The following is a 70,691-nucleotide window of genomic DNA, read 5'->3' on the forward strand; positions in this document are numbered from 1 at the left end:
AATTGCAATATATAGTGAAAATCGCGGTCTCTTTTGAAGCTCAACATATAGTCAAGCTTCAGAGGAGGACCAAGATGGCAGTGAAGGGGGCCTTCTGTTGTGTGTGGAGAGAGCTTAGCTCCTGAGCCACATCCACTCGTGATCACCCCCACAACCACATACATGGACTTCAAACCCTTACAAAATATCACAGACAATTATTCTTTCAGTACTACCCATCCAACAACTTTGAGAAGCTAGTATGTGGTTTCCTTCCGACAGTCCAACCCCGGATACTTGCTAAATAATGGAAAACAATAAGAAATAATAACAAATGTAAGATTTTTTTTAATTTAAAAATACAAAACATGGAGTTAAAAAGCGCTCATCCTATAAAAGCAATAAAATAGAATACAAGCACCTCATGGTTCGCCGATCCACAAGCTCACCCTTTACCCTTCTATTCAAAACAAGAGGAAAAACAAAATGTAATGAGCGATATACCGTACTTCTCTGTGACCTATTTTACATTTTTAGCCTAAAAAACATAGCACGGTCAATTGGTTTTTCTCTTTATGTCCTTATTTTGCTTTTGGGATTCTAAGCACTGATCCCATTTTTTAACCAATTCCTTTTGAGGTAATTATATGGATTGTAGAGGTGTCACAAATACTGTGTGTGTGTTCAAAAGTTGACCATTAAATGTAGGAATTAAACTGAATTTTCCAAAAAAGAAATAAGAATAATAAAGGGGACCGAGCGCTCCTAATAGTGAGAATCTGCCAGCCTTCTCTCCATGTAAAAGATGCCTGGCACATGAAAACGCGCCATTTAACCTCTGGGTAGTGCCACTTGGAAATATATTGGAAATTATATATATGGATCTATAATTTTAACTCCCAGTATGTCAGATAAATACAGCATTGAATATCACCGTAATATATAAGGTGCCAACACATCTATGTATCATCTGCAAAGACTAATTTGACGTATGTTCAATTACCCAGTTCAAATATGTATAGGAAGCGCCATGAGCCAATTAATAGGGTGGTTTTTTTTGTTTGTTTTTTTGGGGGAGGGGTTGTACATGTTTGCACTGTAAAATAAAACAGATCTAGATAGAAGCCGGACAAGCCGACTTCCTATCCATCGGAGGTAATGGTCACCAACACAGCCACCCCCCTTTTGTAACTAGGAATCCAAAATGTTTATGGTCAAGGCTCTTCCAACTCTGTCATCATCCATCAAGTTCATAGTTTAAAATAAGTAAAAAATGTTCCAGTACTGAGAACTGTCTCTGAGTTTCAGCTAAAATACACTGGGGAGAGGGGGGTCCCGAAAAGATGACCCCATATTAGCGTTGCATACCCTACAAAGGGCTTCAAGAGATTGGTCATCCTCCATTGTGCAATGATCCTCTGAGCTTTCTTCTTCACTGGATCCTCTTATTCCTCCTTTTTATTCTCTTTCACACGTCTGAGGTAAACAAGTGGGATCAGGAACGAGACGGCACAGACGGTGAAGCAGGCTTCAGCTCCAATCAGCCAGTAGACTGCCGGGAAAATGCACTAGTTACACAAAGTATCACATCAAAATGCCCCCCCGACAAACGTTCAAGGATCTACAAACTGCATCAGTTTCCAGCTGTGTAGTAGTGATCCCTGAATTTCCTGTGTTGGGTGATGGTCTTTCTCTTGCCCCACACATTTTTAAGGACATATGGATGTAAAACAGGTGGGGTGGGTTTCTCCAATGTAAAGATCAACTTTTACTCTGCCAAGTCTACCAAATATTACATGGTTGGCCATGCAATCCTACATTTCTCTGATAGTGACCACTGCACTGGAAAAATATGGCCACCTGCAACGTCAGAAGGTGATCAAGGGTCTTATATGAAAGGGGTTGTCTGTTGGGATTGAGCAGCACCAGACATCCCTTTATCTAAGGGTTGTCATTATGTGTGACCTCAAGTGTAGGGTGTGAGTGGGTGATCCAGGACTAAAGAACCCTCTTGGGCGAAGAGCTGCACCTTGTCCAAAAAGCAACACCAGTTTTTAGAAATGATCCATGGTAGACAAGAATGAACATGTGAAAACAACTTGCTTTTCATATGTTCAGGCTTTTGAGTGTCTTAAAGGGATTACTATGTGACTGCAGACTTGTGAATCTTCACAGCACACTGAGAATTCTCCGGTGTCAATGCCAGGAGAAGGCGGGCTGTGTGACTACAATTATGCGATTTGCACACATTCAGTAACCTGCCAACTAGACGTGTGCAGCCTCGCTCAATTCAAGTGAATAGAGCGAGGCCAGACACGTCTAGTCTGAATGTGACTGGAAGTTTGCAAATCACATACTTGCTGTCACTAACAGCAACGGAGAATCCTCACAGCGCGTAGTGCTAGGTACAAGTCTGCAGTCACTAAGGCTGGACAACCCCTTTAACGTCTTCAGGTTTTCAAAGGATGTCAAGCAGTGAAAAGTAATGAGCGTCTCATTCTTTAGAAATTTTCTGCTCTGATGACACTCTACGCTTGGAGAAAGACGTCTGTTTGAGCGTAATCCCAGTGCTTTCACTTCAAATAGATAAATTTCTTCATTGATGGAGTGAAAAAAAAAAAAAAACACACATCTGGAAAAGGCCAGAATAAAAGATGCCACAAATATTCCAGAACAATGATATAAAAAAAAAGGCCACGATCAAAAACATCGAAAAAGCGCCCAAGAAAAAAATCAAAAAATGCTCTTCCACTGGAAAACAAAGGGTCGTTTTTTGGCCGCTTTAAAAAATGTAAAAAAAAAATCTCGCCATGTGCACAAACCCTTAGTAGTAGCTTAAGCCTATTCAGGAGGGTCTAACTGGGGGAACCCACTGTATTAACTAGGAATTCTATGGGGTTTTTTTTAGAACGCAGGCCTCCCTTTACTGTAATGCTGCATATCATATGGCAGAGAAGTGAACAACAGTGATCTCTTAGGTGCCTCATTATTATCCATGATGGAAGGTGAATGTGGAGCACATTGGGTGGAGACATCCCGTGAGATTCGTGTGTTGTCAAAACAGCCATTAACTAGTAATGGATGATTTACTCTGGGCTGATGTTTGGATGTAACGGTTCAGATTTGTGCTGACTGATAGTTTCCTGTTTTATGTTCTCCATAAACGCTCTGAAATCTTGGCCTCCCTCCAATGTGAGCACACCCAGCCCACCAGCAACATGAGAACTTCTCCCAACGCCGGCACAGTTCATCCGGACACAGGGGTCTAATCTAATCATCCTGAGCTAAGTATAGCGAGCGGACACTCACGGGTTGCTGATAAGATAGGCCCCACCGCTCGGGCGAGAGCCCCCAGGCTCCGGAGGATTCCCATCACTGTACCCTTCTGACTGGCTGAACCTGAAGAAAGAAAGCGACACATGATATAACAGTGCACAAAATATTACCATGCAAATTGCCTCTTCAGAGAGGAAGAGGACTTAAACTCTATAGCGCCACCTGTTGGAAGCAGCAATCCTACAAGTCACTATCGACCCTTTAACAAGTCTTATGACTTAGGATAAAAGCCTAATCAGAATCTCAGTTTGCAGGCACAGTTTCGGGGTATTGCCCCTCGTCAGTGCAAAGTATGAGATCTGATTTGGCTAGTTCTCATACTTTGCACTGACGAGGGGCAATACCCCGAAACACCGTATCAGCAAATCGAAAATCTGGTTTGGCTTTTATCCGAAGTCATAGTGCAAGACTCGTTAAAGGGTCGATAGTGACTTGTAGGATCACGGCTTCCAAACAGGTGGCGCTATAGAGTTCAAGTCCTCTTCCACTCTGAAGAAGCAAATTGCATATTAAATTTCCCAGAGGAGCATTGCACGGCGAATAAGCCTCCTTACATTGGCATGCCAGAGCCAGTTTGACTTAAGATATCTTGTTTTGCACAAAAAACGAACAAGCAAGACATTTACTGCAAGAACTGAACTCAGGCAACAACAGAATTATGAATGCAGCTCTATTATACTTTACCTGGAAAAATTGCTTTAACTTCAAAAAGAGACTATCTTACTGAAATTTGGACTGTATATACCTTGGTTCATGAGAAACTTATGTTTTAAAGCAGGTGTTGAAAATGTCCGCCATTCCATATTGATGAATGTATTTGCAGAATGTCTGGGGTCACAGCCTGAACTTCTCGCTGTGTGTTCTCTCAGAGTGCTTGTAATGTTCGTGGTTTGTTACTCTACACCAAACCCTTCAATTGGCCCCAAAGGAAAGAATCTGGCAGTGGCTGGATCAGTACAGTGACTCTGTATGGGCAAACACCGCCTTTCTTGGCCGCTCGTTGACATGTAGACTATGACAAGCCTGACTACTAGAGAAACCCTGTGCAACGATTTACATGGAGATGCCAGAAGTCGCTGTGTCACATCTTGAATTGTTTCCTCAAACATTTTCGGACGTCCTCCATAATGCCTATCCAGTAATGTTCCTGTGCATTACAGCTTATTCACCAATGACAGGATACACTGTTGGGAAGGCGGATTTCAACTTCAAATTTTTTTTAGAAATTCACTTTGGCTCCTCTTTAAAGGACTCCGTTTTCAAAAAAGTTTTCACAATGAAAACACGCTCCTCCAAGCGGTATCTGTACATTGTTAACAAATGAAGAAGGGATTCAGCCGGAGTGAAATGCAAACACCACACAGTCTATCTGTACGCCTTTCTGCATGTCGGGAGTTTATCTCACAACGGAGACAACCGGCGGGGCGATAAAATCAGCGAGATCACTCAGCGAGAGGATGTTTCTCGTCGTCGTGGTTCATTGCACTCTCACTTCTCGTGAACCAAAATATGTAGAAACCAAATTTCAGTACGATAGATGGTCTCTTTTAGAAGTTACAGAAATTTTTCCAGGTAAAGTAGTGAGTGAATCACCCTGTATAATACATGCTTTAGATTAGTAACAGTTCAAGAGAAGTAATGTATGTACCAGCAGAATAGTGAGTACAGCTCTGTAGTATAATGCAGTATATATTTCAGGATAAGTAATGTATGTACACAGTGACTGCACCAGCAGAATAGAGAGTTCAGCTCTGGAGTATAATATAGGATGTAACTCAGGATCACTACAGGATAAGTAATGTATGTACACAGTGACTCCACCAGCAGAATAGTGAGTGCAGCTCTGGGGTATAACACAGGATGTAACTCAGGATCACTACAGGATAAGTAATGTAATGTATGTACACAGAGACTGCACCAGCAGAATAGAGAGTTCAGCTCTGGAGTATAATATAGGATGTAACTCAGGATCACTACAGGATAAGTAATGTATGTACACAGTGACTGCACCAGCAGAATAGCGAGTTCAGCTCTGGAGTATAATACAGGATGTAACTCAGGATCAGTATAAGATAAGTAAATCGCATGTATTGTGTAATGTAATGTAGTTAGTAGGGTTGAGCGAGTATGTTCTGTTTAGAGTATGCTCGGGCGAGCTCCGAGTATTTACAGCTGCTCGGTGATATGGTTGAATCGCTCTCGTGTGCATGATTTGCAACGGTTTGACAGCTTTATTACATGTGAGGAATGTGTAAGAAATAGATATTCCTCCCATGTAGTAAAACTGTCAAACACTTGCAAATCATTCACACGAAAGCGATTCAACCTCATCACCGAGCAGCTATAAATATTCGGAGCTCGGCCCGAGCATACTCGGCGAAAGGGTTAATAGAACATACTCGCTCAACACTAGTAGTTACCCAACCTTTCCTATAGATTTATTCTATATCTAAACTGGTGCAATGTGTCCTGTGTAAATAGCAGGTGTATTAGAACAAGGGACAATCCAATAAATCAATATGTAACACCCTAATCAGAATATTAGATATGTATGATCCCGCGGACTTTGGATCCTAATACCCTGATCATGTATCCAAACTGGTAAACACAAGATTACAGATTAATGAATGAAGCACAAAAAGTATGGATTTAATGATTGATTGCAGAGTGTACGGACCCAATATGCCGGCAGGTCTGTGCCCCGCTCTGGGTCTATATACATTGCATTATGTACCCTCACACTTATTCTTTTTTCTAAGTTTGCTGCCAAATGCATCTAACATTTGTTATGTGTCAGGATTATACAATGTGTATATTGGGATTGTGTTATGTGCTTTACAATACGTCATTCACTACAATACAATGTTACATTATGAAAATAACAGAAATTATTATTATTATTATTATCAGCGTAACAGAAAAGTGCAGAACTGCGGCTTCCTTATAGTGGATGAAGGAGGCACTGCCTGGCAATCCTCTATGAATAGCCCACAGTATACACAGGATTTGATTATTTTAACCCATTACATACTGTAATTCTGCTTGCAGCTAAAAGGCATGAAATATATCTGAGGCCGAATGCTGTTTATTGCACCTTAATCCCATCATGAAGATGCATAAGGCTGCTGCAAGGGATAGGCACAATAGGCAGCCGCCTAGGGTCCCATTGAGTGGAGGGGATTCAAATTGTGTACTTAAAGAAATTTTCAAACCATTGTCCAGCCGTCTTTCTAAGCTTCAAGAACTATTTCTAAACACTCACTGAAATTTATTATGCATGGGAACACAGACTTAAGTTACGGTCACACTATCAGTATTTCACATCAGTATTTGTAAATCTAAACCAGGAGTGGGTTATAAATACAGAAGTGGTGACGTGTTTCTATTATACTTTTCCTCGGATACTGATGTAAAATACTGACCAAATACTGAATGTGTGAATGTGGCCTTCGTGTGAAATTCTATGGAGGAAACTTCTCCCAAAAATCCTGACTCTCCTTATCTAAATGTGGGAGTTTGACAATGAAAGATATTTTGTAAAGAAAAAAAAAATGGAGTGGGTGAGACCGCTCAGACTACACAGGGTTTGTTTGTAGTCTGCTACCATGGATACACATAGGTCAGCAAAGATAAGATTTTTTTTAAATATAGTTTTACATGCAATAAACAAAAGTTCCAAAAATTTACAGCCCCTTATAAGATTCTCATGTCACTTACCATATGTTGAAACCAATGAGGATAAACAAGGAACCACAATGGCTGCCGCTGGAACAGAAAACAGATAAAAAGGTTGAACGGAAACTATACAAGATACAGAATTGAATCCCTCGTATATTCCTCTACCATAGTAATGCATTAATGGAGGTGTGAAGATCCGGATCTTCCGTGGGTGTAACGCTAGTCAGACAACACAGGGTGAGGGTAAAACACTGTGGCAATACTTTATTGAACCACAAAGCGGACAATAAACACACAGAACAGTCCCAGCAAATACCCAAGATGGTACAACATTACACAGTCTCACCCTTCCTTCTCCGCCCGCCTGGGATAGAACAGCTGCGATTATGGAGACTTCCAGGGCCAACTACCTCAACCAGTAGCCCCCACCGCTTCTGGCGGGCCCCCACAGAGAGAAGGTAGCGGCAAGCTTAGGAAGCTAGCAGTCCATAGAGGTACAAGGCCAGGAGACCCGAGGGTCCCACCCTGGCCTCTCTGAGAGTTTCCATGGTGCCAGTTGACTGGTGGGTTCTAATCTGGCTTCTCCGAGTGTCTCCGTGGGTTGAAGGAGACTGGTGGGTCCCTACTGACAACCAAAAACAACATATCCATGAGGCCAAGAGACTTCTTCGTTCCAACCTGGTCTTCCCAAAATGTATCCATGTCTCTCTGATGGTGAAATTGAGCAGATCCGTATCTTTCCAGTCAGGGCCGATACCCTTAGACTAGAATCATGTAGAATACAAATCTGTGTCTGTTTAGGTAATGCCCTGCAATCCATCTGCGGTCCTGAAGGATGTCTGTCATTCTCCTTGTAAAGTCCAATCTCTGTTTCAAGTCTGACTGCTACAAAAACACATGTCCCTTCTGCTTCTCTGAGCTCAGCCCCCTGAATGGCAGAATTGCTCTCACCCTCCTCCCCCAAAGCTAAGTGTGCATTAGTGAAGGTATCTTTCTCAGGTGACGTCATCACCTGGGTCTACATGTGAGACTCCCTGTGGTGAAGGCTCCGCCGGATCTTCTTTCAACACTCACACAATTGGCCTAGACGATTTTTTGTACAATGGTTAGAGGTTCCTGAGATACTAATGAGATTAGTGGTATGCTGGACACTTTGCAAGTTAAATTAGTGTACATAAATTGACGAGCAAGCAGAACATTAGTAAAACAGCCAGCAATCTCTAATAAAAACAAAATAATGTATTTCTCTTGGATTATCAAATCTAATCGTCTGGCTAATTAAGATTTCACACTGTATTATCACAGGAGGAGTCCCAGACAGGCGCTGAACTTGGCGCTCCTTTTATATCATGCAAAAATTAATTTCTGGATTGCTTTCTTAACAAAACTCAATCATGTGACGGATCGCTAGGGAAAAACAGCAGAAAATAGATGACAGCTGGAGTGCAGGACTCTAGATATTGGGGATCCTGGCTCAGAATGTAGTAGTACTGTATAGTAGCATATAATACGGCCTTATGGTTTCCATTTACACATAAGTATGCAGTTTGGCACGCTGTCATAACGGAGAATCTGTCAGTCAGTTTAACTCATTCTGAAGCCAGCAATAGACATATAGAAGGCAAACGGAGCAAAAAGGTGTAACATTTTTTAATGTGACTCAATTGCAAAAAAAATTTTTTTTTTTAGGCATTTAAAAAATAATGGCCCCAAAAGATGGACAACCCCTTTAATTTGTTACAGCCTTACTATGTTGCAATATGTGTTCAATCTAATCCAAATTTAAAAAAACTTTAACCTCTTTGTACCCACCAATATTAAGAAAATAAGCCCCAAAAGTAGTATTCGTATTGTTATTATTTTTTGTTGCCAAATGAACTTTAAAATTGCTTAATGCAATTAGAAGGTTCAGCTCTGGAAAAAAAAAATTAAGGGTCCTATTAAATTGACAGTAAGCAGAGGTCTTGGAAACTAGGAGAAATTGAAAAAGCAAAAAAACAAAAAAAACAAAGTGATCCAATTTTGTGTTTTATTTCACAGTGAATAATCTTTATTCCTTGAAAATGTAACACCCCTCTGATCGCCAACCCTCGTCCAAGTCTTCGGCTATTGTATAGTTGTCTGTAGTCACAGCAAATATCGTATAGGACATAAATCTCTATGTGATGACTGGAGGATAAAAACACCATCAAATACAGAATCTTATGATATAAGTACAGCAGACATTGCCCCCTACTGGCACCAAAGCAAAATTAACCCCCAAAAATAGGAAAATCAAAATTTATTAGTAGGATAAATAAGGTAAAATGGTGGAGATTACTGGCCTCACGCCGCTTTAGGTTTGTTTGATGCAGTAATGAATGGTTTCAAGGGAAAGGGGGATAATCAACACTAAAAAAACGAGCACAAAGACTGAACGACTCCCAGAGAACGGCTTTGTCATATGTTCCAAATTAGCAGAGCGGGGCGTAGACCGGTGGCCCGACTCCAAGCTGCCATCACTGTGTAAGCTGAACAATTGCTATGTAAAGCGGGACCCCAGGTTAGGATCAGCTAATACTTGTAGGAGTGAGGTTCACTAACAAGAAGGCGGCGGACCTCCATAATTATACGCCCACGGAAATCAATTATACAAGGGGATTTGTAACTGGGGGCGTCGGGTACAAAAGAATAAAAAAAAGTAACCCTACACTAAACGGTACCAGGTATAGACCAAAAACACCACCGAGAAATCATCGATCCTGGCACACACAGAAGTGACAGCGGCAATGGCCATATAGATCATTAACCCCCTAGACACCGCAGCCAATATTCATTTTTGCATTTTTGGGTTTTTTCTTCTCTTCTTTAAAAAGCCACAACTTTTTTTTTTTTTTTTTTTTTTTTTCGACTGACATAGCCGCATGAGGATTGGTTTTCAGTTGAGTGACCAACTCCATTTTAGTAAATTAAAAAGAAAATTGCAATTCCATCATTGTTTTCTTTGGCGTTTGTTTTTACAATGTTTATTGTGTGGTACAAATGACCTGGCAATGCGAGTCTTCAGGTCTACACACAAAATTGTTGGTACCCCTCGTTTAATGAAAGAAAAACCCACAATGGTCACAGAAATAACTTGAATCTGACAAAAGTAATAAATTAAAAATATATGAAAATGAACAAATGAAAGTCAGACATTGCTTTTCTGCTTCCACAGAATTTAAAAAAAAATTAATCTCATGAAATAGGCCTGGACAGAAATGATGGTACTCTTCAACATAATATTATGTTGAACAACCTTTTGAGGCAATCACTGCAATCAAACCATTCCTGTAACTGTGAATGAGACTTCTGCACCTCTTAAATCCGCAATCCTTTGATCACCTGTTCAATATGTAAACCACAAGGATTACTATACTTAATTAAATGCTTGACAGCGGCATTTAAAAAGGTTATACAGCAGCTCTGGTCACTATTGTTAGCAGAAAAACACAGGCCAATTATAACATATTGAACAGAACATGGTGCCAAGACCAAATGACCGGCACCACGTCCAAAATGCCTACTCAAATAAATGCATACAAAAACAGGAGGACACTTGAGTATAGTGGCAAGCAATTAGTACAATTTTATTTAAATACATCATTCAAGATTTATATCGAAAAAATGTTTAAAATAGCAGAATGGGGTAAGGTGCAAGGTGCTCAAAGCTGGGGGGTACCCTGAGGGGATGGGCGGTATAGAATGGTCAATTAGTCCATATAGTTAGAGAGTCAGGGGTGAGTACATATAACAAAGAGCAAAATCATGTACAGTGGCAATCAAAGTTGATACAATGAAATGTACAAAGAGGCCAAAGGCGCATCTTTACCCGTTCACTGCTGGGGACTCTCTTGCGGGGCTCTGGGCTTCTTCCATATCTTTGGCCTGTGGTGAGTCTATATTCATCCATATTATAGGGACCACATACCTGACTCACACTCCTTGAGTTAGTACTAGGATACTTTTTTGTATTAGGATCTGGTCTTGTTGCATGAGGCTTTGGCCTCTTTGTACATTTCATTGTATCAACTTTGATTGCCACTGTACATGATTTTGCTCTATGTTATATGTACTCACCGCTGACTCTCTAACTATATGGACTAATTGACCATTCTATACCGCCCATCCCCCCAGGGTACCCCCCAGCTTTGAGCACCTTGCACCTTACCCCCTTCTGCTATTTTAAACATTTTTTCGATATAAATCTTGAATGATGTATTTAAATAAAATTGTACTAATTGCTTGCCACTATACTCAAGTGTCCTCCTGTTTTTGTGTCACTATTGTTAGCAGCCTGCTCCACTCCCGATCCTCAGCCCACCCCACTCCCGAGCCCACTCCATACACTTGCACCCAAAGGATGTTCACATGGTCTCAGAAGGGACTAAAGGCCCCGTCACACTTAGCGACGTTGCAACGATCCCGACAACGATACGACCTGTCAGGGATCGTTGCTGCGTCGCTATGTGGTCGCTGGTGAGCTGTCAAACAGGCAGGCTCACCAACGATCAGGGGAGCAGCGACATCGTGGAAAGAATCTTTCCACGATGTCCTGCTCCTGGTTACCAGCCTGCTGAAGCAGGAGCAGGCTGGTAACCATGATAAACATCGGGTTACTAGGGGCACACGCGCTCCTAGTAACCCGTTGTTTATCATGGTTACCACTCTGCTACAGTGAGCGGGAGGTTACCGCTCACTTTAGCAGGCTCGTAACCATGATAAACAACGGGTTACTAGGTGCGCGTGTGCCCCTAGTAACCCGATGTTTAACATAGTTACCAGCCTGATCGCTGCTCCCGCTGGTCACATACAGAGATGTGTGCTGACCAGCGGGAGGGCAACGACCAAAAAATGGTCCAGGACACTTTGCAGCGATCAGCGACCTCACAGCAGGGGCCTGATCGTTGCAAAGTGTCACACATAGCGACATCGCTGGTGAGGTCGCTGTTGCGTCATCAAAACCGTGACACAGCAGCGATCTCGCTATGTGAGATGGGGGCTTTACAGACATCAATGTCTACCCGGATAATGAGAATTGGTTAGTGCAGCCAATGATCCTCAGCACAAAAGCCAAATTGGTGCTGGCATCACAAGTATTCGCTTTTACTTGTTTCTGATCACATAGAAGTCAAAGGTTCGTCTGAACCAAGCGCGAGATGTAAAGATCTAGAGCCTTGGTATACAACTGTTACTTACACTACCTTCATGATGTCCTTTTAAATAGATTCAGAAGGATATAGGATCATAGACTATGGAGTACTTTGATGGGAAAAAAAAAAAAAAAAAAAACTGACCAGCACCTCCTAACAGAATGAAGCATGTGTGAACAGGTGCAAGCTGATGTAACTGTAATATATACATATTAGAGAGTGCAGCATCCTCTGTGTGCGCGAAGACATGTGCAAACATTGAATATTTGAGATAGAATATAGTTATTAAAATGGAAGTACTTCGTGCACAAATTGACCAATTGATGAGAGCCCACCAGCCATGACAAGGCTCTGATGGGACCCTAACCTTTTCTATTAGATATGCATCTCCCGGGGCAAATTTAAAGAGCTGGTTTGATCCACTGATAATTAAAAAAAGGGTTTTGGCCCAGGAGAGGAATATTTGATATAAATAGTTACGGTCCCATCAGAGTAAGGTCACCTTGTCATGGCTAGTGGGCTCACAAAAATTGGTCAATTTGTGCACCAAGTACCTTCATTTTATAAATATATGCTATATAGCAGTAATACAGATTACATTTAACATTCAATGTTTTGCATACATAATAGCGCATACAGAATGCTGCGGCCGCACTCTCTGGTTTGTAAGGGGTACTTTAAATGTAATTTAAGGGTACTTAATTGACACATCGAGAAACCCTCCTTTGGAGTATACTGAAATCTTCTATATCTCATATTTTATGAAATGGTACGATAAGATAATAGAAAATGAGCCTGGTCAGAACTTACCAAAAGAATAGAGGAGAAGCCCGCAGCCCAGCGTGGTCAGGCCGTTTGCCCATCCTATCAGCAGGAAGGCTGGGATGAGAAGAATGATGGCCTGCAGAGCAGAGGAGACACCGTGTATAAAGAGCAGGGATATTAATATACAAAGAGCATCATCATCATCATCTTAAAATGTCAGGATTCTGGGTCCTGGAGAAAGAAAAATAAAATCCAGATCTGATGTTTTATAAACACCACCTACAGAAGTTACTTAAAGGGTAACTCTGGTAAGACCTGATTCTTCCACCATTATGCTTCATTAGATCTAGCATACTAACTAGTATCCAAAATAGGGGCGAGACACACCAGATCTCCGCACTCGAACGACATAACTTACTATACGGGCTAGGAGACCACGTAAGGTCTTATGCAGTCTCCATCATCCCATTGTATGGAGCCATAAGCGCTGTTGTAGATGCCTGTGTAATGCACCATGTTACAAAACGGAGAATATCTCCATAATGAAGTATCTGGCGGAGCATAGCGCAGCTTTTTTTTCTCCCAGACTTCATACAGAGGTATACAAAAAGATAGACTCACATTTTGGGAAATACAACCATGATACCCATCAATTAAATCTCTGATTCTAATAGAGTGTGGAAATTTAAAAGTTCTATTTTACCCAAAAACTTAGTAGTTTTAAATTCTTTTTTTTTTGGGTTGTATACTTACATTTCTTTAATATCAGAGCTATTATTTTATTGACCCATCAAACAACTCTAGAGATGAACAAATCAATTCACAGGACTCCAGTCAAGCGACCTCATTAATATTCAGTGTCTGCCAAACGGGAGCCCTGCGGACTGCCCCCTAGCTGCTGGCATCCCAGCTCCTATTAATTAGGTGGCCTGGTGCAACGTCATGTGTGCGTCACGCCGCAACGATGACCTCACACCAGGTCGGCTAATTAAAAAATGAGTCAAGGATGCTGTCAGGTAGGTGGCCACTTGCAGGGCTTCCATTTGGCAGACACTGACTACTGATGTGGCCGCTGGACCGCATTCCTGCTAATTGATTACACCTTTCTAATCTCAAACATCCTGTGATTTCAACATGAGCCTTAATCTCTAGGTTTGGATCTAGTTAGGCCTCATCCAGAAGTCTGTTTTTGACGTAAATGTTCTGTATATTTCATTTACCCTAATCTGCCCCAAAAACAGAAGTAGGTAAGTGTACACCCATTAATCATTACTCCCATCATTAGTCACTACTTCTATGCCATTAGGCAGTGGTTGATGGATCATTCATTCAGTTCCGGCAAATATCTAACATACCAGTTGCCTATTGGAATAAGGTCGTCTTACTGATCTGCCGGGAGGATACGGGCACCATGGCCCTCGTACTGTGACGTCACTGCATAGTTACCCGCTTCACAGCTTTCACTTCATTTCCTGGTCTGATTCTCCGAGCGTATCCGCCCTGGATCACAGCCATGGTAATACCGATGAAGAAGAACATCTTCCCCTGCTGCATGCTGCCAGAGAGAAATCAAACAGAGCAGGTTATGGGGCTTCACAGCCGGGAACATTCCCATGATGTTCGTGCACTGTTTATCCGAGATCTGATCACTTCCAGATGTTCTCTGGACAACCCAAAACCACATGTTTATATTAGTTTGGGCCTCAACTTTTTTTATTTGGTTATCCAGCTTTCGTGAAATATTTTTCATGCAGAATTATATGGGCCTGGGTGCAATTCCCACTTCTACACCCTCTTAGCTACAACACTGTTTCCCTTGCTGGAGCAGCAGTATGTGCTCAAGTGCTGCTTTTCCTATTACAACTGGCGATAAAAAGGTGAAATATTAAAGGGTTTTTCCAATTTTGGAAAACCCACATTCTCCGGCTACAGTTTGTTTAAAAAAAACAAACAAACTGATCTTTACTCACCCTCCCCGGGTCCAGCACCTAGTCTCAACCGCTGTTGCCTGTGTCTGTTATTTTCTACAGCAGTGATGTCAAGTCTACAGTGCTGCAGGCAATCATAGAAATCAGCGGTTCTGAACAGCTTGTGTTGTCAAATCGGGCAGAGCCGCTGAGCTTACAGATTAGCTGCAGCGCTGTCAACGCTGCAAGCAATAAAAGACACCGAGAGCAGGAGGAGACTCAGTGGTGGACCTGTGGAGGGCGAGTAAAGGACAGTTTACTACACCTTCGTCACTTCATGTCTGAAAAGTGATACACCCATAGTCACTACCCGGGAATATCTGTGATTACTGGGATGGATACACAAATGTACGGCATACGTAGGCATCATGCACAACGAGTCCATGTACAGCTCCCAATTCTGCCATATGGTGCCTCTAAGTAGCATGGGATTAAGGAGATGCCTTCCGGTGGGAATACAGTTATTGGCAGGAGCAGGGATACAGTTGGATGCTGTAATACAGATCCATTTAACTCCAGTGATCTTTAGGCTGTGTGCCCACTATGCGTTTTTTAAGCGTTTCTGCAGCGGCAATTCCGCTGCAGAAACGCTTAAAAAACGCTTGGTAGAAGGTCTATGTTCCCCAATGATAATCCGCATGTGCTGTGCACATGCTGCGGAAATTTCTGCTGTTGATCATCATTGCGGAAAAATCCGCAGCATTACCAATTATTTTGCGGAATCGCTGCATTTTCGCCGCCATTGACTTGCATTGAATGGCTTAATATCCGCATGACTACATGTGGACATGCGTATATTAAGCGATTCAATGTGCGGATGGTAACCGGGTCTGGAGAAGAGGAGACTCTCCTCCAGACCCGGGTACCATAGTACCTGTAAAAAAAAAAAAAAATAATTTAAAACTAAAAAAAAAATACATTATACTCACCTTCCGATGTCCCCCGGTCTCCATAGCGATGCGTCCTGGCTTCCCGGCGGCTTACGATGGTCTAAAAGGATGGTCTAATTTAGTCATGTAACAAGTCACGCGACCGCTGACGTCGGCGGTCACGTGACCTGTCACATGACTAAATGACATCATGGAAGGTCCTTTTAGACCACCGCGAGCTGTCCAACACACCGGACGCACCGGAGGAGACCGGGGGCCATCGGAAGGTGAGTATAATGTTTATTTTTTACCATTCTTTTACTATAAATTGGTCACACTATTTAAATCCATGCCGGTTGCATGGATTGATATAGTGTGACCAAGTTGACAAGCACTTTCCAAGTGATGCTAAAATCGCTTGGAAAGCGCTTGACAACCCGCATGCGGAAATGCATGTGAAGAAAGCTTCACATCCGTATGTCCCTGGCAGGAAAACGCATGTACAATCCGCATGTACAATCCGCATGTGTTTTTTCTGCCAGGGAGATGCAGAAACGCTCAGGAAAAATCCAGAGCATTTCTGCATCGTGAGCACATAGCCTTAAAGGCGTTTTCTCACAAACAAAAGTTAAGTTTAATCAATAGATCTTGGAATAATAATAATTTCCACAATTGGATGTATTTAAATAAAATGTTCCTGTGCTGAGATAATCTTATAAATGCTCCCCTGCTGTGTACTGTGTAATGGCTGTGTCTGACCGTACAGGAACATGGTCTGATCATACCACATCTCCTGGGCAGGGAGATGTGGTATGATCAGACCATGTTCCTGTACGGATACACTTTAAATCCATTTACAAGGATCTATTGGAGGGCAAGTCTCATGCCAGCAGCCGCGTAATTCCAGCTCCAGTAGCGTCCACTAAAGCTGCTGCAGTTAAAAAGCTTTTATAAGGATCGAGCTCGGCTGTCCACCGCAAGGCATCCTAGTGCCAGTCCCAGCCCCTATGCCTTGGGGTGCCTCCTGATGCTCTTCACTAAGTATCCCGTGGTCCCGAAGCATTTCCTTTGAAAAAATTAAGTGTCCAAACTACAGGTGGTGTAGCTTGCTTAACAGCCGGGATAATCCGCTGACTAGCAGACACTGCTACTAGGCACAAAGTATTTCCTGGGCTAGATGCAGTTAAAAATTAGTAAGTAGATACTCTCGTTGGATGCTGAGAAAGCATTCCATAGAGTCTCCTGGCACGCCATATATGATTCTCTTAAAAAGCTTGGGGTAGGGGTCTAGGGGACCCTTTTATAGCCAAAATCACGGCCCTGTATCACAATACGTCACCTAGGCTGAAGATAAATGGAACTGTAGCACCGAGGGCTCGGTTGCTACAGACGTATTGCACCTCACCCAGAGGTGTGATATCTCACTCTCAGATAAGGATGGAGTGTGGATCAGGACCCGACACCTGCATGCATTACACCACATTGCCGTGGGGCAGGGCGACCAATATGCCCCTGAGATGGGCACGACAGTCCCTGTCCCTGGCTGGAGTGGGGGGAGGGAACACTGAGGAAGGGGAACCCTGCAGTGCAGGAGCAGGGAGGAAGCAGTTCCTGGGTGCATTGAGAAGGGAGTATAAAAGGTGGGCACCATCTTAGTTCAGTGCAGAGAAGTCTGAGCAGAAGTGGCAGGGAGCAGGGGCTCTGCATGAGCTCTGCTCCGGAGGCGGGCCTAGTAACAGAGGCCCAGGCCTGCAAGAGGGAGAAGGAAGGAAGAGGAGCGGAGAAGGCTCCAGGAACGAGGAATGAAGGGATCCCAGGGGTGCGGACGGGCGAGTCGCCACCGCACGCCCGAATCCACCTGCGTGGAGGGGTCAGGCCAAAGGGGGAGACCGGTCCCCGAACTAGTGGAGGCAGGAAACGACCCTCAGCTAGAAACCGGAGGCTCTGACATTTTATGTGGCGCAGCCCCTTGCTCCACCCGCTAGGAAGGCACCACATAGGGTCAGGGAAACTGGCGCCAAGTTTACCAAGAGGAGGCCAGAGGCAGCCGGACAGAAGTGTTGGTAAGAAAGGCCAGACAAAGGACACACAAAGGGGGTCCTGTGAAGCGCTCCAAAGTTATCTGGGAGTTGTCTGAGCCCCTCACCTGGTGAGCACAGTACGACGTGGGCAGCCGTTACCTGCAGACGTGGTCTGGATAATAAGAACTGTGAGTAAAGGCCCTGAACTGCATCACTGACTCCGTGTCGTTACTGCTGCTGCCCTGCACCATCACCCCCATCCTCCGCATACACTGCCCTGAGGCTATACTCCTCCCGTGGGGAGTTATGCTACGCTCTGCTGCACCCACAACACCAGCCTTAGCGGTCTGCCCTGTAGCGGCGGTTCACTCTGACCGCAATCCACGGGTGGCGTAGTCGGACATTTAAACATCAAAACCACATAAATAGTTCCGCCACTGGTTTGACCGCCCTGAGCCACGGAACCGGATCGCCGCCACGAAGACTACAACCACCAGCATCCACCAAAAAGGGTCCGGCTCCGGGTGTCCCAAGGCCCAGGGGGTGCGTCAGAACATTTTCATCACCTTTCACAATCACCAATGGGACAAGGCAGGGATGTCCTCTGTCCCCTCTCTTATACATCCTAGTGACGGAGCACCTGCTCTCATCAATTCGCCATAACCCCAATATTAGGTGGATTGAGGTGGGAGGCACCGAGTACAAGTGCTCTCTATTTGCTGATGATGTCCTAGTATATATCACTCAATCACATATATCCATCCCTGCTGTTATGGCTGAAATAGATCACTTTGTTACATGGTAAAATTTTAAAATCAATGCAGCGAAGCCCTCGATGTCTCCCTCCCTAAATCCATATAGGATTCCATCCAGTCCAACTTTCCCTTTGCCTGGCCCTCACAGGGTATCAAATACTTAGGAATTCCTATTCATAGAGACCTCTCCCATCTATGTTATCTTAATTTTGGGCCCTTTATTGAACAACTCCATACAGACCACGGTTGGCAAGTTAGAACTGTAAGATTCACTACGTGAACCACTGGTGTTTTGTGGAAAAGCACATGTACACCGCGTTCCAAATTATTATGCAAAAAGTGTTTAGGAGTGATAAGGGAAGAATTTGTTTGTTTGTCAGTTAAACTCATTGATGGTGATGTGTGTCAGGGCTCTTTATATCACTGTAAGCAATTGCAGACACCTGTGCTAATTAGTTTGGCAGGTGTGTCCAATAAAGGCAAGACTACTTAAGAAGGCTCTCTCACATTATTAAGCAGCCTACATTTTCTGCCAAAATGGGAAAGAAAAAGGATGTGTCGGCTGCTGAGAAGCAACAAATTGTGGAGTGTTTAGGTCAAGGCATGACTACAATCAACATTGTGCGATGATCAGGATGAAGTGTCTTGGCAATCAAGAAGTATGTAGCTGATTCACAGTACACACGTGTGCGTGCTGATAAGGGCAAATTGAGGACTCTTTCCTACAGGCAATTACGTCAGGTTGAAAGAGCAGCGGCAAAAAAGCCTTGTCATAGCAGCAGACAAGTTTTTGAAGCTGCTTGTGCCTCCAACGTCCCCCGAACAACAAGATGCAGGGTCCTTCAGAGGTTTGCAGCTGTGCATACGCCATCCTGTCGACCTCCTCTATCCACTTCACACAAGCAGAAACGGCTCCAGTGGGCCAAACATTACATGAAGACTGATTTCAAAACTGTTTTGTTCACGGATGAGTGCCGTGCAGCGCTCGATGGTCCAGATGAATGGAGTGGAGGATGGCTGGTTGATGGACACCCCACGCAAACACGGCTACAGCGCCAACAAGGAGGAGGTGGAGTAATGTTTTGGGCTGGAATCATGGGGAGAGAGATTGTCGGCCCCTTTAGGATCCCTGAAGGCGCTAAAGATGAACTCCATAATGTATGTGGATTTTCTCAAACAGCACTTCCTGCCATGGTTCAAGAAGAAGAACCGTGTATTTCACAGCAAGATCATTTTTCTGCATGATAATGCACCATCTCATGCTGCACATAAAACATCTGCATCTCTGGCTGATATGGGCATAAAAGGGGACAAACTTATGGTGTGACCCCCATGCTCCCCTGACCTCTACCCCATTCAGAACCTTTGGAGCATCATTAAAAGGAGTGTCTATGATGGCGGGAGGCAGTTCACATCTAAGCAACAGCTCTGGGAGGGTATTCTGTCCTCATGCAAAACAATTGAAGCAGAAACCATCCAAAACCTGACAAATTCAATGGACGAGAGAGTTCAGAAGCTCCTTTCGAACAAGGGGTCCTATGTGAAAATGTAACATCACCTAGAATAAAGTTTTGAGTTGAAAACTGTTTGATTTCAGTTTCTAACAACCTGCTAATGCTTATAATTTCAAAAATGACCATTTTTTTGGTCTTTATTAAAATGAAAAGGTTGATCGAAAAGTTTGGGGGATCTAAGAGTGTGGCAACCCAGTAGTCATGATTACTTCGAATTCTGACAATATGAGGGTCATGCTGCAGGTAGTGCAGCAAGAAGGCACTTATGTGTCTTGCGCATCTCGGAGCCCCAAAATTATTTTCCGGGCTAGATGCAGCTAAAAATTATTTTTAATTTTAAATCTGGTGAAGCTTATTATAGATGGCCTAATAGGATCAGTGCTGCACACTGCTACAAAGCCCAAATTATTTTCCAGTCAAGATACAGATAAACATGATTAGTAATTTGAAAGCTTAAAACGGTTGGTAGGGTGATTTTAACCAATCATCAAGCTTTTACTCTCCCCAGGATGACACAGGGGTAGAAAAGTCGTTTCGGATCCATGATTTGTTCATCTTTATGAACGTGAGTCTGTCTACATTATCAGTGGAGAGCCGCGTGCGCTTATCTGTCAGCACACCACCAGCAGCGCTGAACACACGTTCAGACAGAACGCTGGCTGCGGGGCATGACAAGATCTCCAAGGCGTAAGTGGCTAGCTCCGGCCATTTATCCAGATTGGAAGCCCAAAAAGAGCAAGGGTCCAGTGACACAGTCGTGGCTTCAATGTTTACTTGGAGATACTCCTGTACCATCGTCTCTAGGCGTTGACTATGTGTCAGACTTCTTGTCTCCTGTGGCCTTGCAAAGGATGGGCTAAAAAAGTGGTGAAATGATTCCGCAAAATTGATGTTACCAGCAGATACTGTGGTTCTGTTACGGTTTGAGTGCTGAACACTTGACGGTCCCACGGTTGGCAAGTTGGAACTGTGAGATTCACTACGTGCACCACTGGTATTTTGTGGAAAAGCACATGTAAGATTCTGCAACAGTCTCTGCTGATACTCCTGCATGCGTGCATCCCTTTCTATGGCAGGAATAATTTCTGCAAATTTACTTTTGTACCGGGGATCTAACAGTGTGGCAACCCAGTAGTCAGGATTATTTCTAATTCTCACAATTCGAGGGTCATGTTGCAGGTAGTGCAGCAAGAAGGCACTCATGTGTGTTGCGCATCCAGGAGCACCAAGTCCCTGTTGTGTTGGTGGCGAGGTAACAATCATGCTTCCTTCCTCTGTCCTCTCCCCCCAACCTCGCACAACATAAATGTGATCAAGGTCTCCCTCATCTGATGAGTCTTCCATCAGTTCGTCCTCCACTTCTTCCTGGGCTCCTGCACCTTCCTCACTAGTTTGGCTGCTACCATGCGCCCTGGTAAAACCATCTCCCCCACCCTCACATGCCTGCCGCCTTGGTGCTGCCGACCGTCTGGACCTTGCAGATGTTAGCCCTTCCGCATACAACTCCTCCTCCTCTACTTCCTCCACCTCCTCTTGTGCCACCACCTGACTCCGAATTCTGTTTAACATGTGCTCCAGCATGTAAATCACCGGAATAGTCATGCTGATAATGGCATCGTCAGCACTAAACATCTTCGTCGCCATTTCAAAACTGTGCAGAAGGGTGCATAGGTCCCTGATCTGAGACCACTCCTCCAGCGTGATTTGCCCCACCTCTGAATCTCGTTGGCCCAGGCTATACGTCAGAACGTATTGCACCAGGGCTTGTCGGTGCTGCCACAGTCGCTGCAACATGTGCAGAGTTGAATTCCACCGGGTAGGCACATCGCATTTTAGCCGGTGAAGTGGCAGGCCCAACGACTTCTGTAGAGATGTAAGTCGCTGAGCTGCGGGATGCGAACGGCGGAAGTGAGCACACAGCGACCGTGCCCTCTGCAGAAGGCCATCTAGTCTGGGATAGTGGGCTAAAAATTGCTGGACAACCAGGTTCAACACGTGAGCCATACAAGGCACGTGTGTGACATTGCCCCGGCGAAGGGCCGCACCCAGGTTTGCAGCATTGTCGCACACGGCCTTCCCTGGTTTCAGGTCCAGTGGAGACAACCATTCATGAAATTGGTTCTCCAGAGCTGACCACAACTCCTCAGCTGTGTGACTCACATTTCCCAGACATTTCAATGTAAAAACCGCCTGATGACGTTGAGCCCTACTGCCAGCATAGTAAGGAGGTGTGCAGGATCCCTTCTGCGCAGTTAGAAAGCTTGTGGCATGACCAGACAGGCTTTGGGTGCAGGTGGAAGACCGAGAGGAGGTTGAGGAGGCAGAAGCAGTGGAGGAAAAATGACATAAAGAGGATTGACGCACAACTCGTGGGGACGGCAAGACTTGGACAGCAGCCCCTTGTCCTGCTGTCACCATAGTTACCCAGTGCCCAGTCAGCGACATGTAACGCCCCTGTCCATGCCTACTCGTCCAAGTGTCTGTGGTGAAATGCACCCTGTCACACACAGAGTTTCTCAAAGAAGCGGTGATGTTGTGTGCGACATGCTGGTGGAGCGCAGGCACACCTTTCTTTGAGAAGTAGTGCCGACTGGGCATCTGGTACTGGGGCACTGCGACGGACATAAGGTCTCGAAAATCCTCTGTGTCCACCAGGCGGAAAGGCAGCATTTCTGTAGCCAAGAGCTTGCAGATGGTGAAATTCAACCTCTTAGCTTTCTCATGGCTAGGAGGAAATGGTCTTTTACTTGTCCACATCTGAGGGACCGAGGGCTGGCTATTGTGCTTAGACGGGGTTGATAAGGGTGTCCCCGGCAAACTGCCGGTCTGTGAGGAAGATGCAGGCGGACGTGTTAGGTTGCCTTGATCCAAAGGTGGTGCTATCGATGTCGGACAGCGCTCAAGACCAGCTGGTGTTACCACCTCCAAAGAAAATGATGACCTGCCAATCACGCTGGCTGTTGCGGGTAAAGAGGTGGCAGGTCTGCGCCCCAAAACAGGTGTGACTGCTGTCCCCCCAGTCACAGAGGATGAAGAGGCCGCGGATGCACAAGATATGGCAGACGGTGGTTGGCCCGGCCGGCTAGACCGCATTGTAGCACACTGAGCTTCCCACTGCAACTTATGCTTCATGTCCATGTGCCGGTTCATGCATGAAGTACTCAAACTATGTATTTTTTGGCCTCTACTTAGCTTTTGCTGACAAATGTTACAGATAACACGAGTTGGGTCATCTTTATCGATCTGAAAAAATGCCCAGGCTATGCAAGGCTTAGCACCCATGCGACCTGAAGAGCCACCACGACTTGTGGTGAGAGGCAGAGTTGTGTTTGAGGATGCAGTTGTTGACGTGCTTCCAGTACTACGTCTCTGTCCAGGAAGGCGCAACCTGACCTCGTCGTCACTAGCATCTTCCTCCACCTCCTCTGCTGACCTCATCTCTTGGCTGACTGTGGGTTGACAGTAAGTGGGATCTCCGACCTCATCATCATCACCCTGTGCGTTATCACACCCGTCGTCCTCAGAGCCAACCTGTTCCTGCCCTGACAAAAAACTAAAGTTGTCGCTCCAATCAGGTATTTGAGTCTTATCATCGTCTTCCTCATTGTCTCCACCAACAGGAGTTACAGTTTGGGAATGAGGGTCTACATTATGGTCAGAACCTTCTGCGTCTGGTCCTGGATCCGACTCATAAAGATTCTGGGCATCAGTGCAGATCATTTCCTCGTCTGGATTCACAGAAGCGCTGGAGTCGACCTCTGATTCCCAGGCTATAGTATGAGTAAACAGCTCTGCAGACTCAACCATCTGTTCTACCTCATACTCAGACGGGCAGCTGGAGATTTGGGAGCTGTGAGGAAGCAAGTGCGATTTGGGTGACACCTTTGAGGACTGGAGTATTTGTGATGTTGAAGTTGATGTGGAGGAGAGCCCACTTAAAGGAGCACTTGATATCCGTTGAAGCACCTGCTGTTTTTGTGCCTCATCTGGAATTTGTAGCGATTGGCGTGGCCGTAAGAAAGGGATCTTATCACATTGTCCGCTAAAAGAAGTAGACATTTTAGTTTGGCTGGAAGATGGTCTTTCTTCTGCACCTACCCCACGGACACAACCTTTTTTCCCCTTCCCAACACGCCTATTCCCCTTTCCACCAGCAGCAGGCCTTTTTCCACTCATTTTGGTGGTTAACTAATTCACAACTCTGGAGTTGTTTGCACAAAAAAACAATGGATGGTAACCGAGCAGAGCTGAGTGGCCAAACTGTGGTATTAGGCCAAAACTATTGGCTGGGTTAGATGCAGAAAAAAATTATTTTTAATTTGCAACCTGATGGAGGTCAGTATAGATGGACTAATAGACCAAGTCCCACACACCGCTAGAAGCCCAAATATTTTTTCAGAGCTAGATGCAGAAAAAAATTATTTTTAATTTGCAACCTGATGGAGGTCAGTATAGATGGACTAATAGACCAAGTCCCACACACCGCTAGAAGCCCAAATATTTTTTCAGAGCTAGATGCAGAAATTTTTTTTATTCAATTTGCAACCTGATGGAGGTCAGTATAGATGGACTAATAGACCAAGTCCCACACACTGCTAGAAGCCCAAATATTTTTTCAGAGCTAGATGCAGAAAAAAATTATTTTTAATTTGCAACCTGATGGAGGTCAGTATAGATGGACTAATAGACCAAGTCCCACACACTGCTAGAAGCCCAAATATTTTTTCAGAGCTAGATGCAGAAAAAAATTATTTTTAATTTGCAACCTGATGGAGGTCAGTATAGATGGACTAATAGAACAAGTCCCACACGCTGCTAGAAGCCCAAATATTTTTTCAGAGATAAATGAAGAAAAAAATTATTTTTAATTTGCAACCTGATGGAGGTCAGTATAGATGGACTAATAGACCAAGTCCCACACACTGCTAGAAGCCCAAATATTTTTTCAGAGCTAGATGCAGAAAAAAATTATTTTTAATTTGCAACCTGATGGAGGTCAGTATAGATGGACTAATAGACCAAGTCCCACACACTGCTAGAAGCCCAAATATTTTTTCAGAGCTAGATGCAGAAAAAAATTATTTTTAATTTGCAACCTGATGGAGGTCAGTATAGATGGACTAATAGACCAAGTCCCACACACTGCTAGAAGCCCAAATATTTTTTCAGAGCTAGATGCAGAAAAAAAATATTTTTAATTTGCAACCTGATGGAGGTCAGTATAGATGGACTAATAGACCAAGTCCCACACACTGCTAGAAGCCCAAATATTTTTTCAGAGCTAGATGCAGAAAAAAATTATTTTTAATTTGCAACCTGATGGAGGTCAGTATAGATGGACTAATAGACCAAGTCCCACACACCGCTAGAAGCCCAAATATTTTTTCAGAGCTAGATGCAGAAAAAAATTATTTTTAATTTGCAACCTGATGGAGGTCAGTATAGATGGACTAATAGACCAAGTCCCACACACTGCTAGAAGCCCAAATATTTTTTCAGAGCTAGATGCAGAAAAAAATTATATTCAGTTTGCAACCTGATGGAGGTCAGTATAGATGGACTAATAGAATGATGCTATGCCCAAAAGATTTTACTTCACTAGGTGCAGTAAAAAAATTGGTATTCTATACACAGGTGGTATATCTTGCAGCACAGATAGGCTACTCCACTGACTAACACACTCTGCAATAGGCCAAAAAGGATTAGCTTTGCTAGATTCAGCCAAATGCTGTGAAAAAAACTTGCACAGCACTGGCACAGACCTGCCTGGCAAAAACTGATAGGAACTGATGTAACCTAGTCCTGAAAAGGACTCCAATTACAATTAGTCTTTACTCCCACAATCTATCTATTTAAGAGCACAGACCTGCCTGATAAAAGTCGTAGGAAATGCTGTAACCTATTCCTTAAAAGGACTGCAATCACAACTATTCCCTACTCCCAAGCTATCTGTATATTTGTGCGAAAATTGGCTTGAAATTAACAAGGTATAGCGCACACAGCAACAGCGGTGCCGTCTAACACGCAGCTGCAGCAGTGAGAAAATGGTGGCGACGGGGAAAATGGCTTGGTCTTATAGGGCAAGGACATGTGACATACACTGCCAATCACACATGCCCTTGCTTGTGTGAAAAAAAGCACTTCGCTCCGTGTGTGCGCTGCTGATAGGCTGACAGATTGCACCTCCCCACTGCAAATGCGGGAAAGAGAAAAAAAAATGGAGATCTTCATTGTTCCTGCAGAGATCCATCCCCTGCCCCTCCCCCCGCCCCGCTGTACACTCAAACTGCGTATTAACATTAATTTTCATCATTACTGAGAAAAAATCCAGTTATGATTTTGGTGCACGAACAGTTATCGAACATAACCTCGAACAGCCGAATTTTTCTCAAATTGTTCGTGTTCGCCAACCGGCTCGAACACCGCCCAAAACAGCTCGAATTTGAGATTGGCGAACAGTTCGAGTAGAACAACGCTCATCTCTACTCATCTCATCCAATGTAGGCTACAACTCTGGCTTTGACTTAGAAAGGCACCCCGGCAGCCCACAAGTGCAAACATAGTGTATGTATATATATGTATATATATTTACATATACATATACACATACACACTCCTCAAACCGCGGCACCAAGATGGAAAAGTCAAGGAGTCATGAAAATCACAGGATGGATAGAAATGTTAATGATAAGCAAATGATCAAAAAATGGGAATAATATTTTGAAAACATCTTGATTTATTCAATATCGAGTATGAGCGCAGAAATCCCCGCACTTACAGCCTTGTCTGGCATTAGTAAGGTTATTAACTGTTGTCTGTGGAATGTTCTGCCACACTGAATGCACTTAGGCAAATCAAGATCCACTGCTGGCAGCTCCTTTTGCAATTGCTGATTAATGATGTCCCAGATGTCCTCGATGGAAGGCAAGTCTGGAGACACTGCAGACCATGGCAGCACATTTAGGCCACACAGTCTGCTTATTGTAGTACAAACTACATATGGTTTACATGTCCAGTTACAGAAATATTCTATATAGTAATGTAATGTTCAGTGGTTTACAGGGCTGTGGAATCTGTAAGCCAAACCTCCGACTCCTCAATTTCCATGACACCGACTTCAACTCCCTCATACATGGCTCATGTTTAAGTGATAAATTTACTGTATAAGATTCATCTCAGCTAAAAGTCTAGACCCTTAGATCAGGAATAGGACATTTCATAACTTTCCCAAATTACTATGAAAAAAATATTCCCCACAAACTACATTGAATTTCTGTACCCAATTTATTATAGATTTTAGGAGTCGGAGTTGGTCCATTTTATACCGACCCCACCAAAATGGGCACCAACTCAGACTCCGGTGGTTTATAGTAATGGGAATAATCCGTCCCTTCCTACTGAGAGATGGCAAGGGAAGAGTTAACAGTAGAAGTCTACTGAACCGGTATGGCTGCCACTGCATCCTCGGCACATTTTGTGACATATAATCCAACCCTATTCATTTAAGAGTAAGGAATAAGCTGACGGCAGGTTCTGCTAATCGTTCACAAAACAGAGCAGCAAATTCATCCAAACCCAGACAAGCGCTCAGGGTTACATTCTGGGAATTACACTACAGCTGCTCCGCACACCGGATATGGAGGGAGATGTGTCCTCTGTACGAGGAGTCATCTCTGCTCTGATCATTATTATGTAATAGGGACTGGATAAAAGGTAAAAAAATAGAGAGAAAGTACAGTACATGCAAGCAGAGAGAAAAAGCCCCCAAAGAGGGTAGAACCTGAGCACAGCTCCTCCGCTACAGGTCCTACAACCAAGGATGGGGAATATATATTAACCCAAACTAAAACAAAGAATCGAGCCCTCCTGTTTCAAGTAGTTAGGGTTTTTGTGATGTTGACCAACACCAAACGGAGCCCCATTTTAATCTATACTATAGAGCCTCTCTCCTCTGTGTCTGCAGTGATGGATTGAGAAGGACCTTAACAAGATATTTGCAAAATAGTATTTAATCTCATATCCATAAGGGGGACAATATACGAAGCGCTGGGGTTCTGACCGCTGGGAACCGGCTCTACATAGCCTCTTCTTGAATGGAGCAGGGGTGCGCATGCTTGACCTAGGAGACTGCCCCGAGAACAGGGCTCTGTAGAGCTCCACCAGTATGGAGCAGAGATGCGAGTGCTCAACCTATGGGGCTGTCCGAGAACTGGGCTCTGTAGAGCTCCACCAGTATGGAGCAGAGATGCGAGTGCTCAACCTATGGGGCTGTCCGAGAACTGGGCTCTGTAGAGCTCCACCAGAATGGAGCAGAGATGCGAGTGCTCAACCTATGGGGCTGTCCGAGAACTGGGCTCTGTAGAGCTCCACCAGAATGGAGCAGAGATGTGAGTGCTCAACCTATGGGGCTGTCCGAGAACTGGGCTCTGTAGAGCTCCACCAGAATGGAGCAGAGATGTGAGTGCTCAACCTATGGGGCTGTCCGAGAACTGGGCTCTGTAGAGCTCCACCAGAATGGAGCAGAGATGTGAGTGCTCAACCTATGGGGCTGTCCGAGAACTGGGCTCTGTAGAGCTCCACCAGAATGGAGCAGAGATGCGAGTGCTCAACCTATGGGGCTGTCCGAGAACTGGGCTCTGTAGAGCTCCACCAGAATGGAGCAGAGATGCGAGTGCTCAACCTATGGGGCTGTCCGAGAACTGGGCTCTGCAAATCACCATCTAGAATGGAACGGAGGTGCACGCGCTCAACCTTTAGGACTGACCAAGAACTTGGAATCTGCAGAGCACCATCTTGCCATCTTGAAAGAAGAGGAAGGTGCGCATGCTTAACTTATGGGACTGCTCTAGAAATGGTTTCTGCAGAGCACCATCTTGAAAGAAGAGGAAGGTGCTCAACCTTTGGTACTGCCCAAGAACTGCATTTTTCAGAGCGCATCTAGAAAGGAGTGGAAGGTGTGCATACTGGACCGCTGCACTTTCCATTGTCTGTAGGACTACCCACAGACCGTCCCATAGACAATGAATGCAGTAGTGATCGGGCTTGCACATATCTGCTTCATGCAAAAAGGGGCTTTACAGATTTTGTGATCAGCTGTAGGTCAGAGCAGTTGGACCCCTTAGGATCTGTACGCTATTGCTATCCTTTGAATAAGCAATAACTATCTTGGGAATAACCCTTTTAGCAAAATACACCCCTCTCTTTTTGGTTGAAAGAATACAGTAACTCAACTTCCACAGTGCCCATACAATAATGCAGTAGAGTGTTGAAATATTAGTGCCACACACTACCCAAATAATATGGAATAGGATCCAAATAATACTGCCATACACTGCCTAAATTATGTCACCAGTATCAAGGTACCACTACCATAAAACACTCACGAATAACATTGCCATACTGGTAAGAAAAACTCCCATAAGATTCCATATTACATAGTCATTCACAACTATAAACACTAGTACGCCAGCATACATGGGCGCCTCAATTCTTATATATTGTTTAGCCCTTTTTAGTGACTGTGTTCTAAATAATATAGGTGGTCTTGAACGGAGGAGCACCTGTAAGGTGGTTTAATGCTCTAATACCACTTATGAGAAAGGATTGTCCTAAAAGACAAGGTGCCTACATGTCAATGTTGGCCACACACGACTGATGTAGGTTTTTTTAATGTATAAGGAAACATTTGATTTTTAGCCAACACTGATATAAAGCTGGATACAGAAGTCAGTCCCATCCCTTTATGGAAATCTCTGCCAACGGCAAAACATGCGGCCATTATCGGACGTCTGTGGCCACTGCCCCCTAACTGAGAATGTTATCGTCGTTAATACCAGATTGCTGCTCAATGATTTCCCTACATCTGGGTAATCAACTGCTGTAGTGTAACACAACCAGAAACCCATTACAAGGGCTCCCGGGTATCAGATTAATACAGTCACCATCCATTAGTGTCTGCTAATCAATATACATTGGGGATAAAACTGAGACATCAATATCCTACATGCTCCTCTATATGGAAAATGCTTTAATAATATGAGAAATCTATTCCATCGATTGCAGCCATCCATTACTATGTACATTCCCTTTTTCATGCAATTACATTTCCATACATTAGAACATTCCCTTACTGTAAACCACGTGCATCCTGAGCCTCCTGTTTCATGCATATAATGCCAGGAATATGACAACTGCTCAAACACTTACACAGGCAGAGCTCTAGGAGACCCAGAACCCAAGGGAATGTACAATACAGATTTATATACTTCACTGCTCAAAAAAATAAAGGGAGCACTTAAACAACAGAATATAACTCCAAGTAAATCAAACTTCTGTGAAATCAAACTGTCCACTTAGGAAGCAACACTGATTGACAATCAATTTCCCATGCTGTTGTGCAAATGGAATAGACAATAGATGGAAATTATTGGCAATTATCAAGACACCCTCAATAAAGGAGTGGTTCTGCAGGTGGGGACCACAGACCACATCTCAGTACCAATGCTTTCTGGCTGATGTTTTGGTCACTTTTGAATGTTGGTTGTGCTTTCACACTCGTGGTAGCATGAGAAGGACTCTACAACCCACAGAAGTTGCTCAGGTAGTGCAGCTCATCCAAGATAGCACATCAATGTGAGCTGTGGCAACAAGGATTGCTGTGTCTGCCAGCGTAGTGTCCAGAGGCTGGAGGCGCTACCAGGAGACAGGCCAGTACACCAGGAGACGTGGGGGGGGGGGGCGTAGGAGGGCAACAACCCAGCAGCAGGACCGCTACCTCCACCTTTGTGCAAGGAGGAACAGGAGGAGCACTGCCAGAGCCCTGCAAAATGACCTTCAGCAGGCCACAAATGTGCATGTGTCTGCACAAACGGTTAGAAACCGACTCCATGAGGCTGGTATGAGGACCCGACGTCCACAGCTGGGGGTTGTGCTCACAGCCCAACACCGTGTAGGACGCTTTGCATTTGCCCCAGAACACCAGGATTGGCAAAGTCACCACTGGCGCCCTGTGCTCTTCACAGATGAAAGCAGGTTCACACTGAGCACATGTGACAGACGTGACAGAGTCTGGAGACGCCGTGGAGAGAGATCTGCTGCCTGCAACATCCTTCAGCATGACCGGTTTGGCAGTGGATCAGTAATGGTGTGGGGTGGCATTTCTTTGGAGGGCAGCACAGTCCTCCATGTGCTCGCCAGAGGTAGCCTGACTGCCATTAGGTACCGAGATGAGATCCTCAGATCCCTTGTGAGACCATATGCTGGTGCGGTTGGCCCTGGGTTCCTCCTAATGAAGGACAATGCCAGACCTCATGTGGCTGGAGTGTGTCAGCAGTTCATGCAAGATGAAGGCATTGAAGCTATGGACTGGCCCGCCCGTTCCCCAGACCTGAATCTGATTGAGCACATCTGGGACATCATGTCTCGCTCCATCCACCAATGTCACGTTGCACCACAGACTGTCCAGGAGTTGGCGGATGCTTTAGTCCAGGTCTTGGAGGAGATCCCACAGGAGACCATCCGCAACCTCATCAGGAGCATGCCCAGGCATTGTAGGGAGGTCATACAGGCACGTGGAGGCCACACACAATACTGAGCCTCATTTTGACTTGTTTTAAGGACATTACATCAAAGTTGGATCAGCCTGTAGTGTGTTTTTCCACTTTAATTTTGGGGGTGACTCCAAATCCAGGCCTCCATTGGTTAATAAATTTGATTTCCATTGATGATTTTTGTGTGATTTTGTTGTCAGCACATTCAACTTTGTACAGAACAAAGTATTCAATGAGAATATTTCATTCATTCAGATCTAGGATGTGTTATTTGAGTGTTCCCTTTATTTTTTTGAGCAGTGTATTTATGACCTTGGGATTCCCGTGCCAGTCCAGCTGCTAGAACGAGGATTACCTGCTGAACTGGAAGCGCTGGTGGGTCAGGAAGCTGATGGTGTATTCAAGGCCGGAGAACAGGAAGAGGTACAGGAAGTAGACGAGGCCCAGGACACGGAGATTCTGCAGACCTTAGTATAGAAAAGACATGATGTACAGTCAGACTATCATCATAGAAAATCAGAGAATCCATCAGAATTATTCTTTAAAAGGGATATCACCTAGCCACAAGATAGATCTATGGTCGTTTGGGGGGTTGAATGCTAGGACCTCCACCGATCATGAGAAAGGAGGTCCCAAAGTCCACTGTGTGAATGGAGTGTTAGTGACATGTGCGGCCACCACCCCAGGAGTTACAGACAGTGGGTGCGTGCCACTCCAGGAGTTACAGACAGGGAGCACGTGCGACCGCCACTCCAGATGTTACAGACAGGGAGCACGTGCGACCGCCACTCCAGATGTTACAGACAGGGAGCACGTGCGACCGCCACTCCAGATGTTACAGACAGGGAGCACGTGCGACCGCCACTCCAGATGTTACAGACAGGGAGCACGTGCGACCGCCACCCCACGAGTTATAGACAGGGAGCACGTGCTACCGCCACTCCAGATGTTACAGACAGGGAGCACGTGCTACCGCCACTCCAGATGTTACAGACAGGGAGCACGTGCGACCGCCACTCCAGATGTTACAGACAGGGAGCACGTGCGACCGCCACTCCAGATGTTACAGACAGGGAGCACGTGCGACCGCCACTCCAGATGTTACAGACAGGGAGCACGTGCTACCGCCACTCCAGATGTTACAGACAGGGAGCACGTGCTACCGCCACTCCAGATGTTACAGACAGGGAGCACGTGCTACCGCCACTCCAGATGTTACAGACAGGGAGCACGTGCGACCGCCACTCCAGATGTTACAGACAGGGAGCACGTGCGACCGCCACTCCAGATGTTACAGACAGGAAGCACGTGCGACCGCCACTCCAGATGTTACAGACAGGGAGCACGTGCTACCGCCACTCCAGATGTTACAGACAGGGAGCACGTGCTACCGCCACTCCAGATGTTACAGACAGGGAGCACGTGCGACCGCCACTCCAGATGTTACAGACAGGGAGCACGTGCGACCGCCACCCCACGAGTTATAGACAGGGAGCACGTGCGACCGCCACTCCAGATGTTACAGACAGGGAGCACGTGCGACCGCCACTCCAGATGTTACAGACAGGGAGCACGTGCGACCGCCACTCCAGATGTTACAGACAGGGAGCACGTGCTACCGCCACTCCAGATGTTACAGACAGGGAGCACGTGCTACCGCCACTCCAGATGTTACAGACAGGGAGCACGTGCTACCGCCACTCCAGATGTTACAGACAGGGAGCACGTGCTACCGCCACTCCAGATGTTACAGACAGGGAGCACGTGCGACCGCCACTCCAGATGTTACAGACAGGGAGCACGTGCGACCGCCACTCCAGATGTTACAGACAGGGAGCACGTGCGACCGCCACCCCACGAGTTATAGACAGGGAGCACGTGCGACCGCCACTCCAGATGTTACAGACAGGGAGCACGTGCGACCGCCACTCCAGATGTTACAGACAGGGAGCACGTGCGACCGCCACTCCAGATGTTACAGACAGGGAGCACGTGCTACCGCCACTCCAGATGTTACAGACAGGGAGCACGTGCTACCGCCACTCCAGATGTTACAGACAGGGAGCACGTGCTACCGCCACTCCAGATGTTACAGACAGGGAGCACGTGCTACCGCCACTCCAGATGTTACAGACAGGGAGCACGTGCTACCGCCACTCCAGATGTTACAGACAGGGAGCACGTGCGACCGCCACCCCACGAGTTATAGACAGGGAGCACGTGCGACCGCCACTCCAGATGTTACAGACAGGGAGCACGTGCGACCGCCACTCCAGATGTTACAGACAGGGAGCACGTGCGACCGCCACCCCACGAGTTATAGACAGGGAGCACGTGCGACCGCCACTCCAGATGTTACAGACAGGGAGCACGTGCTACCGCCACTCCAGATGTTACAGACAGGGAGCACGTGCTACCGCCACTCCAGATGTTACAGACAGGGAGCACGTGCGACCGCCACTCCAGATGTTACAGACAGGGAGCACGTGCGACCGCCACTCCACGAGTTATAGACAGGGAGCACGTGCGACCGCCACTCCAGATGTTACAGACAGGGAGCACGTGCGACCGCCACCCCACGAGTTATAGACAGGGAGCACGTGAAATCATTGCTCTATTCACTAACACTTCATTCACACAGGGGACTTTGGGACTCCTGTTCAGCGGAGGTTCCTGCAGTCGAACACCCAGCAATCATGTAGGCGACAACCCCTTCTACATCATTTGGTAGGGATAATGATCCTATACTACCATGTATGCTGGGGGGCATAGCCAACGTGCCACCTCACATTGCCCCTACAGATCTGTCCCAGGACTGTCAGATGCTTATTCATCTGCTTCTTCCTATTTTTGTAAGAGTGACATCTGATATAAAGGCCTACCATGGAGAAAAAAGATGAGCACAGGGCAACAAACTGGACTAGAGGAAAAAAAGGCAAGTTTGATTAAACCCATGCCCAAGGGTCACTATAGGTATATACATGCAGTGTGCAGTTATTGCATATAGTGCAGATAATGCCCATTTTCCAAGAATTCACAGTTAATGTAATGTCTACCATTTCCTATCATTACAGTTACAGCTATAGGTGAACGGACATTAGCAGATGAGATCTGTGGGATTGAACCATTTGTAGAAAACACCTATGATAATTACTATGAGTGCACCACCTGCTGGTAACAACAGGAATTACAACTCAAAATTACTATGGCCATAAATTACACAATTTCCATATTACTATTAATCATGGTGACCTGTGATGTTGTGATGTTGTGATAAATTATCAGATTTCTTGTGGAAATTCTGCATTTTCTATATATTACTTAAATTGTATTTGTTTCCAGAATCTACAATACACACCGCATATATTATTAATTAGATCTTACACATTTTCTCAGTAAGTACACCCACCTCAGAATGGCTGTAGAATTCTGATGATAAAATTTCAATATCAGGTGTAAAAACTTTCAAAAATGATTTTACATCCATTCTAAAAGGTGAATTTTCAAAGCAAGTACACCAGCCCTGTCAGGCCTATTTTAATAATGTGTTTAGTTTGTATGGTGAAAACTGGCATCAGAGCTACTTTAATAGCAAAAGCAACAGAGAACGATAATATGGATAAAAACCCTTAAAGGGAGATCCAGCATTAGCTGTGAGCTGGATGTCGGACCATCCGCACTTTTGGTGGATATCTATGCATTTCTATATTTTTACCATTTACTACGGCAGCCCGTTATTACTCGGGTATTTCCATATCTCAAAGTTTTGCTTTCAGCCCTTCTTCCCCCTTCCAAATGGATCTCATATAGTGACTGGTGTCTTACCAGTATGTATAAGAGCTGTTGATTCATCACTGCTTAAAGGGGTATTCCAGCTACAAACACTTATCACTCAATGTCTCCTGCTTAACGACCATGGCAAAAAAGTCTTAATGGAGGGGCTATAAGGCATGTAAGTTACCCCACTCATTCAAACTTTATTTGGATGCCCGCAATAGGGTGCTTCTAGGTTTTAGTAATTGGTGGCAATTTGACAATCGAATGGATAGGTAATACAAGTTTACAGCTGGAATACCCCCCTTTAATTAGGCATATTTATTAATCAGAGCTCTGGGTGACATCCCCGACATCCCCAAAGGGAACAGAGTCATCACCACTACTATTACCACCCAGTTTCTCCATTATCCTCATGACTTCGGATATATTAAAAGGACACAGCCTTAGGAAAAGCGAGGCAGCCATCATGATGATTGGTGGACTAAACTAAACCTTATTTATTTATTTTTTTTATAATTGTATCCAGCATAGATGGTTCTGAAAGTTTTTAAACCACTTTATTAGTGGGATTTGGCTTCATTTCTGTGGGAAAAAAAAATTGCATGCAAGTGGCTTCCAAGTCCAGGCTTTTCCCCAGTCTATTTGCCTGCCTTCAGCTGCACTGATATCAGAACGTACTCCTTTGGGGTACAGATGCTGGCAATGAGGGGATCAGTACCCATCTCATCCTTGGAGTCTTCTGATTCTGCAGGAGGTTGTTCTGATAAGTAGAACACTAAGAAAACGACAACAGATGGTGAGTGACCCATCACTGCCATCATCTGTACTCCCAATGAGTAGGTCCTGATATCAATGCAGCTGAAGGCAGGAAAATAGACTGGGGAAAAGATGGAGGTTCGGAAGCCGCTTACATCCATTTTTATTTTATTTATTTTTTTTATTTTTAATTTTTTTTTACAGGAATGAAGACAAATCCCCTAATAAAGTGACTTACAACATTTTTCATGCTGGACAAAATTAATGAAACATTTTTTTAAAAGTTTATTCTCTGACAGATCTGTAATTAAACGGATAAAGGTAATTCAGATAATTCACATCACAAGGTTTTTTTTTCCTTGAACATACTTTCCTGGGAAGGACGGTCTTTTCTTCTCGTTACAGCAGAGAATTGGAATAGGGACACCGGGCTGAGCAGGTCGGAAGCTCCTTGAAATCCAACCATCATGGAGGAAACCTAAAAAATACAAGCAGAAATGGTATGCCTTCTAGACAATGCTCTGTGAGCTACTCCCGGCTGATACGTTTTATTTGCACTGATACATTATAGCAAACTATAAAAATATAGGAAGAAAATTTGCAATGTTGATGTGTTTATCTCAAAGACTATTGCCTATGTCATTATGGCAAATATTCAGCATTAAAAAGTCTTAGGCTTTTGGTTAAGTTCCCACCGTAAATTGCATTTTTGATGCTGCGTATTTTTGCTGGGTCTTACAGTTCCAGCAAAGTGGATGGGATTTATAGAAATCTCATGCCCATTGTTTGGGGGCTTTTTTTTTTTTTTAAGTTGCATAACTGATCTGCGGTGCATGTTTTAGACCTGCAACATGTCAATTACACTGAGCTTTATGTACAGATTTTACCCACTGTATTGCATTAGATGGGGAAAATCTGCAGGTTAAAAAAATGTATATATGTTTTTAGTGTGTTTCTGCTTTGGAAAAGCAATAAAAACACATGTAAAAAAATGCACACAAAAACACAATGAAACAAAATGCAAGTTACCCAATTGGGGTAGAATTGCTGCAGAGAATCTGCAACATCAAAAAAACTCACTGAATACTCATGGGAGCGTAACCTTCACACATTCAGTATTTTATATCAGTATTTGGGTTCTATTTGTGAAGAGTGACATGTCAAGCCTGGCATGTCAGAGTGAGGAGACGTAAAAGCCATGCAGGCTCCTTTGGGAAATTAAATATTCAGAGAGGAAGAAGACTAGAACTCTAGAGCCACCTATTGGAAGCAGGAATTCTAAAAGTCATTATCGACCCTGTCAGACCGCTCCTGCTGGGGATTCAGCAGCCTCTGCTGATGTCCTGTCGACAGAGCGGCTGCTTCTTTTCCGCTCCGCTCTATTAACAGGAAGGGACTTTGATGTCATTCTGATTGACAGCTTGATTCCTGCTGTCTAACTGGGGGAGCAGACCAGGGCCGGCGTCAGTACCTGGCACACCCGGGCAAGTGTCGCGGCCCTGAGCAGGTGGGGGGGCCCACTCGCCGTCAGGCACCCCACCGTGCTATGGGACCCGTGAGCGGAGGAGAGCGGTGCCAGCGGCCGCTCCCCCCACTTGCTCAGGGCCCCGGCGCAATACTTACCTCTCCCCGTGCCTCCGCAGCAGCTCCTGTCTCTTTCGTGGCTGCTGCACAGTGATGTCTTTACACCGCACCCTCCCCTGAGCCATCACAGCGCAGAACGGGAAGACGACAGCGCGCGTGAGGAGTCCGGAGCAGCAGCAGCAGGTGAGAAGTAAGGTGAGTATTTGATTTTTTTTTTAGTGTATGGAGGCGTGGGACATTATAAGGGAGGGGGGGGTGGTGTGACATCCTGCATGGGGCATTATAAGGGAGGGGGGGTGACATCCTGCATGGGACATTATAAGGGAGGGAGGGGGGGTGTGACATCCTGCATGGGGCATTATATGGGTGTGTGACATCCTGCATGGGGCATTATAAGGGAGGGGGGCGAGGAGTCCGGAGCAGCGGCAGCAGGTGAGAAGTGAGGTATTTGATTTTTTCTTTATTGTATGGAGGCATGGGGCAATATAAGGGAGGGAGGGGGGGTGTAACATCCTGCATGGGGCATTATAAGGGAGGGGGGGTGTGTGTGTGACATCCTGCATGGGGCATTATAACGGAGGGGGGGGTGACATCCTGCATGGGGCATTATAATGGAGGGGTGTGTGTGACATCCTGCATGGAGCATTATAATGGATGGGGGGTGTGACATCCTGCATGGGGCATTATAAGCGAGGGGGGGGTTGTCATCCTGCATGGGGCATTATAAGGGAGGGGGTGTGTGACATCCTGCACGGGGCATTATAATGGAGGGGGGGGTGACATCCTGCATGGGGCATTATAATGGAGGGGGGGGGTGACATCCTGCATGGAGCATTATAATGGATGGGGATGTGTGACATCCTGCATGGGGCATTATAAGGGAGGGGTGTGTGTGACATCCTGCATGGGGCATTATAATGGAGGGGGGGTGTGTGACATCCTGCATGGGGCATTATAATGGAGGGGGGGGTGACATCCAGCATGGGGCATTATAATGGAGGGGGGGGTGACATCCTGCATGGGGCATTATAATGGAGGGGTGTGTGTGACATCCTGCATGGAGCATTATAATGGATGGGGGGTGTGACATCCTGCATGGGGCATTATAAGCGAGGGGGGGGTTGTCATCCTGCATGGGGCATTATAAGGGAGGGGGTGTGTGACATCCTGCACGGGGCATTATAATGGAGGGGGGGGTGACATCCTGCATGGGGCATTATAATGGAGGGGGGGGGGTGACATCCTGCATGGAGCATTATAATGGATGGGGATGTGTGACATCCTGCATGGGGCATTATAAGGGAGGGGTGTGTGTGACATCCTGCATGGGGCATTATAATGGAGGGGGGGTGTGTGACATCCTGCATGGGGCATTATAATGGAGGGGGGGGTGACATCCAGCATGGGGCATTATAATGGAGGGGTGTGTGTGACATCCTGCATGGGGCATTATAAGGGATGTGTGACATCCTGCATGGGGCATTATAAGGGAGGGTGTGTGACATCCTGCTTGGGGCATTATAAGGGAGGGGGGTGTGACATCCTGCTTGGGGCATTATAAGGGAGGGGGTGTGACATCCTGCTTGGGGCATTATAAGGGAGGGGGTGTGTGATATCCTGCATGGGGCATTATAAGGGAGGGGGGGTGACATCCTGCATGGGGCATTATAAGGGAGGGGGGGTGTGACATCCTGCATGGGGCATTATAATGGAGGGGGGGGTGACATCCTGCATGGTGCATTATAAGGGGGGGGTGACATCCTGCATGGGGCATTATATGGGGGGGGACGGGGACAGCCTGCATGGGGCATTATGTGGGGGGAACAGCCTGCATGAGGCATTATGTGGTGGTGGGGGGGGGGGGGGAACAGCCTGCATGGAGTGTTATATGGGGGCCAGTATTCTGTATGGAGCATTATATGGGGGCCAGTATCCTGTATGGAGCGTTATATGGGAGCCAGTATACTGTGTGGAGCGATTCGCCCGTTTGAGCTATTTTGGAATTTACAATAGATATCGGTCATGTAATGTAAGAAGTGAAATCTTTGGCCTTGTACTAGATATATAATTTCTCTGCGGTATCTGTGCATCATGAATTGTGGTATGTGTTAAAGGGGCTCACTGAGACTCTTTCACCCAGGGCCCACAAAAAACTGCAGCCGGCCCTGGAGCAGACTGTCAATCAGAATGACATCGGACATCCCGAACAGAGCAGAAAAGAAGCAGCTGCTCTGTCGACAGGACGTCAGCAGAGGCAGCTGAATCCCTGGCAGCAGCGCTCTGTGACCGCTCTGTGCCGGGGATGAATGGCACCGTGCACAACAGGCTGGTAGGTAGCCTGTTCGTGCTTAGGCACATTTTTAGTTTTTCACAAAGTCCCAGATATCCCCTTTAAACCTTCACTGTGGACAAGAACTTTTCCCAGTTCCATTACAGCAAAGAAATAGAACAATGGGAAACCGATGCAGAAAGTTTATAGAACTTTTTACTTCAACTGGAATCTGTTACTTTCCAGCTACACACCCCACATAGGAGTCCTGATTGAGATTCCTCCAGCTAAGCAAAAGCCATCAATTCAGAGACTAATCAGGAATGAAGTTTCTTCCCTGACTGACAAAAATGCAGAGACCACAACACCCACATTCCTGCTTCATGACGGCACAGCTCACATTGTAAGTATCATGTGCAGTCGTGTAGGGAGAAATGAAGACTCTTTGATCACTGTGCATGTAATGTATGGAAGTGCTGGGTCCCTGAAAACCTACTCTTAAGAAAGCTGTCCCTACTCCCCAATATACATGAACAGGTCGGTTGAGTGTTTGTGCATTCCTAATGGGGATAGTAGAGTAAATAGTAACAAAAAGGATCGCTCTACCTGATCATCCTCTTCCAACATTACATCGTGGAAAAGTTGGGAGCCCCCCATACACATCAAATGCCCGAAATAGGAGGGCTCAGACAACTTTATTCCACAGTGTATTTTTTTTTTTATTGTACTGACTTATATAGCGCCATTTATTCCACAGCTCTTTAAATACATTATCGGCACAGTTCCCATTGGGGCTCACAATCTACATTCCCCATCAGTAGGTCTTTGGAGTGTGGGAGGAAACCCACGTAAAGACGGAGAGAACATATAAACTCCTTGCAGATGTTGTCCTTGGTGGGATTTGAACCCAGGACCCCAGCGCTGCAAGGCTGCAGTGCTAACCACTGAGCCACCATGCTGCCCATGGAGGATGGGTATGTGGGCCTTAGTAATTGTTCTTCACTTTGAGGGTCCCAAATATGAAACCCCCTGTACTATTACCTATTCGGGTATATGAATTTTTTTTTTGTTCTTAAGGTTTCAGGTGACCATGTCTTACCCGGTTCTTCTTGGGAAGGGTCTCTGGAAGAAGTAGAAATATAAATAACAGATCAATAACGGCAAAGAAGAGAGCGAGGAGGGCCGGCTTTACATAGAAGAGCTCTCCACCCGTCAGGTTCACTGCAAAGTAAGCTCCCACCACGGGGCCGATGGTAAAACCCAATGAAAAGGCCACACCAATCACTGCCTGTGAAAAAAAGCGGATTTTTCATAAAACTACATGTGTTCAATAATTTTCTCTTAGCAGCTGCACATACAGGCTAGTCATTTTTTGAATGCAGCATGGCTTTCAACAGAAGTTTAAGGGTGGTCCCAACAAAGCAAGCTATCCCCTATCCAAAGGATAGGGGATAGCTTGCCGACTGCTCAGCCCCCACATCGATGCAGAAAATGGGGCTCTGATATGTCCGAATAGAATGGAGCAAGCTGGTCACCACTACATGCATGGACTAGAGGACTGCTGGAGAGAACAGAGCTCCGTTCTCAGCTTTGGTTGGGGGTCCATGTGAAACATCAAGTTATTACCTTTGTGGGGCCCATTATTCTGTATGGAGGGCTATGGGGAGTGCATTATTCTGTATGGAGAGCTATGGGGAGTGCATTATTCTGTATGGAGGACTATGGGGAGTGTATTATTCTGTATGGAGGACTATGTGGGGCGTGCATTATTCTGTATGGAGGACTATGTGGGGCGTGCATTATTCTGTATGGAGGACTATGTGGGGCGTGCATTATTCTGTATGGAGGACTATGTGGGGAGTGCATTATTCTGTATGGAGGACTATGTGGGGAGTGCATTATTCTTATGGAGGACTATGTGGGGAGTGCATTATTCTGTATGGAGGACTATGTGGGGAGTGCATTATTCTGTATGGAGGACTATGTGGGGAGTGCATTATTCTGTATGGAGGACTATGTGGGGAGTGCATTATTCTGTATGGAGGACTATGTGGGGAGTGCATTATTCTGTATGGAGGACTATGTGGGGAGTGCATTATTCTGTATGGAGGACTATGTGGGGAGTGCATTATTCTGTATGGAGGACTATGTGGGGAGTGCATTATTCTGTATGGAGGACTATGTGGGGCCTATTATTTTGTATGGAGGACTATGTGGGGCCTATTATTTTGTATGGAAGACTATGTGGGGCCCATTATTGTCCAAGTTTTTCATTTTGGCCCTCTGTGTGTTTAAGTTTGACATCCCTGCCTTATAGCCTTGCCTCAAATTGTTGGTCCATAAATCATAAAGTGTGTCTTGCCACTCATACACCGAGCATCCATTACACTTACCATGCCTTTACTACGGTCTTTAAGAGAGGGCAGGTCAGCGATGATAGCCGTGCACAGGCTGACATTTCCTTTGCTCAATCCTCCGATGATGCGTGAAATCAGGAAAACACCAAAGCTTCTTGAGATGGCCCATAAAGCGTAGGAAAGAATTAATCCAACCTGCCGGAGGAGATAACATTATCATAAATATGTTCAGTGTGGGGCGAAAGTATTATGTTTTAAGGTATAATCTCAAATATAATTATATAATACAATCATTAAATTATACCATATATAATATGGTATAAAGAAAACACAACAACATTTATTAATTCGAGGTTGTCTTGTCTAAATGACCATACTGCGGCAATATTATATTCCATTTACTATGATGTTCCTGCCCAGAGACCAGATCTTGTAGCTACACATTTCATGTGACAAATAAATATAGTATGTATTCATTTATGCATTGAAGGGATTTTCTTAGGACCATTTTTAAAAGCCATAATTGATTGGCGGGGGTCCGACCTCTGGGATAGTAATAATTGGTATGGTGGAGGTCCGGTGGCACTTGCATTAATTCTATGCTCCTTCATTATTTGCATGGGCACAGCACCTGTCCGTACAAATGGCTGGTACTGGCACCGTAGCTCATCACATTAAGCTGAATGGAACAAGCAGTGGGATATGTCCGGTCCATTAGGTTATGTTTACGTCATTCTCTTTGTAGGAGACTGGTTGGTGGTTTGTTAGAGGCATCAAAAGAAAAAAAATCATTACAAGAGTCACACTGGATCTGACACCAGATATCACAATACAAACTGCATACAATATGAAAGAGATCTCTTCCACCTGATGAGTCTGCTGTACTTACTTTGAAAATTCATGTCAGCATGGCTGTGTAATCCCTTTGAAAAATTTCCCTGCCTAATATTAAAACTAAGAATTTTAGTTGAAGTCATAAAATGTTCATGATTATTTCAGGATCATACAGCCGGTTTAAAATGGACTTTTATAGTAAGTCACATGCTTTACCAGGTCAAAGAGATACATTTAGCAATGTATGCAGTGTGTATTGTGAAAAGTGGTGAACAATCACCACAATTGGTTACAAACAACACAAACTGTAGATTCTGTGCCCAAAGTGTGAACGCATTAGGATCTTTTGCGTCCAAGTAAGTAAACTTCTGTCCTTTCATTCTCCTCCACCTCCTCAGCACAGTCACTGGCCACCACCTACAAGCCCATAACCCAGCCATCATGGATATAGCTACTGTGCCAAGGATATCAAATTATGGTTTTTGTTACAAATGGAGAGGCGGTGGGAATGTTCCCTTAGTTATCTGGAGTCCGTTTGGTGGAGGTGTGAATTGTGTCCATGTAGCGAGTCATAAATCCAGGTGTTACATTGAGTCCAGATAACTAAGGCTATGTGCCCACGATGCAGAAATGCTCCGGATTTTTCCTGAGCGTTTCTGCATCTCCCTGGCAGAAAAAACCCATGCGGATTGTAGATGCGGATTGTAGATGCATTTTTCCTGCCGGGGACATGGGATGTGAAGCGTTCTACACTTGCATTTCCGCATGCGGGTTGACAAGCGCTTTCCAAGCGATTTTAGCATCACTTGGAAAGTGCTTGTCAACTTAGTCACACTATATAAATCCATGCAAACGGCATGGATTTATATTGTGTGACCCCAAAGAATGGTTAGAAATAAAAAAATAAATCTATACTTACCTTCCCTCCGTCCTGGCTGCCAGCACATCGCGGTACACTGAAGGACCTGCCGACGTCAGCGTCGCGTGACCCGTCACATGACTATGACATCAGCGCAGGTCCTTCAGTCCATCACGATCTGCCGGCATGAGAGGACGAGCGCACCGGGGGCCGCCAGAAGGTAAGTATATATTTATTTTTTATTTTATTCTTTTTTTTTTTTTTTTTTTTTTTTTTTTACAGTTTTCTATGGTACCTGGGTCTGGAGGAGAGTCTCCTCTCCTCTAGACCTGGGTACCATCCGCACATTGAACGCTTATATTCCGCATGTACTTATCTAGTGAAGCGGAATGCATGCGTTCTAATGCAAGTCAATGGCGGCGAAAACGCAGTTTTGGTAGTGCTGCGTTTTTTTTCTGCAATGATAATCCGCAGCGGAAATTTCCGCAGCATGTGCACATGCGGATTATCATTGTGGAACATGGCAGGCCTTCTACCATGCGTTTTTTAAGCGTTTCTGCCGCTGCAGAAACGCTTAAAAAACGCATCGTGGGCACACAGCCTAAGAGAACATTCCCACTGTCTCTCTATTTGTAGCAAAAACCCTAATTTGATTTCCTTGGCTTATCTTTAGGAAGCATCATCCTTTCCATCTCATAAACAAATCTACTGTTGTACTCTTGTCTTTTTAATTCATTTGTAATCCAGCCTGAAGAAGCCTCTGTGCTCTGAAAGCTTGCAAAAGCATAGAGCTGAAACCAGAAGTTTACATACACTATATAAAAAGACACATATGCATGTTTTGCTCAATATCTGACATGAAATCAGAATAAACCTTTCCCATTTTAGGTCAATTAGGATTACCATAATTTTTAGTAAGAATGAGAAAGAGAGAAAGAGAAGAAAGAGAGAAAGAGAGAAAGAGAGAAAGAGAGAAAGAGAGAAAGAGAGAAAGAGAGAAAGAGAGAAAGAGAGAAAGAGAGAAAGAGAGAAAGAGAGAAAGAGAGAAAGAGAGAAAGAGAGAAAGAGAGAGAGAGAAAGAAAGTTAAGGCATTTATATTACTTACTGCAAAGTCAGAAGTTTACATGCACTAAGATTACTATGCCTTTAAACAATTCTGGACTGCCCATATGATGTTGTCATGTGTTTGGAAGCTTCTGACAGTTTTTTTGGCAACATCTGAGTTAATTAGAGACACACCTGTGGATGTATTTTAATGCACACCTGAAACACACTGCTTCTTTGTGTAGCATCATGGGAAAGTCTAAAGAAATCAGCCAAGATTTCAGGAAGAGAATTATGGACTTGAACAAGTCTGGCTCATCCTTGGGTACAATTTCAAGATACCTGAAGGTGTCTCGTTCATCTGTACAAACAATTATATGCAAATACAAACAAGATGGGAATATCCAGCCATCATACCGCTCAGGAAGGAGATAGTTCTGTGTCCCAGAGATGAACGTGCTTTGGTCCAACAACTGCATATCAACCCAACGACAAGTCAAGATGTGAAGATGATGGCAGGAGCTGGTAATATTTTGTCAATATCTACCGTGAAACGAGTACTGTATCAACATGGGCTGAAAGGTCATTCTGCCAGGAAGAAGCCATTACTCCCAAAGAAACATAAAAAACTGATTCATGTTTGCAAATGCACGCAGGAACAAATACCTTAATTTTTGGAGACATGTCCTGTGGTCTGATGAAACTAAAAATCAAACTTTTTGGGCATAATGACTATCGGTAAGTTTGGAGGAAAAAGGGAGAAGCTTGGAAGCCTAAGCACACCATCCCAACTGTGAAACACGGGGTGGCAGCATCATGTTGGGTTGTTTTGCTGCAGGAGGGACTGGTGCACTTCCTAAAATATATGGCATCATGAGAAAAGAAGATTATGTGGCAATACTGAAGCAACATCTCAAGACATCAGCCAGGAAGTTAAAGCTTGGGCGGAAATGGGTCTTCCAAATGGACAAAGCCCCGAAGCATACTGCCAAAATAGTAAAGTGGCTTAAGGATAACATGTCAATTTTTGGATTGGCCATCACAAAGCCCTGATCTCAATCCTATTGTAAGTTTATGGGTAAAGCTGAAAAGGCAGGTGTGAGCAAGGCGACCTACAAACCAGCATCAGTTACACCAGTTTTGTCAGGAGGAATGAGCCCAAATTCCGACCAACTATTGTGAGAAGCTTGTGGAAGGATATCCCAAACGTTTGACCCAAGTCATTCAGTTTAAGGGCAATGGAACAAATACTAATGAAATGTATGTAAACTTTTGACTTTGCAGTAAGTAATAAAAATGCCTTAAAACATTCTCTCTCTCATTATTCTGGCATTTGGCAAATATTAAAAATTATGGTAATCCTAATTGACCTAAAACAGGAAAGGTTTATTCTGATTTCATGTCAGATATTGAGAAAAACATGCAGATGTGTCTTTTTATATAGTGCATGTAAACTTCTGGTTTCAACTGTATACCGTATATATTTTTTTCTGGTTAGCCAATAAAGGTGTCACTCAAAGAATACTTTGTCATTTTTGGGCATAAAAGTATTTACAGGGTCTTTCTAGAATTAGAATTTTCACCTGTTCTAATGACTGGGGCAAAAAACAACATCAAAAAGTTTTTTTTTTTATAAAAGTGTTTTTCCTGCTAAGAAACATTTTTGATGAATGCAGAAAGGTCTGCAGCAAGTGCTTTACAGGAATCTGTCAGCAGGTTTTTGTCATGTAATCTGATAGCAGCATGAAGTATGGCCAAAAAGCCTGATTCCAGCGATTTGTCACTTAGTTTATTGGGTGCAGCAGCAGTTGTGATAGAATCAATTTTCTCTGCTGCAGATCTAGCAGAGCATGGAGCACTGAGCCCTGTATAACCCGGCCCACACCACTGATTGTCAGCTTTCTGTCAATATATAGTGTACACAGAAGGCTGCCAATCAGTGGTGTGGGTGTGGTTGGACCAGGAGGTACGAGATACCTAGTCTTCTAGTGACAATCTTCTGCTGATAAAACACTGATTTTGTTGAAACATCAAAACACAGCCCAATAAGTGACACATCGTAGGAATCAGGATCTCTACTCCTACAATATGCGTCTCTCGGCTTACATGATAAACCTGCTGACACTTTCCCTTTAATGTGTGCACACATGAACATGTGCAAATGTTGTCTTTTTCAGGCTATTCCGCTCTGAAAAATCACTTGAAAAAGTACCAACTAAAAGCTGAAAAGAATTAACATATGCATTTCTATGTAAAAACTACTTGCTGCTTATATGTTCTGTTGATTGAGCGTCTTAACTACTTCAAATTTCGATGGGCGTGCTTCTTTAAGGGTTCTTGAAAAACAGAGAGAGTTTCCCCGCTTGGAGAAGACCTCTTGTGCACATACTCTAGAAATATCAGTATGACGGTATAAAACGGTTTTCATTTTCCTATGACCCAGCAAATCCTATGGCTGTGATAGATGTGTTGGAAGCATGAAACACGTATAATGCTGACAACTCGCTGCCAAAAAATATGCCGATATTAGCAGTGAATGTAACAAGGCCATGAGGAATGGTGGGAATTCAGCTGCCTCTATAGAACAGAGGAAAGATAACAGCGAGAAGGGATATAAGAGCGGTATCCCAGGATTGAGGCTGTAATGAGAACATCCATAGTAAACAGCACTAACATTATAAACATCGCTACCTACATTGGTGCAGCTATACGTCCCTCGCGTGTACGGAGAATCTAGCAATATCTGGCGTGCAGGGACAAGGATCGATCAAACTGAATGGCGTCTCCTTCCATAAAGTTGCAAAATAATCTTTATATTAATTTCTGCTTCTGTGAAGGTTGAACAACAAGTAAACAATTCAGCCTTCACGTGAATATGTGCACTAGGTGGCGCTGTTCCAGTGCTACTATAAATGGATCTGTCATCCCCAATGTTAAGTCGGAGACCGTATCTAAGAAATGTAATACCGTAGTTATCATCATGAGTCGTCGTCTTCCGGCATAATCAGAGGCAGCTCCGGTGAGCGGTGAGCAGATAAACTGCAGCAAGGAGAACAGGGATCCGACAAGACCTGAAATATAGTGAGAATGACCATTAATGATGAAAGATCATCTGTAACAGGACATACAGATTAGGAACCAAATCACGCCACACCATGACCTGGGACCTGCAACAACTGGACACCAGGAAAATGGGACTGGGGAATTATTCCACTGGACACAAGAGATTTGGACATAAAGAAAGACGCCAGGGACCTGAACAAAGAAACAAGAAACCATGAAGTGGGAAATAAAGCTGCAGGACACCAGGGATCGGGACCTGAAATGAATGGACACCAGGAACTCAGACAAAGAGCTACTGGACACAAAGGGCTTGAAACTAAAGGACTCCATGTTCTGGGAAATAAAGCTTTCTGCACCAGGGATTGGGAGATAAAATCAGCGATCACTAAAAACTAGATCATAAAGTCATTGGACCACATGATTAGTAAATCAGTCCACCAGGGAGTGAAACATGAAGTAATAAGGTACCTGAAACCAAAAGACTTGAACATAACTATATCACACACCAGGAAATGTGGCGTAAAACCACAGGATGTCAGGAATTGGGACACTAAACCACTGGACACCGGGGACTGGAACATCAAACAAGTGGACACAAGGAACCTGAAACCACTGGACACCAGTGGGCAAGAGCCATGAGACATGGCTGGACACCAGCGACGGAGGAGTGAAGCTACTAGACACAAGGGACCTGAAACCACTGACCCACCAGAGACCTGAGCCACAGGAGACCATTGACTGGGAAATAAAGCTGATGGGCACCAGAGACTGAGACGTGAAACACCTGAGCACCAGGCACCGAGACATAGCACTACCGGACACAACGGACCTGAAACAACAGGACTTCATGAACTGGAAAATAAAGCACCAGAAACTATACCATAAAGCCACAAGAGCACGGAACTGGCACATCAGGTGGAACTGGAATCCAATGGATACAAGAGACTGGAAAATAAGTATAGTACACACTAGGATATGTGGCATAAAATATCAGTATACCAGGAACTGGGACAAAAAACTACTAGACACCTGAAACCACTAGACAACCAGGGATATGAGCCACAGAATACCATGGGCTGCGACATAAAGCCAAGTGACACCAGGAACTGAAAAATAAAACCAGTGAACATCAAAAATTAGAGCCAAAGCCATTGGGTACCAAGAACTGGGACATCAAGCCATACTGTAGTGCACCAGGGAGTGAAACATGAAGCCAGTCAGAGATCTGAAAACAATGGATACTAGCACCTAGAAAACAACTGTGGCATAAAAAAAACACTGGACACCAGGGACTGGGGTATGGGAAATGCAGTCACATCTACATTAAGCAACTATGAGTGAAGGAGCCAACCTTTAAAGGGGGCTGTCTCAACTTCTTAAATGGGTAAAATTCCAAAGTGCTTGTAAAAACCAGCAACTTCGTAATGTAGAGCCTCTTAATTTTTAATTTTATAGTTTACTGCTTGTTACCTAGGTGACTGGCCACCTCTATAAGGGTGAAGGAAATGGATTAAAATAAAATGTGCTGCTGAATGAACATTAACTATTATTCTCATCCATTAGTGCATTTAAAGGGGTTGACCAGGACTTTAATTTTTTTACTATGGTCCTAAAAACTAACAGGCAGGTAGCTGCTAACAGAAGCAACTACCTGCCTGTTCTACTTAGGGCCAGCTCAGAGCAGTCACAGAGCAGACTCCATTTTCCGGTCTACTCTGTTGACGAGGCGTGACTGTCAACATCATGCTGATTGACAGTCCGCTCCCCGCAGTTATGCAGTGGGGAGCCAGCTATCAATCAGCCCGACATTGGCAGTCATGCCCTGTAAACAGAGCCGAGTGGAGAGAAGCCTCTGCTCTGCCGACGTGATGTCAGTGGAAACTGCTGAATTGCCGTCAGGAGCGGTCTGTGACCGCACTGTGCTGGCAGAGATCGGTGATGGGCACAACAGTCAGGTAGTTAGCAACCACCAGCCTGTTAGTTCTTAGTCCCATAGTAAAAAAAAAAAAAAATAATTAAATGGTCCTAGATAACACCTTTAAATGGGTTGTCTCATTTTCACAAATGGGTAAAATTGCATATTTCAAGTAAAGACAAGCAACTTTGCAATTTATTTTATATTCAACATTGTGTCAGTTTTCAAGAAGAAAGGGGTTTTCAATTTTAAGGGTTTACTGCCTTTTGCCTAAGTTATTGACAACCTTTGGACCCGTAGAAGCACCGGAAGGTTGGAAACGGCCGTAGTCCTCTGCTCCCCTCTCCCCCGCACCTCCCTCCGGGGATCCTGCCACATGCCGACCGCCACCATGTTTCGCATTTGAAAATAAAGGATTTTTCCATGAAGATTCGGTGAGTGCTGCCTTTACCTTTTTTTCTCTACTATTGGACATAAACTTGGCTATCTGCACCACCAGGCGAATCTTTGAGCACATGAGCTGAGACTAATACAGGTGTCTGCTGAAAGTGATGAACGGTGTGGAGCCAGTAGTACTTCCTTCACTCTGAACCAAGTCTCTCAGCAGCAGAGACCAAGCAAGACAGGCGGCTAGTCAAACAGGCGGCTAGTCAGACAGGCGGCTAGTCAGACAGGCGGCTAGTCAGACAGGCGGATCCCCGGCGGCTTCTGCCCACTGGAGTGACAGGTTTCTCCCTGCATGCGTGTATAGGTAGAGACCTGTCACTTCAGGGGTACTGTGGCAAGAAGACACCTGACCGGCTAGTCTCCAGTGCGGCTTGGTACCCAGCGGCTTTGAAAGCATGTTTTTCTCTGGATACCTAGCTGGGATCATGCAGCCAGTGTCTGATACATGCCGCAAATCGGGCAGCCTGTATCAGCTGTCGGGTTCCCTTTAAAGACAGCAATCTTGTAGGAAAACTGTGGCACTGAGTCTGTTGAAAGACTACAAGTTCCCGCATTCAATGAAAGCTTCAGGAGTTAGGACAATAATGCAATAGGAAATTATTGATTTTGGATGCAGTTACTTTTAGTAGATCACACATCTCACCTCCAAACAGAACACTATGGTACTTCCTCTCCTGGGGAACCCCAACCGCTCCCGCAAACCAATCCACGGTCTGCTGCAACGTCTGATAAAGTCCATCCTGAATAATGAGAAACAAGGATATGATACTGCATTACATATTGGGAACTTACATACTACTACATAGCTAATACTATCAGCAGGCACAGACAGCAGACAGAAGGCTCCTGTTCTAGAATAGGTGCCCCTTGCTTTGGTGCCAATCTACCAGTGATTATTACTCAAACTTGGATTTTTTTAATTACACCAGCCTAATCAGTTCTAATATACTCTATTTAATATATGGTATTTTGTAGTATTGTGAAATCTGGTGACAATTTTTTTTTAAAAGTGAATGAGGCTGAGTTGCATTACCACCCGTCGAAAAGGTAGGGTATTGTTTTTATAACCCTGTATCTTTAAAATCATGTTTTACAGCACGCTATGGTGTACATGGAAGATGACAAAGATAACAGTCGTTCCATTATGCTGTTTGTCCACCAAAGACAGAATTCCCCTAATCCGTGACCCATGGGACAATTCCTCAACCCAATTTTATCTTAGTTTCTCAATAAAGGGCTAGTCCTACACAAGTTTTGCAAAGAGGATGAACATGAATCAACCAAGACTGGGCTCCAATCTACTTACGTTAGACTTGCTGTAATGATCCAATATGGAAGGCAAGAGTGGTAGGATAAGAGTGAAGCCCAAAAGATCGATGAGCAGAGTCAAGAAGACGACCGTGATGACCCTGCGAGAGCTTGGCGTGGGCTCTTGCTGGGTCCTTGCTGCTGGCACCTGCATCATCCTTTGTTCTAATAAGCTCAGATACTTGCACCCTGTAAAACAAGTACAGTCCTGAGGACGGCTACCTCCTCAATGTTCCACCTCCCAGGAGGCTCAATAGTGCTGACTCACGGCAGAGCACTTTATAGGTTACGGTGACATTCCTGGAGCTGTGGAGAAGTCAGAACTTCAGTTATTTTGTAATACCCAGAAGTTGCTACAGTAAATTAAGCAGGAAACAAAGCGTGAAGTAGTAAAATGATCGGAACAGGAAGCCGTTCCCTTTAAGTTACACATGCAGCAATGATGCAAAGCAGCTTTTTATAATGGTCTTGCAAAAAACATGCTGCAAAAATTGAAAATACCCAATGGCGTAGCAATAAGGTTGCTTTTGCAATATAGAGTTCAACCTGCATAATAATTATCTACAGACTAATGGCTCATTCAGACATCAGTCATTTTCTCATACAAGAACAATCGATCAGAGTTTCGTCAGTTTGTCAGATTTTTGATCAGTGTAACAGAGTTTGATCCAAGTTTCATCAGTATTTCATGGATGATAAAAAAAAAAAAAAGTTTAGCCTTTTCCTATCCAGTAGTCCAATAAAAACTGACTGCACTTGGATGGCATCAGAGTGCTATCAGATTCTTTCATGGAATTATAAACTGGCATTGCTGGTCTTGATCAGACACTCCATGAAAAATTGTCCAATTTTGATCCGAACTGTCCCATTCACTATAAGGGTAGGTTCCCAAGAACTGTCTGTATACAATCCGTTTTTTTTCTTTTTTTTTTTTACAGCAGTAGTTATTAATCATTTACAAGACCATTTATATTTTCCCCATGTTGCAGAACGCAATGTATCGGTAAAAATCGGATGCTATACTGTGGCATCCGATTTGTATTTATTTTTTTCCGCACCAATAGACTTGAATGAATGAGTCGTCTGATTTACGGAGGAAACTTGTTCATGCTGAGACTTTTTCACACGCCAATTTGGTCAGTGGAAAACAAAAAAATCAATCATTCATTTTCACTGCCCCATTGAATAACAGTGGTCCGAGCGCCGTCCATTTTTTGCACGGGCAGCGCGAGTTTCATAGGCATCTTGTACAAAAAAAAAAAACACACTGATTTTTTCCCTCAGATTTTACAGTTACAAAAAAAAATATATATATATCTTTAAATCACAGATGAGTCTCATGTAACTTGCATTGAAGTCTAGGGAAAGTGAGTCCCGTGCAACTAGCGTAAAAAATAAATAAAATTTAAACACGTCATGGTAGCTCGCAGGTGACAAATGACACCACTGGACACCATTAGATGCAAAGTCACAAAGCAACACCAAGATCTCAATGTCGCATGTAACGCCAGCCGTAAAAGGGGATGGAGATTTTAAACTTTTCTTTATATGCATAGTTCGTAGTTTTTTTTCAACAAAAACTTCACTAACCTAGCTCCATGGTTCTGCCACTGCCCCCCGTCTCTGTTGTTTGGCTGCAGAGGTGAAGTCACGTCAGTAGCACTGCAGGCAATCACTAAACTAGTCATCTACATCAGCAAAGCTCAGCGATTTGTTGGAGCAATGTCTACGTGACTGCTGCAAGCAAACAGACCGGGGAAGCGAATGAGAAAGTTACTAATTTTGAAACGAATGACAACAGCAAAAGAAAATGGCATGGCTTGGAGGAATCAATGGACCCAGGTAGGGCAAGTACAGCAGGTTTTTTTTTTTTACAATCATCTGTGCATATGAGAAACAGTTTTCAGAAAGTGGACAACCCCTTTAATGTTTAATTTACTTTTTTAACAGTCTCATATTAACCTCCTTTGTAGTCATACGAGCCTAATGCAAAACAGCAGAAAACCAGAAGACAGCACGCTGGTCTGATGATTCAGTCTTCATGGTATTCTCTAACCTTCCTTTGTCGGCTTGTGATTATTTCTTTAATCTAAACTGTATAAAATAGCATTAAAAAAAGGTCAGGACAACCACAAGGTGGAACATCCTCCCGATGTACAAATAAAACGTCTCCATAGACTTCTATAGACAGCACAAGAGTTTCTTTTTGGCATATGAAGATTACACTGGTACGTATATACAGCAAGGGTGTGTGCACACGTTGGGTATTGGCATCATGTGCATCAGAATTCAGAAATCTAAATCACTTTGCTGGTACTGTAAAACGCTGAGGCAAAACGCAACGTGTGAACAAGCCCTAAAGCGCATTAATGTGACACCCGATAATCCAGACACAGAGTTATAGTATAATCAATAGGATTTCCAAAGCCTAGGGTCCAGAAACTCACCACTGAATTTCACATGACTGGGTGACAGCACTGCTATAAGACTTTGTCTGTATAGAAGCTTAAGGGCTCATACTCATTCGAGAGAAAAACGGATGAGTGCAATCCAATAAAAAAATAAAAAAAATCGGATTGCACTCTGACCAATGTTATTCAATGGGTTACATCTAATCTGCGATATTTTTTCTCAGCTGAAATCAGACTGCGATTTGCCGAGTATCTTGGACGAGACTCATCAATGCAAGTCAATGTGTGCGAGAAAAAAAATGGATGGCATACGGACCATCCGTATGCCATCCAATTTTTACGGATACATTACCATTCTGTAGCATAGAACTCTGTAAATTGTCCTGTAATTGCAGAATAATAGTTGCAGAGAAAAAAAAAAAGTAATGCATACAGATGTCATACGGGTTCTAGGTGTGACAAATCGCATAGCAAGTCTTTATTCGGCTTTACAAACTATGTTACTATGTAATCGCACGGCACTCGGCTGTTTTTTCAGTCCAGAAATCGGACCGTTTTTTTTTCTTCTCACATATGGGTATGAGCCCTAAGGGCGCAGTCAGACGGCCATATAAATCAGACTGATTCCGGAATGCAGTGCCCGGACTGGCCGGCGGCTCTCCAGACTTGTGTGTGACAGCTGCATAGAAATACATGAAGCTGTCACACTTGGGTCTGGAGATCCGCCGGCCAGTCCATGCACAGCGTTACAATCTTGGTCCGATTAATACGGCCATCTGACTGCGCCATTAATGATATGTTTATGTCTAGGGTCACACGACTGGGTTTCTCTCATCTGAGAAAATCGATCCAATTATGGTGATCAGAGTGTGAACAATGTGTGATCAGAGTGTGAACAATGTGTGATCAGAGTGTGAACAATGTGTGATCAGAGTGTGAACAATGTGTGATCAGAGTGTGAACAATGTGTGATCAGAGTGTGAACAATGTGTGATCAGAGTGTGAACAGATGTGGAGAAAAAAAAAAAATTCTCTCCATCTTCTCAATGGACCTATAGGTATGAACGGCTGAGTGCGATTCGATAATTGGATGCAACTTGTGCATGAGAGGGAAAGGACGGACATGGTAACAGCCCCATGTAATGACATGGGGCGAGTGCTATCTGTCAAAACGAGGAATAGCACTCATCTGATTTTTACGGTTGTGTGCATGAGACCTATAGTAAAACTATTGCGGTGTAATGCATATCATGACATTGTGTGAGACCAACCTCAAGAGGGAACTTTGTGAAGTCACAGGGCCTAGTTAGCGCTATAGGAGCTCTGGATGCTGGGCCGAGGATGCCAGGCACAGACGTGAAGACCGGCTGGCACAGAGGACCATGACAGAGCAAATAGATTTATTTACCTCTGGATTTAATCTTTCATATTTGGAGAAATCAGAACGGTTCAGTGGCTTCTACTCTTCCTTTACATTAGAGCATTTAAGGGATTCCCCTAATCCATTTTCGCTTGCTATTGTCATAGGTTTCAAAACGAATAAATCTTTCCCCGCTTCTTTGATTTGCGACACATATCTAGTGATCGTTCGACTGGTATTACGCAGCGTTCACCTGTTCTGACCAGTGTATTTTCATTTGCCGTAGTTTCTTAGGTTGTGCCAATACATCTTTCAGTTTGGCAATTTATTCTTTAAAATTGTGTCAAACCGTATACATTTCTCCACAATTTGACAACATTGCTGCAAACCGTTTTTGCAACTATATCTGAAAAAAGGTAGCAAAATGAAGAAAGCCCCAAAGCGGCCACAGAGTGTAAATCCAACTTTAGAGGATTTCTGCAGAAAATCCAATGCATTGCAAAGTATGAAATCTGCAGTGAATTTCCACAGTGTATATGGTCTTGCTGCTGATTTTAGATTAGCATCTGTATTCAATTTACCCTACACATCACTCCGCAGCATGGATGAGATTTCTTGACATTTCTCCCACGGAACCATTACTGCAATATTATGTGGAACTGATCCATGTGAATAAGCCTTTGTGCCTGAATTCTTCATTCACACCTTCGTTTGAGACCCCGCCTTATTTTTACCTACACGAAAAAGTGCAGGATGGAGAACTAATGATGAGCATCTTAATGGAATCCCAGGGAACCCATTCTAGTCAACACAGTCCTTTGGGAGCAGTTTGTGCCCGTTGTGTGATCTATCTGCAAATTCCTGAAGCCGGTTGGAACCTCTGCTAAACTGGACATTATAATCTTGATAGAACGTATCAATTATTAACCAACTAAATAAAATACTTCATCTTGAGGCTTCAAACACGTCTGCGTCATCACATGATTTGGGGATTAAATAATTTTCGTGACCGAGTCATGCTAGCCCCGTTTTAATTAATTCCAACCTATAACTTTTTAACCCCATGAAATAATATTACTCCTTCGAAAAGAATTGAAAAGTTTTCAATGCACTTCCTGCCGGACAGCCCCCAACATTAGCTCTTCCAGTGCTGCTGTGATGTGCTGCTCATCTCCTCCTGGGGCTAAGATTACAGCCCTTCCCCTTATTATCTCCTCTACCTGTAGCTTACTCCTCCATCATCTCCAGCTCCCCCTCCTCCCTGTATTTCTATCCGCTGCTCTCTCCTGCAGGAAACACACTAGGGTTTTATATAGTGTTTTATATACACACATTATTATTCTGCGCCGTCTCATAGAGACTCCTTACCCATGTCTTCCTGTAGTCTCAGCGTGCTGTACAGTGAATTCACTCCTTCCTCTCTGTCCCCTCCTGCCGCCAGCCCTGATCCTCCCTTCGCCTCCTCCTCCTCCTCCTCCAGCATCAGATTTCCGTGCTGCAAGTTCTGTCACCAAACTTCAAAAAAAATAAAATAATGCAAAACAGCCTATTTTTTCATCAGCGTAAAAACACAAAATAATAATTGGGTGCCCAAGGAAAGTAGATTACATTGCAATTTTAATTTCAAAACCACGACACTAATGTATAATATTGTTTTTATGTGAAACCTCAGTATTGAAATATGTTGGCGCTATAGAAATAAAAATGTATCTTTCAGAGATTTTTTTTCTTTGCACTATTTTGGAAAAAGCCTCATTCACACGTCTTTTTTTTTTTACGTGTCTCTTCCATGTTTTTCACAGGTAGAACACTTATCCATTATGATTTATGTGGCTGGTCGCATCTGGGTTTTTTTTTGTTGTGGACCGAGCAGTCCGCAATAAAACAAAAAAAAATAAAAACTGTGTGCTGTCCGTATTTAACATTGTAAGAGAGAGAAACTTTGCAATTTTTTTCTATTTTTTATTTTAGGAGATGAGAAAATCTCGGGTGAAACACTGATGGTAAAAACAGACACCCTGACCTAGCACTGATGAAAATAGGATTGTTTTTTTTGCATATGAGAAAAATCACTGACATCTGTACAAGGCCTAAGGCTAGGGCTATACGGCGTTTTTAGTCTTATAAAATGCAACCTTCTGATTTTCTTAACATCACAAGTAATGTTTATAAATGTGGTCATGTTACTACATGCAAAGTGATGCGACCGTGACACCATAGCTGTGAAAAATATCCAAATCGAATGATTTTTGGTCACGGAACACAAATCACAAGTTCATGTGCAACTGAGATTCATCTGTAAAACATATACCGTATTTTGTGGACTATAAGATGCACCGGACCAAAATACGCACCCCAAGTTTTGGGTGGAAAATAGGGGGAAAAAAAAAAAACACCTTTTACTAAAATGGTGGTGCATCTTATAGTCCAATTTTTCTGTAGCTTAATGGGGGCGGCTGCTGTGGAGTGGGAGGAGTGGGGCGATGCTGTGGGCCCCCGGCTGGCAGGAGGAATGTGTTCGGCGGTGATATGGCCACGGGCTTTAAGAAAATGTCGGCAGAGTCCACTTTCTATTGTTTTCAATGCGGTAGACTTTGGGAAAATGGGCGCCGGAGACATTTTCTTAAAGCCCGTGGCCCGCCGCAGCCATATCACCGCCGAACACCCCCTTCCTGCCAGCCGGGGGCCCAAAGCATCGCCCCACTGCTGCCGCCACCAGCTTCCTGCAGCAGCGACCCTGCTCCACCGCACCTGCTCTCCACTTGGTAAGCTACATACATGGATTATAAGATGCACCCCCATTTTCCCCCCAATTTTTGGGGAATAAAAGTGCATCTTATTATCCAAAAAATACGGTAATACACTCAACATTGAAATTGAAAACATCAAGAAGGGAAAATTGTGGAATTATGTAAATCACGGGATGGACAGACATCTAACAGATCTGCATATGATGAAAAAACTGAAAACTAATTTTTTTAACACATCTGCTGCTGGCAGCTCTCTTTGCAATGAAATCCTAGATGTGCTCGATGGGAGACGAGTCTGGAGACGCTGCAGGCCATGGTAGCAGGTTTAGGCCACACAGGCTGCTCACAGTAGCACCAACAACGTTGTACTCCTGATAAACACATTTTACGACAAGGGTGTACAAGACACTAACTTACTGGAGGTCCCATGGATATGTTGGGCCTGGCCGTCACTAAAAGTAGATAAGACTTCTGGCTGCTGCCAAGGGGACTCGTCATCACAGATAACCAGGCTGGCTGAGGTCCAGTATGTGGGAACTGGGGGCAGCTTGATCTCAACTCAAGAAGAGTCCCATCGCGAGTGGGCCACGTTACCCCGCTATAATGTTGTCAAGTTGGTTGCTGTAATAAAATGTAGTGGAAGCCACATATTTTTGCTATAAAGAAGTGTAAGTGTATTTGTCAGAGATTGAGGTATTTGAGCTTGTTAACTAAATGGGGGCAGCATATGATCATATTATGTGTACCTGCACATGGACAGGTCCGTATAGGGTTCATGCACGAGGCTTTGTCATGTCAATAACTTTCCACTGGGGTTAGATACACACTAGCCCCTGTTATGCAAAACAATATACAGGTGTCAAAAATAAGATAAGGGTGGATAAGGCTGTTGCTATCAGATGAAAAAGTATAGGCGAGATGTTAAGGATCTAAACCATAACGTTTCTCCTTGAGAGTGACATGCCAGTTTAAGGAGATTTATAAGCCATGCAATGCTCCTCTGGGAAATTAAAATATGCAAATTGCCTCCTCAGAGCGGAAAATGACTTAAACTCCAGTGCCACCTATTTGAAGTAGCAATCCTAAAAGTCAATATTGACCCTTTAACGAGTCTTATCATATGATGTGGGATAAAAGACAAACCAGAATCTCAATTTCAAGGGGGAGATGGCAACAGATTTCAGTTATCGTCCCAAGAAGTCCATTTATAGTTCTGAAAACTTCAAGCTTTCTGGCTGCTATTAGCAATGTTTTTTTCTTTACTTGGTTCCTTCATTAGTTATCACAGAAAGTCAATTTCTGAAAGACATGTGACTCGGCCCCAGGGCCGTGGGGTACTCGGCAGCCGGGCCTCTGGTTGCTGAGGGGGATATCACAGTGGTTGGCCCGGTCCGTGACCCAGGGCGGTCAGTAAAAAGGGGAACTTCTATTATATGGGGTTTTTGGGATTATTTGTGACGCCACCTGTGGTGTCTGGTGAGGATCACCAGCGCTGCAACAGTCCTCTGAGGCAGATGTTAGGGCAGCTTGTGATGGAACGGCTCCCCACAGGTGGAGCAGGCCTTAGGGCAGTGTAGATGAATGGAGGTGCGCTGGGTCTTGTAGTGCAGGGAGGGAAATGGCACCGGCGAAAGAAAGGAGCGGAGGCAGCTAGTGCAGTCATCCAAGATTTACTCACAGTTCTTAGACAGTCCACAGGTGCACTGTACTGGTGCAAACCTCCCGCGTCGCACTGCGTTCACCGGGCAGAGGTTCAGTCCTTCTTCAGGCAGCTCGGGTGTACCTGGCAGAACCCCACTTTCTTATGTACCTCTCCAGACCGACTTCACGCTGGGTCTTACTCCCTCCTGCCCTGCGCTTCCCACTGTGAATCCTGTTCGGGTGCTGCGAGGTCCCCCCTGTCCGTCGGAGTTACACAGACCTGCTTGACCTTATTTGGATTGGAGTGGGGATTTGACTAATGGCTATAGAAGCCAGAAGCCTCCGGTTTTTCCAGCCAAGGCTTGAAGCTGCACGACTGGGCCAGGGGCTGGTCCCCTTCTTGCGGCCTAGATCCTCCTGACACTTGGCAGGTTCGGGGTGTACGGGTGCCGCCTGCACTTGCCTTACCCCCTAGGATCCCTTCTATACAACGGAGCTTACTCCCTGCTCCCCTCCTGGGCCTCTGTCCTAGGCCCTTGTGGTGGAGCAGAGCTCCTACAGAGACTCTGCTCCCAGTCTGTTCCCACACAACCAACTCTACTACTACCTATTCTAAGATGTCTTCCTTTTATATATCTACTGTATGAGTGCTCCCATAAACTACTTCCTCCACCCACACCCACTACTGGTTCCCCCTACCTTTGGGTTCCCCCCACCCCAGCCAGGGACAGGGCTCAGCAGCTGCGCTCTGCATGTTGCCCCTCCAGCCGGCCTGGGGTAGTGTAGTGTTGGATGTAGGTGTTGGGGTTCCGTGCAGTACTCCCTCCTTACCTGAGAGAAGGGAGACACCACACCTCTGGGTGAGGTGCAGTACCTCTGTGGCAACCGAACCCCCAGGGGCGCCACACATGGTTCACCTGTGCAGGTTGTCATTTCAGATGGCAAAGCCATAAATTAAATCGACAAATCGCCTCTTAATCTCTACCATGATCTGTGGTCCCGACTTCCATTGATTCCACTGACAAGATGAGGACCTCAGCATGAATAACTTAACTACAGTGTCTGACAATGACCAAAAATTCCATCTCTGTGATCAACTTTTCCAGAAATTTTTGCGTATGGTTGACAATAATTCTAGTTTGTGTAATGAAAAGACAGATTTGGTATTCAATAGTCTTATTCGATCTTCATGACTCGGTCAAGATCTCTAGTGTATGGTCAGCTTCAATTGAGGCTTTTTCGATTACCATTTAGTCAACTACATGGAAATTCAGTGACTAAGGGATGTCGAATTTAGGGAGATCCTTAAACTTTTCCTGTTGAATGTTATCTTGAATTGTTGGGAAACACCCTGGTTAACAAAACATTGCTCATTTTTTTTGGTTTTGTTACAGTGGATATGTTATCACTCCCATCATGCTGTATAACATTAGTTATGTTGCACTCACATGTAAAACTTAGAGAATGTGATTAATGGTGGTTCCATCCCTGCCTGCACATTTGCCATGCTGTTAATGGAGTCCATACATTATACATGTACAGTTACTGTCTATATGCCAGATTCCAGAACTCCATATATAAGTTCGTCCCGGGATGTTGTCATTCTACTTCCCACAGCTACGGTTGAGGACAAGACTTACAATGAAGAGCTCTTCTTTTTCTCAGAAGACCCTGAATGTGAATGAATCCAGTAGGACTCGGGGTTCTACTGTTGCATCCAACTCCACTGGGATCCAAGGGACTTTGGAAGAGTCCACCACTAAAGTCTACATCTACCGTCCCAACGAGAAGGAAGAGCTCCAGGAACTGAATAACCGATTTTCAGGCTACATTGATAAGGTGCGATCGCTGGAACAGAAGAACAAGGCTTTATGTGAAGAGGTGGAGGAACTGAACAGACGTCTGAAGGAAAGGGGACCTGGCATATCTGATGAGTATGAGAAAGAGTTCAAGGAGCTGAAGGAATTAATTGAGAAGTTGACCAAAGAAAAAGGTGCAGCCGATATTGAGCGGGGAAACCTGGAGGAAGAAATTGAAATCTGGAATGATAAATGTGATGAGGAATTGGCCCTAAAAGGTAAGGAACGCAGAGTATAGGGATCAGTTGTCAAAATCTTCTTAAAGAGAACCTATCTGCACGATTTTGTAATGTAAAGACATGGCTGTAATGAGGCTGTAATACAGATTAAATGTATCCCTTTGGTGAGGAAATATACTTTGTGGTTCTTCTTTAATCACCATTTGAAGTGTTCTCCTAATTACATTTTGGTGCACAGGGGCCAGACTGTACATGGGGTCTTCTCCTCCCAGTCTGTGATTCCCCGACCCCTTCGCCTGCCTCCGGTCTTTGAATGACAGGTCACTGCTGAGATTTCAAAGAATAAAGGCAGGCGGAGGGGCTGGGGAATCACAGACAGGGAAGAGAAGACCCCGTGTACAGTCAGACCCCTGTGCACCGAAATCTAAGCAGAAAACTTCAAATGATTAAAGAAGAACCAGAAAGCGGATTTCTTCAATAAAGGTATTAATTTACTCTGTAGTATAGCGACACTACTGCCATGCCTTTACAAAATCATGCTAACAGGTTCTCTTTAAATATGGCGGTCTTTGGGAAATTCTGGGAGATGATGCTTTACAGCATCACTTCATAAAATCCATTCCCGCTCATCCCCCCCAACACTTTCCATTCATTCCAAAAGGCATTGCAAGGAGTTTGCCACATCCGAGTGGCCGCTAGCCTAGATAACCATGTTTATAACTACACAGCGGCACCATAATTATAGTGGGTATAATGGGCACCTCAGCAGACAATGCTGTTGGTGAATATAAAAATAAATCAAATCAATGTAAAAGACTAAGTCGAGTATTCCCACCATACAGTGACTGGTAAATCCAGTCCTGCAGAACATATAAGTGATTATAGTACTGTTATATATAGTGACCCTGAAGGGACTTTTACTCAAAACAAAAGTAATAGTGCACCATAGAATTAAAAAAAAAAAAACAAAGAAAAAAATAAAATAAATAAATATAAAGCTGTCTAACATCAAATCTGGCGAGTCCACCAGCACAGTCAGAATCCCGCCACAGGTAGAGTAATGCTGAGATATGATTGCACTGTCTGCGGCACATGCCTTTGCTCCTTTATAGGCTTCAGACCTAAAGTGACCTCCAGCTGTAAATCCTCTTATTGCGAGCACTGTGAATATTTGCCGACAGCAGGCGATTTTGAGACCTGAAGTGAGCGATATGCATACTTCCAGCCACATTCCGACTAGACTGCATCCGGCCTCGCTCAATACACTTGCATTGAGCAATGACGCGCCCATATAGTCGGCACGTGATCCCCTGTTTGCAAATATTATATGTGCGGTCACGCACCCCCTCCCCGGTCTATGCAGCGGAGAATCCTCACAGAGGGCAGGATATGACGATTCAAAAGTCTTAGACTTATAGCTTCAGACTGGACAACCTCTACGAAGCGCACTCCAAATGATTATCTCCATGTATTAAAGGAGACAAATCGTGTTATCACATATCCATAGTGCAGGGCTTCCAACAGCTAGGAATGGAGGGGAGGCCCGGCATGTGCACCGCCGCTCCATTCAGGACGGAGCAGCAGAGCCCGGTTCTAGGAGTCTGAGAGCCACAATCTCAGGATCACTAGGGGCCCCAGCAGTCAGACTTGGTGCTCACCAAGCTATCCCAGTTCATATGGAACGAGAATACCTTTTTTTGGGGGGAATAACTCTTTATAATAGGAGCGGCCTACAACCACATATCTCCCTTAAAAAAACAAAACAAAAAAAGCATCAGTTTGCACAAAACCATAGAAAATTGTATGGTTTTCCTCCTGTATGGATACCCCATTATGGAGATAATGGTTTTCATTATATGCAGACCCTGGTGAATTACCTAGCTGGAAGGTACAGGTCAGGACTAACATATGGGGACAATGACTGTAACATAGTTGCACAGACTGGCACAGGTAATCCTCCAGAATGGCACACAGTAAAGTTCCTTATCGTGTCATGGTTGGCACTATGCTTGCGGCTCAGATTTTGCACTTATAGTAATGCCTCCAAATTGGTTCTTACCATTTTTTTTGGTGCAATGTAAAAGCGGAGGAACAGAAAGGGGAAATAATGGGATCTGTACTATGGATTGGTACAACAGATGTGTAATGGAATAATGAATGGGACAGGGTTATGTAAGCACCGTGGTGCTCTCAATAAATGCTCAGGAAAATAAAAAGGGAAGGGGCGTACGAGAACGTAACTGTAGTGGCTGCAAGTCTATGGGGTTCAAAAAACAGACGTCAGAGCAAGCTGTGTTCAATCAGGAACAGATGGGGGGAAAAAAAACCCTCTATACATGTGGTACGGCTGCAACCGTGTCAGGCCACAAGACAACAGATTACTTCGATGAATATTAAAAAGAAGAAAATCTGTCAGCTCACCATTCCAGGAACGACTATACTATAGATCAGAGTATATCGGTGTCTTCAGTGAGCGAATAAGGAAAGAATTTAAAAAAAAAAAAAAATGTATCTGTAATCCAACGCGGATATCCTAAACAGATTCTACTTTATTAGTAAAATATGGCCACACTAAAATGAGTAAAAACAAAAGCATTTCAGGCAGATCACACCAGCGTTATTCATGGTACAAGGCAAACAAAGCGAATGCCTTCAGAAGAACCAAACTTATAGAAAAGAGGTAGAGATCCCACGGTGCAACCAATCACATCTAATCGGAGAACAAGACACATATGGGAGCACAAAATAAAGCAATCTCATTATAGGAGGGAGGAAACGTTAACTACATGACCACGGTCACACGTTCAGTATTCAGTCAGTATTTTACATCAGTATTTGGAAGCCAAAACCAGGAGTGGAACAATCAGAGGAAAAGTAGAAACACATCATCTTATAAATACTGAGGTAAAATAGTCAATGTGTGCACGTGGCCTATATACAAGTTAGACGGGCTTATATCAAAACATATCTATATAGCGATAAATATATGATAATGAAATGTTATCTATCAAAAAAAAAACTATAGGCTACGGCTCCACATTCAGTATTTGGTCAGTGTTTTACATCAGTATTTGTAAGAAAAAAATCAGGAGTGGAACAATCAGAGGAAAAGTATAATGGAAACCCGTCACCACTTCTGTATTTATCACCCACTCCGGGTTTTGGCTTACAAATACTGAGGTAAAATACTGACCAAATACTGATAGTTCGGTCATACAGAAATTGTATCAACACTGATTATTTCAGTAAAAATGAGTTAAATCAGTCTTCAAATTTTGCCATGTATTGAATGACAAAATCCAAAATGTCTCAGGACATATGAGAGTCTCTCCAGTCGCCATCGTTTTTTCCGGGTATTAACCCTTTTTTACATTTGGTCAGTATTTTACATCACTATTTGTAAGCCAAAACCGGGATAAATACAGAAGTGGTGACGTGTTTCTATTATACTTTTCCTCTGATTGTTCCACTCCTGGTTTTGGCTTACATATACGGATATAAAATACTGACCGAATACTCAACATGTGAATGTGGCCTTAGGTTAAGTTCCCTTGATGAGTTTTTTGTCAGTTTTTGACGCTTCAAGCAAAGTGGATGGGATTTGTATACATCTCGTGCCCACGGTGTTTTTTTTTTTTTTTTTTAACTCTGTGTAAACCGACCTGCGGCGCGTTCCAAATCCTAACATCCCAATTTCTCTTATAGGGGAAACGCTGAGTTTTATTTCCAGATTTTCCCCATAGAATTGCAACAGATGCAGAAAGTCCGAGGGTAAAAAAACGCATGTATTCCACACATGACTGTATCTGTTTTATCAAAGCAGAATATCAGGAAGTATCAAAAACAAAGCAGCCTCATTTAAAACATGACACAGAAAAAAAGACAAAAAAACATAGCGTCAAAAACACAATAATAATGAATGCAAAAAAAACGCTGTTTATATGCAGCAGGTTGTCAATTTTTTCAGATTTTTTACAGCAATTTTTCACCCAGAAAAAAAAAAATGAAAAAAAAAACACTGGAAAATAAAAGCAGCAAACAGGTTTTGGTGACTTATTAAACATGTACTGTGGACAAATCACACATGTGAAAAGGACACTGCAAAAATGGCACAAAAATAACGCAGCAGAACCTGCTTTTTGACACAAGATTTTTATTGACAAGAAAGCAGGATTAGTCTGCAGAAAAAAAAAAAAGCGCTGCATGCAGGGTGGCCAACTTGTCTTTTCATTTTCTCTGGACAGCATAAAAAAAAAAAATCAGATGTCTTAATTTTTTTTTTTTTTTTTTAAATGGACAGGGTAAAAGCATGTGAACTTAACCTAACATAGCTGGTAATGGAGAAATAAAAAAAAAAGTCTTGGCTCCTAGACTACGATTTTGGGCCCATCTTAGAAACACATTCTAGAAAACAAAAACAACACAACAAACACAAAAAAAGAGATAAAGAAGCTCCATGCAGCTCCAATGAATATTTTATCAATCTTTATTTTACATACATGAAAAAGACAGGACACAACAATTAAAAACAGCTAAAACCGCACTAATCTGTGTATTATTATTCCTATTTATTATAAGGCCACACCGCTCCAGAATGGTCTATACACTAACATCAAGTAGACAAATCCAGATCCCTTTAAATAAACAAGACATGTGCAGGATCAAGAAAAATATACTAAAAGAATTTCATAATATACCCAAGTTACAAAAACATGGACACTGCTGGTACAGAAGACAAAAGTGAATCCATCTGCCTCATTACACTGAACAGCTCTGTCCTTTGTCAGGGGTTGAATCTGACTCTAGGTTTTTTTGGGAATCCAGATGGAAACACAGACCCAGTACTAAGAGCAGATCACAGGATAAATGTGAACTTGATAACCTGTAATTAATTAGCAATTATACTCACCTGTCCCCACCATGTCAGTGCCCACCTTACTATCAGCATATGAATGTCACCCTTAATAGCTAAGCCTGTGTTCACACTTTGCAGATTTTCCGTGCAGATTTGATGGCAGCGTAATACAGTACCAGCCAAGTAAATATACATGGCTGAAATTGACTTGCAGATTTTAAAATCAGCAGCAAGTCAATTTTTTTGTGTGGATTCCAGGTGAAACCGAAGGCAAATCTGCAGCAAAAATCCACATACAACCTGAGCGGATTTTGATGCAGATTTTATTTCCTGTTCATAACAGGAAAAAAGACAAATGAGCAGTCTGGGAAGAAATGCTATTAAAGGGGTTGCCCAGAACTAGACATGACTTCTTATGTCACACGACAGCTGAAGCTACTTGATGGCTGCTGATCGGCTGCAGTGGTCACCAGTGGAGGAGAGGAACAACGCCAGTCCAGGACACGAGTATTACGTTGTTGTTTTTTTAAAAAAAAAACTTTGTTCTGTGGAGTAATTAAGAAGGGGTTGTCCAATAGTTGTCATCCCCTTTTAAAATATTCTAATAATTATATATAAAAAATAAAAGTACTAAGGATCTGACAACTCTACTGACCAACCGACAAGGTGGTGGTTGTCATGGCTAATAACTTCTCCCAGTCGCCATCCGAATTAAACTTGCTCTCCCCCCCCCCCCCATTTGCTTTGACAGAGGAAGCCGAGAGGACGCTGAAAGATTTCCGCCAAGATGTAGATGATGCCACGGTGCAAAAGTTGGAGCTGGAGAGAAGAGTGGAACAGCTGGTGGATGAGATAGAGTTCCTCAAAAAGCTCCACGATGATGAAGTGGCCGACTTACTGAAACAAATACAGGAGTCGAAGGTGACTGTGGAGATGGAGAGTGCGCGGCCGGACCTACTGGCAGCGTTAAGAGCCTTACGGGTTCAGATTGAAGAAGCGGCCACCAAAAACATTCAGGAGGCAGAGAAGTGGTACAAGACAAAGCTGAATACGGCGAAAGGACAGGTGACCAAGAACGAGGAGAAGATCAAGAACATTCGAGAAGATATCAGTAAATTTAGCTCCCAGGTGTCCGACCTGCAGAGCCAGATAGACGCCTTGAGGGCCAGAAATGAAGCCTTGGAGAGGCAGCTGCTGGATCTGCAGGAAAGCCACCTGGAGGAAGTTGCCGCTCTTCAGAATATCATTGCTCAGCTGGAAGATCGGCTCCTAACAACGAAGGCAGATTTGGCGCGGTATCTGCAGGATTACCAAGATCTACTGCACATCAAGCTCAAGCTAGACGCGGAGATCGCGGTCTACAGGGCATTGCTGGAAGGAGAAGAGGAAAGGCTCGGGATCAAAGATGGTGAAGGTAAAAGCGGACTCTAATATGAAATGGGTTGTACAGGTTAGAAAAAAACAGTGCCACCATCTGTGCACAGGTTGTGTCTGGTACTGCAATTCCAGTCTGAAATTAATGGCGCTCAGCTGCAATACCACACCCAGCCCATAAACGGGTATGGCGCTATTTATTTATTTTTTTGAGAGGGGGAAAAAAAAAAAAAAATCAGCCATGTGGCGCAAGTCAGGACCCGACAGATAGATGCGGGCTCCATTTATAGTAACTCCTAAATGTACAGTACGAGGTGGGAATACTCCTTAAACCCCAATAAACCGCATTAGGGAGTTTTGAAGCCATGACCCCATATTAGAGGTCCAAAGAGCACAAGGTCAGGTTGAGATTTAAAAGTCTAAGGCAAGGTTCACACGTTGCTTATTTGTTGCAGCTTTTATATGGAGATTCCTAAACGGAAATCCGCATGGTTTCTGCAACAAGAACCTGCACATATTTTCTGCACTTACTCATGCGGGGTTTTTTTTTTTTTTTTTTCTTTCATTGCAAGGATTGCAACAAAACCTTGGCAAGACAGCAGTTTAAGGGCTCATTCACACCTTTATTTTTCCTATCTGTTTTTCACATCTAGAACTTGTACCTATGATAGTTTATGAGGTAGTTCACATGTCATGTCAGATATTTTTTTTCCTTTTTGTCGGCTGAGTGGTCTGTGCAAAATTGCAGTCATATTCAATATTGATTCGAGTGTTAGATCAAAATCATTAATGCAAATCTAGGAGTCTGTGAAAAAAAAATCGGACAGCATTCAGATGCCATCAGAGTGCCGTCCAATTTTCAGAGACCGTTAGGAAACAGTGGAGAAACTTTTCTTCTTCATACGAGAAAACCCGGCTGAAAATTGGAACAAACTGATGAAAATCTTTGATAAAACTCGGTCTGTTTGTCTTGTACATGGAAAAATTGACATGTGAATGTGTCCCTAAGGCTGGGTTCACACGGTGCTTATTTGTTGCAGCTTATATATGCGGATTTCTAAATGGAGATCTGCATAGATTCTGCACGTGTTTTTTTTTTTGCAGAAACTACAACAAAACAATGGCAGGCCATCAGTTTAACCTGTGGATTTCATGGTCCTCCTTGAAATAAATGGGTGGACGCTGCACCAAAAAGGTTTCTGCAACAGAAATTAACACGCTCCGGTTTAAAAAAAAAAAAAAAAAAAAAAAAAAAAAAACACCGAAAACCAATTTTAATGCTGATTCCACAAAAGGACAGATTACGTTAAAAATCACCTCCTATTCTGGTACTGTAAAATGCGATGTGTGGAAAATCCGCACCAAAACCCCAAGATGTGAACCCAGCCTAATACTCTCAAAGGAAACCAGCCCAAAATCTTGTTCACATGTAGCAATTTTATGGGTTTTTTTTTTTCCCCCATGAAGAAAAACCATAGCATTTTACCGTAATGGTAAAATAAATGACATTTATCAAATCTAATTCACACGCTTCATTATTTTTTTTCCTGTGGTGCATTTTTTTTTTTTTAAAACAATTGTAACTTTTTTTTTGCGCTAAGCTCTCATATGCAAAAATTCAGCTTTATGGTATTTTTTTCTGTAGGAAATATATGGACATATGCACAGTCCCCTAGACTATTACATGTACAAGTTCTATCCGTGAAAAACTGATGTCTGAATAAGTCCTAATGTGTATGGGCGCTTTTAGGAGAGCTTGCTGGGTAGGCAGTTGTTCCTACGAATGAATATAAATATGCACATTCCTCTTGGCGCGCGTTTTGCTTTTTCCCAGTGTGGCAAAGAAGACAAGTAATTCCTAGCCCCTCTGGCAGTAGTTTTATTTCCTGTGCGGGAGAAAAAGACCAGGCATCTTGAAATCGAACATGACCAATCAATCGCAGGCAGACGGCCATATAAATCGGAGTGAGATCGGAATACAGTACACAGCCTGGCCGGTGGCTCTCGCGACCCAAGTGTGACAGCTGCAGAAAATCTGGTCCCTGGGCATAGTTAAATTAAAAAAATAAAAATAAATAAATAAATAAATCTTTACTCGCCATCCCATGGTCCATCGATGAGTCTACGACGCCGTTTCTTGTGTCTGATATCGCATTACTAAAGCCATGTCAATAGTGCAGCAGCCAGTGTAGACAGGACGCTCCGCTCAGAGCCGCTGAGCTGACTGATGTCATGTCGACAGCGCGGCGGCCCATCAGTGCAGCAACCAATACCTAATAACTGGACCAGCAATGAAAACTCAACGGTGGACCTGGGGAGGGTGAGTAAGAAGTGTTTTTGTTCATTTTTTTTTAAATATATAACAAACTGTACCTGGGGACCAAGATTTTCTGAAACTCCAACTCTAGATTGCTCTTGCAGGAGGCATTACAATACAATCTGAA

The 70,691-nt window shown here is 44.0% G+C and overlaps 1 protein-coding gene and 1 pseudogene across 2 annotated transcripts; one reads left to right on the forward strand and one right to left on the reverse strand.

Moving 5' to 3' along the window:
* Window positions 1–304: 304 nt before the first annotated feature.
* On the reverse strand, window positions 305–57,054 carry MFSD10 (major facilitator superfamily domain containing 10). Of its 2 annotated transcripts, XM_073657219.1 has the most exons (14): window positions 56,958–57,035; window positions 52,087–52,124; window positions 51,817–52,007; window positions 51,154–51,250; window positions 48,053–48,156; window positions 42,384–42,542; window positions 41,090–41,278; window positions 36,507–36,615; window positions 31,960–32,071; window positions 14,376–14,484; window positions 12,975–13,065; window positions 7,033–7,080; window positions 3,289–3,378; window positions 305–1,531 (listed from the first exon to the last, which is right to left on the reverse strand). In XM_073657219.1, exons 3-14 carry the CDS (start codon window positions 51,973–51,975, stop codon window positions 1,425–1,427), a joined length of 1,374 nt encoding a protein of 457 aa, XP_073513320.1. In that variant the 5' UTR covers window positions 51,976–52,007; window positions 52,087–52,124; window positions 56,958–57,035; the 3' UTR covers window positions 305–1,424. The 2 variants fall into 2 exon arrangements, with proteins under 2 accessions (XP_073513320.1, XP_073513314.1); XM_073657213.1 differs by lacking the exon at window positions 52,087–52,124 and having other exon boundaries at window positions 56,958–57,054.
* A 4,567-nt stretch (window positions 57,055–61,621) lies between these two features.
* Window positions 61,622–68,304, forward strand: LOC141182833 (vimentin pseudogene; annotated as a pseudogene).
* The last annotated feature ends 2,387 nt before the right edge of the window (window positions 68,305–70,691 follow it).

Source organism: Phyllobates terribilis, unplaced genomic scaffold (genome assembly GCF_046119375.1).
Source record: "Phyllobates terribilis strain yellow unplaced genomic scaffold, ASM4611937v1 Scaffold_1__5_contigs__length_1240528914, whole genome shotgun sequence".
In the NCBI taxonomy this organism is placed as follows: Eukaryota; Metazoa; Chordata; class Amphibia; order Anura; family Dendrobatidae; genus Phyllobates; species Phyllobates terribilis.

Coding starts and splice junctions, on each gene's coding strand:
- MFSD10 (XM_073657213.1), bottom strand. Junction 7,081..12,974: donor GCTTCTCCTCTATTCTTTTG/GTAAGTTCTGAC, acceptor TTTCTGTTCCAG/CGGCAGCCATTGTGGTTCCT. Junction 3,379..7,032: donor CTCATTGGTTTCAACATATG/GTAAGTGACATG, acceptor TTCTTTCTTCAG/GTTCAGCCAGTCAGAAGGGT.